This window comes from Homalodisca vitripennis, chromosome 4 (genome assembly GCF_021130785.1).
Source record: "Homalodisca vitripennis isolate AUS2020 chromosome 4, UT_GWSS_2.1, whole genome shotgun sequence".
NCBI classification, from domain to species: domain Eukaryota; kingdom Metazoa; phylum Arthropoda; class Insecta; order Hemiptera; family Cicadellidae; genus Homalodisca; species Homalodisca vitripennis.
In genome coordinates this window covers 131,104,238-131,176,326 of record NC_060210.1, presented here as the reverse complement: position 1 = coordinate 131,176,326, position 72,089 = coordinate 131,104,238, and the positions used below count along the sequence as shown (strand labels likewise).

Here is a 72,089-nt window from a genome sequence, read left to right as displayed (position 1 = left end):
ATATCATGTATACAAGTGAGCACAGAGACCCGGAGTTTGCGGTAAAACTGGCCGAGGTATACTTGTACCTTCTCATTCATCATCAGCTTTCAACGTCCACGAATAATTTATTCCCTAACTCAAACTCTGTTGGGTCAGGATATTTGATCCTGTGACCACTAGCTCACAATCAGGACACTAACACAAAATATCAAAACTGACACTAAGTACATTATTATACAATTAAAATGTTATAATAAATCATTTAAATAAAATGTAGATACTGTTTTTATTACTGTCGCCATAGTTTAATTTTGTGTGTGTTTTTACACCATTCCCATGCCAAAAATAAACATGCATTCTTAATTGTATTACAGTATTCTTTCATAAACTAATCTCGATGTATCGTGTGCATACTCTCCACGGACAGACAAGGTTTATTCAACCAATTGAATTACAAAAATTATAAATAATGATTAATTACTTAATTTTACTTACAACAAATCTACGTTTTTTATTTATACCTTATTATCTGTAAACGTCAAATACTTTGCTTAAAGTTTGGTATTGACGAGGATTATTTGAAAGGACATTAGGATTTCGAATGTTTGCCATCTTTAAATTTTATAGGAATAAAATACTACGCTTCGAGGATTGGAATCTATCTTATTCTTCGAGTATAAAACCCCCTTGAACTTATCAGTTAGCCGATGTACTCACCAGAGTCTAACTTGACAACAGAGCTAATTGTCTCCTAGTTATATATGACGTGCTGCGATACCACAGAAATTAATTTTCTCCCCAGCCTTCTCGAGAGTCACCCATGACCCATGATTTCAAGAACATTATGTAAAATGAAGCAGTGGAAACAAAATGTATGGTATAGTCGATAGCTTATTTAGTTGGTTTGAAATTTAATTGGTGGTTCTGGCTCATACCGTTCTTATATAAATATTGGACGGTTAGTCTGGTATACTATGTATAACAAACATTAGGTGTTAGTAATACTAATAATACACGGGAAATATTCACTATATTTACATCTGTACTAAGATTTGTTATTGATCTTCAGGAAACATAGGTTATGAGAATGAGTTGTAATAAAACGATGTTTACAACTAGTTTTAGTACGGTTCACTGAAGTCTACGTGACAAATATCCAGCAGAGAAATCCATTATCGTCCTCCCTTGCAGACGCGAACTCCCATTTCCGGTCGTAACTCGGTTATCGACTGTCAGTCCCATGTGAGGCCACGACACATTTCTCCTCACTTGTAGAGAGCCGTTTTGTGCAGTTTTACATGAAATACATCACGTATACAATGGGTCTTCGGCATAAAATCGTATATTTTATTGATTTATTCACAACTATACAAAACAAACGCCATTTGTGATTAATTCTTCGACTACAAACAATTTTGCCGTACAGCAAAACGTGTACCATAATATCCATCAGATCGTTGCCTGATTAAGCGACAAAATACTTGAGTTATTTCAGGCATTCTTAAAATATATTTAAATGTTTTATTTAATGATAAGAGCATCAATGTAACATTACTTGTATAAAAACGGAAATGGTATGTTTATATTAAATACAAGTTTTCTTCGCCATAACTAGTTTTATTTTGGTTTATTTTATATATCTTAAATTTATTTATTGGACAGTTACTTTACATTTATACCAGTCTAAAAAGTTATTTCCTAATACATTATAAGCTTTACTGATCAGAATTACTTTTTAGATGGGAGAAAATCGAATACCGTAATGACTTAAGAAACGTGGCAGACAGGATAATGTGATTTATTGGCACCGTGTCCAGATTCCTTTTAGCAACAATGTTGGTAAAAGATGAGGCCATATCCTACGTGAAAGTTCAGGATATATATATATATATATATATATATATATATATATATATATATATATATATTTGGTATGTGCTCACATTTCAGGGAATTACTTCCTTGAAATGTGAGGGAGTCAACCTTCTGAAAAGTTAGTGTAGCATTTCAAAACGCCAATTTGAGGAACTTACGTTTTTAAAGAAATAATTTATACATAACTTAAGTTTTGGGTAATAAGACTCAGTTAAAAATTTTAACTAATTGCGAGTTCTATTATTATTTACGTGTAACCGTTATTTTTACCTCATATTTTGAATTTTGTGATAAGAGACTAAAAAGATTTAAGTTTAAATTCATATTTTATTTTATTTCTATTAGTTTAAGCTTTGTCAATTTTTCTAAAAGATTTAAGCGTGAGGCTTCAAAATTCCATTTTGAGGAAATAATGTCCTTAAAAAGTAATCATTTCTAATTTTATTTTTTGGTGATAGTAATCAGTTTCTACAAAAATAAAATATATTAATGAGTATAAAATGATATAGTTTTATTACAATTTATATACTACTGTTATTTTTACCTCATATTTTTAATTGTATGCTGGAAGTGTGATATAAGTCACAGAGGACAACACAAAGATGTCCAAACACTAATCTAAAGGTAGTCAAGTTCAGTAACTATAAAATTAATTTTAATTTCATTTCAAAATGCATTGCATAAATTATCCTTACTGGGTTTAAATGATTTAATACTCAACTCAGGAAACAGGTGGCTAAAAGTCAGAAGTGCTCTGAATATGAACTTCCACCTCCAACGCTTTGGTTATTTAGCTAATGCAATTGTTAAATATTTAACACGTGATAGCAAAGTGATTTATTTTGATTGACATGCCGTAAATGAACATGACGTACATTACAATGACGAATTTCTCTTCAACTATGTTTCAAAGTATAATTAAGTTGTTTATTTCCATCATAATTATTAGTTGAGGGTAAGAAAAGCCTATCATTCGTGAGACTGGAAAAATTTCTGTCTCTCTGTCTGTTCTAATGATATCTCGAAAACGAAATTACCTATAGACGTAAAAATTATGCATTTGTATATTAGGAATACTGACATCAATTATGGTATATGCCAATCTATAGAATTAATGATTTTTTTTAGATTGGTCTTATGGGTAACCGATATGGCAACGAGAAAGTAGCAGAATAAATAGAGTATAATCATGAGATTTTACCATGTATTTTATTTTAATACGTGTACCCTAATTAGTCAAACATAACTTTATTGTGACATTGTGTGTAGACTTTTATTATTCTACACCGATATGTAACCCAATTTAATGAAAAAAAATGTGAACGTATCATGTGGGAAATTATTTCAAGGAAGATTTCATCTATAGATATTTTGTATGGAACTTAATTTTAAAACAGAAAAGAATGAATTCTTTGATGTTGCATGACCAACCATGGGACTTGGCTGAGAGTCATTGAAGCTTATCTCTCAGTGGGCTGAAACAATTTCTCAGTTTTATTGTCAGGGAATGTACACATTTTTGTTTGCCGTATGCCTGTCGCTCTCTCTTTCAACAAAACTTATTACCTTGCATTTTTCAATCACTTAAAATTTTGCATTGAACCTCAGCGAAGCCTGTTATGCAGCACGTGGTGTGGCGTACTCCTACATTGTTTATAATAAATCTGGAATTCATTTGATATTTATTTAACCGTATGTAATATTTCTATCTGGTTCAGGATAAGAAATAAATTGATATAGATTCATACGCATGTTTGTTTGCTAATCTAAAATTATAATACAACCTGCAGTGGCAATGCGAAAAGATGTGTAGCAACTGAGTTGAATTATCTGTTAGGTATGTAGTTATTGCAATTTATTTTTTTCTGACAACAATTATTATAATTTTCAAGCACTGGAAGTTCATTACAATATTTTGAAACAGAAATGTTAAGCAGTGATTTACATAGTAAACAAAATGGGTTTTAGAGTTTGGAAAACTATTGGATTGCTCATTGTTATAATACATTATTTTTAAATTCATAAAAACGGGTCTTAAAGACTTTATTATGAATATATGTTTTTTACCTGTTAATTATTTATTATAAAACCCAGATTGTACTCTTGTACAAAATTTAAAAGCATCCCCAGTCTATCAGCTTGGTTTGAGTGTGTCGTTACAGAAAATAGTTAATAATACAGTGTGAAAAAATTGAAATATAAATGAATTTAAATCAACATTACTAATTAATTAACTGCTTGAAAGTTAAACACCTCTCAGGAGTGAAATGACGGCATCAACCTTCGTTACTTTATCAGAGACAAAAGTTAATGGAAACTGGTGATTTAATTACCTAGACTGCTAAAAGACCCAAACCATTAATAATGACCCAATCTAAAAGTGTTTTTCTACTGAACTACAAAGCGGTCGTAATCTCCATCAATTAAAATTATATTTGAGTAAGCTTTAAATGTCACTAAAAGGGATTGAAGACCTAGTATTATCACATAACTATGACTTGAAATAGATGGTTCAAGTATTTACTGAAAGTTTCAAAGTCCCACTAAAGCAGCAATCTTCTTACCTATTTTATGTTGAAAATGACAACATTTCGGGCATTTGCTATCGTTGTATGTTCCATACATATAATACTATGTTTCTAGGATTGAAATATACCGTCTTCCTCAAGTATTAAAAAATCTTAAGACATACAGTTTAGCTTACACAAAAGAATCAACCAATCAGTTTGTGGCAGTGAACTCACCAGAGTCTATCAGTGTGTTTTCTTAAGTAAACATGAACCTACACATTGTCACTGTACAGAACTAGGCGCATTATACTACACATGTCTCACGGACAGAGAAGGCTGGGGAGAAAATCAATTCCTGCAGTAGTATGTCAGCACGTCATATATACTAGAAGACAATTAGCTCTGTTGTCAAGTTAGGCACTCGAAGAAGGTTATACTCGAAGTTTTCTCCCATATGACAATAAATTACCTCATAGATGCTTGAAAACATATATCTCTTCATGATAATGGTCCGAGTGCCCATTAAATGTCAGTGCATTGTAAATTATACATAATGGCTAATGCAGGGAACCTATCGATATTCAACTATCGAATTCGTTATTGCTGTAATGTAAATTACTAACTCTCTTGAACGTTTCTTTTCCTTGTTTTATGGAGCAATATATTTAGAAGGACTGCAGTAAGAGCATATTATCTACTTAATACATGCTTGCTTTGGAATTGTTTGTATAATACACGTGTTTCAATGATAGAACGTACAAGGCACTGCTGGCAGGACGTTACGTTCTCATTTGAGGACGTAATTCAACTGCTTACACGAGGACGAAAAGTCCTGCTGGCAGGACCGTTCTTGGTCCCATTAGAAAAAGGGAAATGTAACGAATTAGCGCATGCAAGTCTGAAGTTGGTAGCTCTCAACCGTTCAGAAATGGCGGCGATTATAGGAAAGGGTGACCGTGTGTATGTTTTCGCTACTTATTTTGATACTCCAAATAGTGGAAATGCATGGAGTCACTCGTTATTTGGTAGTAGTTATGATACCACTAAGTGTAATGGTAACTGTAAATTAAAGTGACGTGTAGTTGTGCAACAGTTCTGTGGGACATTGACAAAAACACAACTAGATGTTTGCTAAAAGACTTGTTCTCGAGTGATGGTCGAGCCGTCATCGCTGCCGGTGTGACACCTGCTGCCAGCGCAGCGCCGCTAAAGCCTACCCTGCCAGCTCATATCACCTGCAACGCTATCAGATAAGAGAAAAATTTTCACTTTCTTTCTACCATTTATTAATAGTTGATAAATTAAAAAACTGGGTTTCTTAGTATATTTTGGGTCTTACTTGAATAGTAAAGGTATTCATTACCAGGATAGTTTTCAAAGGGAGACAAGTATAGATGACGGACTTTTGGCACACGTAAAACTCGTAATATGTGTTACATTAAAAGTTCGGATAAATGTTTTGTTTATTATTAAAAAGGCATCATCTTAAATAATTTCTTTGTTTCAGATGATGCCCAGAAAAGTAAAAAGGAGGAAGACTACCGTTCAACTGACCAGTGCTGAAAACAGTTCGTCGTCATCATCATCCGATGAATCTAATGATGAAGATGAAGACCTTGATAGCGGATTAAACAATATTATTGATCTACCTGCAGATGCAGAGGAAATCTATAATAATTCAAACTTAGTTTTAGTTAATGACACTGAGTGGGACTTTGGTAAACATGTAAAATATTGATCAATTCAAGGACCATCAATACAAACCTCGTTTTCACTTGCTCAATACCAATGGAAAAATTCTATCCCTATTTAGTTTGGTTCAAATGCTCATTTGAGGGATAGAAGAAAACCAATTTCGAGAAATGAGTTTTTTCAAGTCAATGGTATTTTTTACGCCATGAGTATGAATATGTTAGCGGTACGCCGCAACTACTGGTCTACGGAAACCAGTCTTTCCTGCTCCAGCTTTTGGTTCTAGGTTTGGGATTGGTTTGCATCGTTTTGAAGAAATTTTAATGGCAATGGCATTTGCCATGCCTGAATATAAAAGGAATGGAGATAGGCGGTATCAAGTTAGGCCTCTCATCAACATGTCCGTAACATATTGGAGGCTGAGTTTTTCCCCAGGTTTTCAAATTAACTGTAGATGAATGCATGTTTGCTTGGTACGGGAAAGGCAACAACCGTGAAAATGGCATGCCTGCTGTGATGAAAATTAAAAGGAAACCTAAAAGTAGTTGGTTGTGAAGTAAAAAATATTTGTGATAGCAGATCAAGAATCATGATTGGGTTGGAAATCAATGAGGGGAAAGGAGAAATGAAAAATAAAAAAATGGCAAAAGGACTTTGGTGCCGGAACTGCAACAACGCTACGATTGACTGAACCGTGGCATGGAACTGGTCGAATAGTTGTAGGAGATTCTTGGTTTTCTTCTGTAAAGACCAGTATTCATTTAAAGGAAAGAGGTTTGTATTTTTTAGGGATGGTTGAAACCGCCTATAGAAACTATCCTCTGAAGCAAACTGTCCTGAGGTGCCCTAAGGAAAAGGGGTCGTTTATATCAGGTACAGCAAGCTCGAAAATGTAGATCTTATATGTGTAGGATGGAGAGACCCGTAAGGTTCATACGTTTGTAGGTACCTGCTCTACAACTTTACCTGGAAAACCGTGTACAAAAAAAAGATATGATGACGACGGAAAACCTTACACCAAAGAAGTAGCACGTCCAAAACTAGTAGAAGATTACTTCATGGGAGCTCCTGCCATAGACATACATAACCACATTCGCCAAGATGGACTAGCACTAGAAACGGTGTGGCAAACTCAACAGTGGCATCATAGAATGTTTGCTTGTATATTTGGTATTATAGAAACTAATGCCTTTTTAGCATATAACCTTCACAGACCTGCCCTTGAAAAGAAGTCTCACACAGACTTCACTAAGGCACTAGCCTTGCAATTAATAAAAAACCAATTTGGCCTTCCACCAGAAACAAGACCTGCAGAACCTTTGTTAATCGATGAAGTGAATTTACCTGTGAGGTAATCTCGCACGTCCTTGTTAACCTTTCTAAAGAAGACGAACGGAAGCGAGTTCAAAGGAAGTGTCTAATCTGCTCGAGAGTGCACGGAAATCAAATGAAAGCAATCTACTTTTGCAATAAATGCGGACCTAATGCTGTCATGTGTAGCCCACAAACTGGCAGAGATTGTTTTGAATACCATATAAAAAATGGTATACCCTTACGTCGTAAGAACTAGATATGTATTAAAAAAGATACTATGTAGCTATCAAGATAGAAATCATACTTTTTTTTGAATTTAGTTCTTTGAGATAGCTAAACATATTAGAAAATAAGTCCCAAGATTTTCAATATCTTTCTAAGTATATGAATACATAATGAATTTTACTAATTAGTTGAAATACTTAATAAAGTTTTCTTGGGTGGATCTTAATTTTTTACTACTTCTCTATACTTTTTAATTTATTCATGTATTCTCTCTCTGTTGTGTAACGGAACAAGTTTATACTTCGTATGTTTATACATTTATTTTACATTTATAAAATAGATTACAAGGCAGTTGTTGTATTAGTCAGTAAGAGTAGTATTAAACAGTTTTACAAAATTTACAGTAGTTTATTGTTCGCCCAACACCATATCTGAAGTATTACTTACTGCCAACTAATGCGCTCTGGTTACCAAAAGTACTGCCGGAAGGACGCGTCCTGCTGGAAGGACAGTTCAAACATTCGCCATAAGTGCCTTAAGTCCTGCTGGCAGGACGCAACGCTGCGTACAAAAGTACTTCCGGAAGGTCCTTCCAGCAGGACGTGGGACTGTACGCTCTATCATTAATGTTTGGCGCCGCCTTCAAAAGTTTACTGGTATCGTCTTTGCGTTTCTTTCGTTTTCTGGAATGAACATTTTTTTAATGTTTAGTCCCTTAATTTGTTTTATCGCTTTGAAGTCCGGTTTATTTTATTTTAGAAATTGTATAATTTGTGTATCTCAAATATATATATATATAAGCTTTATATAATAGTTTAACTTTACATACAAGATATTGAGTTTTAAATTGACCTTATATTGTGTTAAAAACCGTTAATAAATCTTCTTATTTTGTTTGTTGGACATTTAACCAGGCATATAAGTAACAAAAAAGTATTTATTTGGGAATATATAATACCACTGTAAACTATTTCAAAATTTTTAAATTACAACTAAGGTTTTAAGGTATCTCATTTTTAATCCAGTGTAAAACTACATTGAAGTGAAACCAAATTAAATTCGAACCAGTCGTTTGCTTGCTTTACTTTGAAATGTATATTTTTACTGTGTATACAATATGCAAACCTTTTCTGAATACAGTAATCTATCAATAATAAAATAAATAAACATATTTTATGATATTCTCTGTGAGTTATGTAAAATCTTAGAGATACTTACAATACATCTTTTATTTTAAGAAAATTTCTTTGCACCATATTACAACTTAATTTCCAATTTAAATTGTTTATTTAACATAAGCCCATTAGATTTACATACATACTATACTATGTAATGTATGTACTATATATTAATAACATACTACCCCACAAGAAACAAATTGAGGGGGAAGTAAAGTTTGTCCCCAATAACGATGATCGCTTATCGAAGGCTTCTTTTGACGTCCAGGCCACCCCTTTGTCTGTCGCTAAACGTTGTCGAGTGCTTGTACCCTACATCACATTAATCTTCTATGCTATCAATGCTATCCTTCTAGCATTCTTTAGTCTTTGAGCGGCCAACTTGTGATTCTCTTTTTCTTCAAAGGTCGAAATTGAAATTTAGAAGAAACCAATCAAACAATTATTCATTATTTGATATTAAATTTTGTCACTGTTAACAATGTAATTACCATTCTAATTGTATTACACAAGTATTCGTAGTACATTCAGGAATTCGTTTATTAAAACGACAACGACACCATAATTTCCTCATCAATAACCTAACTTCATCATATCTTATCAAATCAATAGCTCATTTTCAGAAACTGTTTCCTGACCAGAAAGTAATTATAAATTAATTAGTATTGATAAAGTATGTAATACTTAAGAACAAATTTACCTGATTATACTCTGTCAAATAATATGTTCTGTTTCTGGGAAAATATTAACACTAACTAAAACCCCAGGAGGGTTCACCTTTCAGTTGAACCTACACTGGGTACAACAAAAATCGATGTGCCACTTAAATTTGGGAAACCAATAATTTGAACATTACATCACAGACCACAAATTTTGGGGTGTAAGGGTGGATCGATAAGTCTAGTATACTGTGTGGGATTATTGTTGATAGGATGTCTTAGTGTTAAAGGCAGTTAGTTGCTAGTCTACACATAAGGGCGTGCCTCCTCTGCCCGCTTTGACTGGAGAGGCTGGTACAGAGCTGGCCTCCCCTTCTTCCAAGAGACGTGACTAAGACTGATTCCAAAAACCTTCCTCATGGATCTCGAAATAAAGTGACCTCTACCCTCAACCTTACCCATCCAGAATATCCTGCCACTTCAGAAACAGCGCAAAGGTCCTTTTTTAAGGAGTAAGTGCAATTTCTCAGCTTCTTGTCCTTGAGAACACAAATCAAACCATAATGCTGAAATTTTCTTATGTAACATAACTCGTGTGTTGCTTTTTACACCTATTGATTCGAAATAATTAAAAAGCACATATGATATCCTCAAATTCTCAACAACATTTTCTAGTGAAGGTCGCTAGAATTTCAGACGGACCCATTGCCAATGAAACTAAGATAAGTCTAAATAACACGTCAAAAATCAAATATTTTCATATACGTGTACGACACGAGCTGTAAAATGTATACACACAGAGGAACTATAACATGTTATAGCAACAACTGTCATATTTCTCTGGGTATATGACCTCAACAAGGAGAGAGAAATATACTTTGAAACAATTTTCCTGTTTACGCTCGCTAGAGAAATACATTGAGATAATAACATTTTCCGAACGTGGAACTATTTTCTAATATAGCTGCTGAAAATAATCGTATCTTCGCCCATGTGTCTTTGTTCCGGTGGACACATTTAGCAAAATATTGTAAAAATAGCACGTTTTTATGTTCCAGAAATAATTTTTAATGAATCAATAATAATCATGAAGGCTACCTTTGTGCTTTATATTGTTACTGGATTTTACCTTTCAGATACATAAATAGTTATAACTATATAAAACATAATTGTCTAACATTCTAGAAGCTCTCTACTTATTGTAATTAGTTATTATATCGTAAGAAACTATTTTTGCAACATCACATGAAACAGGGGTAAGCAGGCAGGCTGATAAGTTGAGATTTTGTTCAATTATGTTAAGCAGGATCTCTGTAAAAATCAGAATGGCTGAAATCTCTTAATCCAGTCCCAAGAGGCGACTTTGGCGCTGAAAGGTCCTATGTGTCATAAAGTATAAATAAATAAATAAAGGGTACAACTTGAACCCTCTATTACTGCGTTAATTTTGCTTTTCGGGTATAAAAATGTACTCAAAAACTATGAACTGGATTTACACCAAGACAGTCAATAATATTATTGCAATAGAAAAACTTCGGTAATTTCAGAAATTTTACTGTCATAAAAGCAATGTTAGCCATTGAGTGAAACGTGGTATTTTCAATACAATATTTACATACGGGTATATACACATCAGAATGAATTAAGAATAACATTTAGTAATATACAGTTCTCAGCACAATCTAAATCTTCTAGACATTGACATTTGCACAGAAATGGTTAAATAATACATATTGCTTTCCGAAGCTAAATTACACAAGTCAGAACGTTTCTGACAGGTTTGTTCTTGTGCCCGCGCATACTAATGTTAAATTCAATTCTGTGACTCATGCATACGTGGACAAGTGGTTTTAAGTTATAAAACTTTTCTAGCCTCGCCAACTTTTGAAATGTGTCAACTTTGTTGTCTACCTATCTACCCCCATAAATCTTAAGACCTCCAGATACTTTTCAAGTACAAATTTCTTAACCTCAAGCCCCCTCACAGACAAACTTTCTATTGGTATTCCCAATCGTAGACGCATCTCCAGTTGAACAACTACTTTTTGATTCTCTAACGTTTTATAGAAAAATATATTTCCTGACATGATCATATGCCATACCGACAAGACACGCTAACAACATTAAACTGGTCAAGTTGTGGAGTGTGAACAGACACTTTGTCATTTCATTAAAACTTTATGAAAGGATTTCCTTTGTCAGAGGGATATGTCCGGCTCACGGCTTCTATAAAAGTTAATGTGCTTAGCCATTACAATATTCCAAGTCTCGAAATGATAATAACAATAATTGTGAGTGTAAATGGTTTACGTTAGCTGTGCCATACACAAACGTGATATAACATTCATTATTATATTTTTAAATGCCTTCGATTTTCCTCAGTCTGGTTTTTTAAATTTAAAACTCAATTTTTGAGTTTGATTCCATTTTAATTAAAATTCCTCACTCTGCCAAGAAGTGTGTAATTATCACTTTAGCTTGTCTCGCATGGATTCCTTTTCACATGCTAAGAAATAATAATCTGAGCCTACAATAATAATAATCACCCCTCCCACAGCAACAGACAGTCCTGACAGTCTAAAGGCTTCGGACTTAGAGTAAGCGCAGATTCAAGTTGAAACCTCCAAGTTTGTTTTATAATATCCTTCCGCAGGCCAGAGACCCATGAGGATGGGCAGAATAATGCTATAGATTGTCCCCTTATGTTTGATCACAGCGCTATGGTAGATGTCCCATTTTAAATATCTTATTATTACGCACTCGAAATATTTTAAGCATTTTAAATTTTTTTTAATATTTATTTAATAACATAAGATTGAATTTTATTTCTGAAAACCTATATGAATATTTAACATATACTAAAAAGAAGTTTGGATGCGTATTACTAATTCATATTCTTAAAAGGACGCATCTTCCTGAATTATACGATTAATAAAAAGGTCACAAAAGCGCATGAACTTTAATATTGTACTTATGAAACCAAAATCAAGATGGCCGCTACTAAAACCGGCTCTTGAGACATCAGTGTCGGCTGTTTTCTTTTTTTAATGAGAAGCTTCTTTTCAGTGCTCGGAAGAGAATGTGGAAGTACTCGTTGGATTAGATGCGGTTAAAAGCAACATCTGTCGATAGTAACAACAAACAAAAATAGTCCAGTCCGCAAAGTAAACTAAACAAAACAAATCCTTCAGCCGAATACAAACGTGACAGCCTCCTCACTGTTTGCAGAAGGTTAACATGGGGAAACTGTTCGCGTTCGTGTAAAGTGTATTTGTGTTTAGTTTAACGCAGTCGGGCCCTGTGTTTTTATACTCGATTGGTACATTTATTTCACTTAACAATGCCATTCCTTAGAATTAATTATTACATTTGGAATGACAGTATTTACTTCACGTCAAACAATAATAGATTATTTTAACTAATTCATTTCATCCATTAATTTAAAACTACATAATTGGTGAAAATCACAATATTAGTGGTATACTTATTATTTCCGGAAAATTGTGAGTATGTGTTCCTTCTTTTATGACACGCCAATCTGTAGCTTAGTCGACGATCTCCATCTACATCTCACGGAGAGGAATCCTGCACATAATCTGCTGGAAGCTCTCATTTTCTTTCTAAACACATGCATATAAAAATATGTTACTAAGTAACAATCTAACTACCAGGAACTTCATAGAAAGTAAGGTGCAATCTGCTTTCCAATAAAAATGTTGATTACTTAAAGAGCCACCTGTAGCGAAACGTCTTGTGTTTTACGCCATAAGAACAATTTTAAACCTCAAGCACTTATACGCTCTTAGTTTTTTTATGGATTAAGTGAGATGTCTAATTTTTAAGATTTAATTTAAAGAAATACAAATACTTTTCAGTGTTTCTTGTAAAATGTTATACTTTTGAATAGTTAAACGATGAATTTTTCTGCAAAAAAGTAATGATTTAGTTAAAAACGCGTTGACTACGGCAGACGCCTTAAGGTGTACAGCAGAGTGTTAGTATCCCAGATCAATCAGTATAAAGCGCAGTAAAAGTGTTAATGTGAATACACCCTTTTATTTGATGTAATTAACTTTGAGAAGGATATCATCAGACACAATAACATGGCATCGCATGTCCCGTCACGCTGCTCTAGGCTTGAAAATTCGGAACCTCCAACAGGAACATCCGTTAACAGACATTCTCTCCTGTAATATAGCCAGACATTTCTGACATTAGTTATGGATATTTCGGGGATTCCATATCCTGCAAACCACGTTGTCTCAAACACGATGCCTGAGATCTCTAATACTTAAGTTAATGGAGACCAGAGGTTAAAGGCATGGACTAGATGTGCACTACATGAAAGCACTTTAGTAATGTATGTGTGACAAGTAGAATGGTTTAATGATTTTGTATACTTTCCATGTACCAATACATTTTATGTTATGTTTTACGTAACTCGTGTTATGAGCGAATAGACAATCCTTGTTTGTTAGGAAGTCTGGTTTGAAACTCAGACAATTTAATTTTCTCTCATTAATGACTGAATAAGTTAAAATTGAGTGTGTATTCTTATATTACACACAGCTTATTTTTTTAAGCTTCTTGTGTAGCTTTTTCTGTGATGAGTCGCATGTTGAGCTTTTCGGTGCAGTGACCAACAGTAGTCCCCCATTATGTTGATGTTCCAGCGGCCCTGGTAGCAGTTTTCCATCAATTGAACATTTTGGTGAAAACGCTCACCCTGCATCCTCACTAACATCTCCCAAATTTTCCCAGAAGTAATCAAGATGACTGTTAAAAAAGTGAACTTTCTGGCTCATCAAACATCCTAATCTTTTAAACTTCATTAACATGGTAGCTACAATAGTACCATATTCTGGGTCTTTTGCATTTCCTACGAATTTTGTAACTACTTGCTTGAATGATACCCATGCTTCTTTCTCATTCATCGTCATTGTGGTTTCAAAGGTAACATCGAACATCATTTTTTGAATGTCGGGTCGTATAAAGACGCCTTCTTTAAGTTTAGCTTCTGAAAGGTTTGGAAACTTTTGGCAGAGATACTTGAAACAAGGTCCATCTTTAGGCAATGGTTTTACAAACTGTTTCATGAGGCCTAACTTTATATGTAGAGGCGGTAAGAGAATGTTTTTAGGATCTACAAGATTTTTGCTGAGAATGTTCTTCTCGCCAGGTTTTAAAGACTTCCTCACAGACCAGTTCTTTTTGCACCAATGTTGAGGCCTAGCTCTAATGTCCCATTCACACAAGAAACATGGAAATTAGTAAAACCACCTTGCTGACCAAGAAGCATGCATGTTACTTTTAATTCGCCATATATCATCCAACCATGAGCAGAATAGCCAATTTTATTCAACACTATTTCTAGGATTTCATACCTCTTCTTCATATGTACAGAATGGTGAACAGGTATAGATGCATAAGTGTTACCATTGTGTAGTAAAACAGCTTTTAAAATAATTTTGGATGAATCAATAAACAGCCTCCTGTCTTCTTTTTTGTATTCAACACCGAACTCGTTCATCAGACTTGGAATGTCTGAGCAGTACACTAAATCACCTTCTTCAAAAAATTTTTGAAAACTGCTTCCCTCTCTTCCTATACACATATATGCTGGCTCCAACTGCCAACAAGTTCTTTTCTTTTAGTCTATAATCAAGCAATTCAGCTTTCTCTTTTGTTAACCCAAGATCCCTAACCAAGTCGTTAAGCTCGATCTTCGTAAACAGTTTAGGCTCTATATTTCCTGTAGTACAATGGAACTCTTCTTGTTCATCTAGCTCTGTACATGACAAAACATTTCAGTTTGAACAGGATTCATATCATCTGGAGGTTCTAGGACCGGCAAATCTACACTGTGCCCTACTGGTCGGATGGCGGACATTGGGTTAGGATAGCTTATTACCTTCTTGTTTTTCGAGTTATGGCCAGTAATATCAATACTGCAAAAGTAGCAGACATCAGTGTGATTTCTAGGTTCCCTCCATCCCACAGGAACAGCAAACAATAAACGCTTTTTTCTCCTTTTTTGACCATTTTCTAAGATCTTCAACACAAACATAACACATCTTATGCGGGGCCCAAGATTTATCCTGATCACCCAGCTTAATTCCAAAATATGAGAAATAAACCGTTTTTACAAAGTCTGTAATGTTTCTTTGGTGTTTTTTAATAACAAACTCACCAAAAATATAACAAAAGCTGTCAGCAGAGTTCTTACAACCGCGATTAGACATTTTACTGAGCACATGTACTGAAAACCAGAAAGTGAGGTTAGGTTGGCAGTAAACAAAACATCAGCTGTGAACAGAAAAATATAATCCCCCTTTTTCTGGACAGTAAATGTGTTTCAGCAGTGCTGCCAACTCTCCTACAGCCAGTACAAATATTTTACAATTACATTTGAACTATATAAAAACTTATTAATTCTTTAAAAATGACAAAGTTTAATAAATTTATGTGCAAATGTGAAAACAATTGTAGGTTATAGAGCTTAATAAGTGTCATATTTGGGTTTAGCACCCTAAAAAACATAGGAATAAGATGTTTTAAGAAAAAAAGCATTTTTATCGTTGGCCTCTGTTATTTTAGAACTATATAGAATACATGCTTATTTTTATAATATTGTCCAAATTTCCGTTTTGTCACACTATATTTCTTGTACCGTCAATTTGTAATTTATTTCCTTATTCAGTGCTTATGTTTTTTATATACTTTATGAATTAATTCACAAAACTTGAAAATACTATTTCCAAAATCTACCTATTACTTAAATAATATATAATTTCATTTATTATATATTAATTCATGTTAATGTGTTTTATAGAGCATGTACATATTAATAAATGTCATAAATAGTTCAGTTTGTAAAATAAATCGTTATAAATAGTGAAAATAATTTTCTTTGTAACGTAACTTCTAATAACTAAGTGATATGTTAATTTCAATCATATATGAGTTACACCATTATTTCACTTTGTAATAACTTTTTGAGGTTGAGTGCAAGAGATGGCTAAAACATCCCTAACTCCGCTTCAACAAATATAGATATTACTTTTATTTCATAATAATTATTTAATTTATTCAATGAGCTATACAGATGCATACCCCGATTTTTGTATTACTGAACGATGGAAAATGTCAGGAAAATCCTGTTTCTTGCACAATCCTTTCATCGTCAAAAAAATTTCAAACAAAGGGGTATACATTCCCCTACCAAATTATTGAAGATGTTCTACCTAAAATTCTTTTTATTTCAATTTTTTAATTGTACATGTTATGTATATATGCGTTAGCAAAATGTCATCGGGTACCATGAAGACTGTTTACTTAAAGATTGCAGGTTATATTCACTGATAACAGCTTATATTCACTGATAACAGCATATATTCATTGAAAATAAATGGTCAGTGATAATAGCATATAGGCACTGATAAGAGCATATATATTCATTTGATTGAAGAGCATGTCATTTGATTCCTGGTTCTTTTTCCTTCTTCACAACCAGACAGGACTAGTTGACAACACCTAAATTTGGACACTTCTCCAATTTTCTTTTAATCATTCCGTAAGTAAGTCTTTTAGCACGTGATGAACTTCTCGACTTCTGTACAACTGCAAATGTTACATTTATTTGTCCCTTTTAAAACCCAATATTATAAATTAATAACAGGAACTTTTGAAAGAATAAACTGTGTTTGATATTCAAAACCTTCACAAATTTGAATCAGCGAAAATCATTGTAAATTTTACCAAGGAGAGATATTTTAGTTATACTAATTAAGTAAATTCCATAATAATGAACTTTTCTGAAATCAACAGTCCAAAACGGATCAACCACTCCCTAGATTGACTTCTATGTTTTCTAACCTCGTGGATATATGAAAACTCTCTGCCCATAACACAAGGAAAATATTTAACCTGATTAACTTACGTTGATAGATTATTCATATTTTATTTTCTTTCCCAAATCTTTTAATCGTTTAAATTATAATTCCCTTGATTGTATTGTAATGTTATGTTTTTAACAAATAGTTGTAACAAGTGTATTAATTGGAAAAGAAAGAGAAACATTTGACGGCTACCGATACAAAACAATTCTTGTGCTATATGTTTAGCTATTAACATCTATTATTAATAATAGTTTCACAACAGTACGCTTTGTTTTTATTTTACCATTTGTAGGCAGCATTGATGGTGTCAGGCGGGTTTACCACTCCACTGCACAAACATGGCGCAGCACTCCACATCCATTAACCTGCTCTGATGTACATGTTGGTATTATACTTCATTTTAAATTAAGCATGTTAATTTTAAAGGAATGCTATAATCAAATTTTAACTCGGAATACAAATTCTTATTCTTTTCTACCCAAGTTGTTTTATTAAACCTGAATATATTTTATGTAAAACATAAATAAACATAAGGTATGGAAGTGATGCATTGCCTTTGATCGTGGATCGATTTTAATTTTAATAATAATGAGATAATCTCGTTCAATAACGACACCGTTTTCAGAAGTCGATTGGAGCCTTAGAGATTAAAGTTAAATGAAATGGCAGCGAGGGAAGTGGCGGCAATATCGAGGATATTAAACGAGCGGTAGACTCTGCCAGCTGATGGTTATCGTACTCCAAATGACGGGACTTTATTATCAGACAAACCATCAATTTTAGTTATACGGTTGACGGTATAAACGTATATCCATACATTGGGAAAACGGATATATTTTACAAACTAATTTAAGAACAAAATTACGGTTAGTTAATTTAAAAACAAATACTTCAATAATAATACAATTTGTATTTGTGTTAGGCCCTTCGTTTTCATAGAAAACATCAACAGACCCTAATCTTAAATCAAATGGATTGCCTCTAGCTGTACGTACATAATATATCACTTTTATGAACTCTCCCAACTCACATAGGTCATGTGTAAGAATGGATTATCTGACGCCAAAAAGATTTCATTCCTTTGATGAATAGCTTGTTCCACTAAACCAAATATATAAATATATCCTGCCTTTTAGAAGTCATGTGGTGAGTCCCAAAGCAGTGATGACAAGAGACCAACTCAATGAAACAAAAAAAATAAAAACTTGACTAAAACATTTTCTTATGTCAAAGGCATTTTACTTAACTGATGAGTTCATGATGGGCCGCTGGGATGAAAATTTTTGAAATTCACAACAACCACGAAACCCCCGGTTCTGATACATACAGGTATCGTATTGCATTGTATCTATTGACCAACATCATTTATCTGATGTACTTATGTACTTTATATAGTTACGTTGACGCATGCTATGCAATATTGTACTCGTAATTTTATTGTTTCAGGCAATAAAGAATATTATTATTATTTATCAAGAACTCAATAATTTTCTGAGAAGACTAAATCCCGTCCCAAATACAGTGCACAGCGAAAAAACATTGTACATCTGAGAGGTTCAGCCTTGTTGATTGGTTCTCTTTGAATCACTTTTGCAGCATAGGAATCAATAGTTTCACCTATTATATGTGAGTGTGTCAATGACAGTACATCCGAGGTTGTCACCTCTTTTACATGCTACACCAGACTTAGATTGCCCTTCTTCTGTGTTGAACAACTGATCCTCCCCAGTCCAATAGTTAAATCAAAGGCCGCCGCTTTACGTATGCCATCATGACTTTTGAGAGACCATTATGAGATCTGTTGCAGCTTCGTATAACTTGAATGGCAGTCTCTGACATATGTCTGCTCGGCGTTGGAGATTCAACTACCTTTAGTCACGCGTATTATTCTTTGGGAGGCGGTAATAATGACGTGCATGAACTGAAAATTTTCTAGGATTCCAAAAAAGAAAACCCACCCATGTAATTGCGGCAGTGATAAGTGGACTTCCTTAGTGACGGAACAACCGACTGAATTTTACAACCTCCTTTTAAATCGATTTTTATTTTCAGTCGGGAGTTTTCAATTGAATAATCGATCTATTGGCTATCTGATTATCTTCCATGTTTACTTTCAGTTACCATAAATAAATGAACACATCCATGATAATGATATAAAGCAAGTACCAAACTAATATAGACTTAAGAAAGGAAATTGCTTTAAAAATAAATATTTACAAGTTGACACCAAATATACACAGTTAATTAGTTTCTATTTTGAAATTAATTAATTAACTCCTTTATTGGGACTACAAAGTATAACAAATGTATTACTATAAAAAAGCTACGCTCATTCTGTGACACAACTAATTTATATTCATTAAAAAAAAGAAACTCGAATGAATGCTTACAGCAGATTTCTTTCATTAAATGAAAACCACTGACGAAATAGCATTAACCGACTAAAAGTCCAGAGTAATTTTATTAAAACATCGATAGAATTCAATTGAGTGGTTTTTTTATTCACTTATTTACTGAAGTAAACACCTAATGGAACTAAATCAACCAGCACAAGCTGCTGAACTGGTTTGCCAAAATGAATAAAATAAATGTTTAACTGTTGCGAAAAACTTCGACCATTTATTCCAGAATTTAATACATTTAATGTAACAATTGTTTTCAATCGCTTGTTTCCATCACTACCTTTGTATAAAGTCAGTCATTATATAAAGCAGTCCTTCTAACCACTCTCGGCCAATTTTCATAAGGCGCTAATAAGTCATGAATAAATTATAAATGTATCTGTAAATAAACCGATTCCCTTCCTACGAACTCGTCACCTCCTCCCTTGTTTTCAGAAGTGACTCTCATACACTCAAGACATTCTAAGTCTTTCTAGACATGAATCTGATTCAAGTTGAACAACCACTCAATATTGTTAGATTCTCAAGCACTTCAAACACTAAAACTTGTCTAAATCTATAGGGGCATCAATGGGATGGATTCCGAATCCCTTGTAAGGGCATCTCCAAAACAACTGATAAAAAGAGATTCTTGGAGAAAGACCTGACAAAACACTATACAAGACCAGCCTGCTCGCTCTCTCTCTCTCTCTCTCTCTCTCTCTCTCTCTCTCTCTCTCTCTTCTCTCTCTCTCTCTCTCTCTCTCTCTCCTCTCTCTCTCTCTCTCTCTCTCTCTCTCTCTCTCTCTCTCTCTCTCTCTCTCTCTCTCTCTCTCTCTCTCTCTCTCTCTCTCTCTCTCTCTTCTCTCTCTCTCTCTCTCTCTCTCTCTCTCTCTCTCTCTCTCTCTCTCTCTCTCTCTCTCTCTCTCTCTCTCTCTCTCACTCTCTCTCTCCTCTCTCTCTCTCTCTCTCTCTCTCTCTCTCTCTCTCTCTCTCTCTCTCTCTCTCTCTCTCTCTCTCTCTCTCTCTCTCTCTCTCTCTCTCTCTCTCTCTCTCTCTCTCTCTCCTCTCTCTCTCTCTCTCTCTCTCCTCTCTCTCTCTCTCTCTCTCTCTCTCTCTCTCTCCTCTCTCCTCTCTCTCTCTCTCTCCTCTCTCTCTCTCTCTCTCTCTCTCTCTCTCTCTCTCTCTCTCTCTCTCTCTCTCTCTCTCTCTCTCTCTCTCTCTCTCTCTCTCTCTCTCTCTCTCCTCTCTCTCTCCTCTCTCTCTCTCTCTCTCTCTCTCTCTCTCTCTCTCTCTCTCTCCTCTCTCTCTCTCTCTCTCTCTCTCTCTCTCTCTCTCTCTCTCTCTCTCTCTCTCTCTCTCTCTCTCTCTCTCTCTCTCTCTCTCTCTAACGCTCTAGAGACAACCATTGTGCCCCTGGCAGCTCCCCAGGCGAGTCGAGGGAAACATTCATTTCCGACTGTAACTGGATTATCGGCGCGGCTCTGACATGTGTCACTGACGTCACTACATACGCTCCTCACGTTCTGCTGGGATTTTAAATCTCACGCTCATTCACCAATATAATCTACTAATGCCACCATTTAAAGACGTTCACTGTGTGTTTGGATTATGGATGGATTCACCAGGTAATGTTATATTGTCATGTTGCTGTACTACTTCAATAAACCAGGACAGTGTGCTTTCTCTGAAGTACGTGCATTTGAATGTACTTTTTTAATCACTAATCAACGTCTCTTCGAAAATTACCATGACTACCATCTGAACAACATTATTTTATCACCAAACATAGGTGTAAATAATGAATTAGCTTTTTGATCAATATTTAAACAATGCATATTTAAAACATTGAATATAGTCGGAGATAATTATTCGAAAGTACTTATTGCCAAGATTGTATGGTGGTAGAAGACGCGTGACAATTATTCACCCAATTGTACATGATAGTTAACGTGTAGCTTGCTGGTTCACCACTATTCTTCATTTGCTAACATTTTGAACCTGTGAAGCAATCAAACCTTAACATCTCTCACTTTTATTAGTCTCTTAGTTCGTAACAGAACTTAGAGAAAGTATTTTGCAATATCTGTAAAAATCCCGGAAAGTTTATATCAATATCAATTGATCGGATAAAATTAGTATTATTGTTCAAGTTCCATTAGAGTCTTAGCGTATTTTTTGTCCCATAATTTAAAATAACGAATAAAAAATTTATATCAGCAGAAAAAATACATTTTCCAAAAACCATGCGATGAAATAAGGTCAAAAAGATTTTTATCAATTCTGTCATAGCATAAACGATCTGTAGCTCTTTTAGTAATTGGTGTTAAGCATAACTCGGTTTACAGACTTGCAACCTATAAACACTTAAGGGGAGGCGGTACCCAGAAAAATATTTTTTTTCACATTTTTTTTTTATTTTTTTAAAATGTTAAGCGGCTTTTTCTGCACACAATGATATATAATACATGTATATTTGAAAATTGTAAACCTACAGAAAAAAAGTTTTAAAATATGCTTACATCATGTTTCAGGAAGAAAGAAATTTGTGACAGCGCTTGCGTTTATTCACACATGTACTATTATACATATGACCTTTTATTTTTGTGTGCTATAATTTGCTTTTGTTGTGTTGGCAGGCCTGAACTAACCTTCTATTTCATCAGCTTTGAGTTCTGCTTCTGACTTTATACTGTTTGTTTATTGTTTTGCTTAGTGTTTTTGGTGCTTTGTGAAGTGATATAGTGAGTGTTAGTTAGTAATTTATATTTATTATTGCTAACAAGATTGTTTATGTATAAATATGCCTCGTGTTAAAAGTAGTTAATGCTAAACCCCGTAAAGGAGTTGGTGGTAGGAAAAAGAAAACCAGCCAGTCCTAACCCTAATGAGATGTCAAAAGATGAGTCTACCCTAGGCCTGAAATGTCAACACAATCTCAGTCAAGCTCTTCAAAGAAAAATAAACATAGATAAGTATGAGATGTTTTAATTGTGTGATGAAAACTATGACAATGAAATTATTAACATGCAAATTTTATCAGATCAACTTTTTAGTTCATCACTTTGTAAAAATTGCAAGAAAAGTGGTTTACAAGTGCGTGCTGCTCAACATTTTGGCCTGGCTTTGAGATGGAGATTTATTGTTGCCATTGTAAAATATGTACATAAATTTAATAGTTCTAGGAATATTAATTTAGAAAAAAAGACTCTATTTGATGTAAATATTAGACTAGTGTATGGACTGAGGTCTATCGGGAAAGGTATGGCTTGCAGGCAAAATGTTATGTGGCGTAATGAATCTTCCGCAACCTCCAACAAAACCGTTTCGATATAATAAATTTTTAAAAGACAAGGCTAAACAGGTAATGGATGAATCCATGAAAACTGCTGTGGATGAGGCTGTTGAGGAAAATAAAACCTTAGGTAAGAACGAACGCGACTTAAAAGTAGGTATTGATGGCACTTGGCAAACGGCGTGGCTTTAGCTCTCTAAACGGAATTGTTACTTGGTACAAGTGTTGACACAGAAAGTTATGGACATAGAAGTGTTATCTAAATTTTGTAATTGTTTTGGACAAACAACAACATGAGGCTATTTGTTCGGCAAATTATCAAGGCTCGAGCGGAGGTATGGAGTCAGCTGGAGCCTTAGCTATTTTTCACCGATCAGTAAATAAGTATAATGTTAGGTACTTAGAGTATTGTAGGTGATGGAGATACAAATAGTTTCAAAACTATTGCAGACAGTAAACCTTATGGTGAAGTGGAAATACAGAAACTGGAGTGTATAGGCCATATTCAAAAGAGAATGGGGTCTAGGCTAAGGAAACTAAAAAGAGACTCAAAAGGCGTAACACTTTCTGATGGCGGCAAACTAGGTGAAAGAATAGACTAACAGATTGGCATAATTGATTCAATTGCAAACCTATTATGGAAATGCTATTAGGAAAAATACTGATAACCTACAGAACATGAAGGCAGCGGTTTGGGCCATATATTTTCATAAACTTTCGACGGACGACAATCCTCAGCATGGCCTTTGCCCGTCAGGAGAAAATACATGGTGTAAATACAACAAGGCAAAGCACACTAAAGAGCCATATTCTCATAAAAGAACAGCATTCCTTCAGCTATAATGTTAGCCTTGAAACCAATCTTTCAGGCTTTAGCAAATCCTGACCTTCTTCGAAAATGTTTACACGGTAAGACGCAGAATGTCAATGAAAGCATCAATAATGTCATCTGGTCTAGAGTGCCAAAAAAAGATTTTGTGACATGAACACACTTGAGTTTGGTGCTTATGATGCTATTTCTACTTTTAATGATGGCAACATAGCAAAATGCAAAATGCTTTAAGAGCAGTAGGCATTGAACCTTGCAAGAGGACAATTGACGCAATGAAAAGTTTTGACTACGAGCGAGTGCGACGAGCAAATTGTGCGATAAGTGACTTTCAAAGACAAGCAAGGAGACAAACCAGGAATTTAAAAAGAAGGATTGAGGAGGATTTTTGAAGAGGAGCCTGCATATGATCCAGGAATGCACTAATGCTACGGTAAATAAATTGCATGTTTTTTTTCTATAATTTTGTTATTGTTTACTCTATTTGTGGCTGGGTATAAGTTCTATTTCATAATTTTCTCTGTTATTTCTCTTATAAATGTATTCTAAACTCAAAAATGTTTGAAATAATATAGCCTAATTTAATTTTTTTTTTGTTATTATCTTTCACTCGTTATGACTATAGGCCTAACCCGCATCGCGTTACTTTTGATATACAAATTTTTCCAATATAGATAATTCTAAATATTAAAAGCAATATATAGCCTATTCTATTAATATAAAGATCACATTTAATTATAAAAACCAATTACATATCATATATAGGTAAAAAATATTATATAACATAGGCTAAATAGGTCATTATATTCGTTTTTTGCGATTTCCCGCAAATTTAACTTTTTTACCGTTTTTGCACACAAAGGTACACGTTTCTCAGAAACTACTTGGACAATCAACTTGAAACTTTTTACACACATTTATATAGGTATTTTGGCACCTACTGAGTTTTTTTGAGATGCCTCCTATTATAATTAGGTACCTAAAAAAAATATTCTAAATTCCAAGTTTGATATTTCAATATGGGTTTTGAAAAAAAAATCATAAAAAATTTATTTTTTAAGATACAAGCACCAAAAAAAACTCAGTAGTTGCTTAAATACCTATATATGTTGTATAAAAAAATTTAGGTTGATTGGTCCATTAGTTTCTGAGATAATTGGTTCCTATGTTAACATTACAAAGATAGGGGTACCGCCTCCCCTGAGATCGTGAGAAACATCATAAAACTTAACACCGCTGTTGCTTCTATTGCACAAGCGGTTAAACGTTATAGCCGCACGCCTACTAGAACTTAACGTGGCCCATTATAGCCACGAAATACCCAGAAATAGTTTTGCATTGCATTTAAATTTGGATCGTAAATGTGTAACTTTCTCTTGTTAAAGGTAATGTAACTGTTTACCATCCACATCATGTCCTAAGGAGTGTGTGTTTGTGTGTTGCAGTGTAAATCTGCTGGATCTACACACGAACTGCATAGCGGAAGAGACGAATTGAAGTCGAACCATCCAAATCATCGCAAAGGTGGCAGAGCTTTACCTCAAATTATAAGTTTGCATCGACGCATTTGTAAAACGTGTTTGGGTCGTCACAGAGTTATGGATCCCAAAAGGGTAATCGATCTCTGTGTATGACAGACTTTTCGCACAAGAGCATTGTCATGCAAAATGGTAAATGATTTAGGCCCAGTTTGCGTATGCTCCTGTTTTCGTTCTAATTCGGAACTCATTAGCATTTGCGAAGATACCATGGAACTTGAAAATCTGCAATACATCTGGTACTATACAGGTATGTATGTCTCAAAAGACCATCAGACCGTCACGGAGTTATGGATCCCAAGAGTACCACAGAGAATTTCCAAAGTACCGCATTAAGCAAATCTCAGACACTTTTTCATGGTCCACCAAGTCACATAGACATCGCTTACCCTTTTAGGATCCGTAACTCGGTGACGATCTTACGGTCTTTTGAAACATACATACAGTACCACCTGTAATGCAAATTTACCTTGTTATTCGTGCATTTTTAACACTAATGGTTAATCAACACATATTCCTAATAGCTTTCATTTAAACTGTACAGAACACAGGAAACCACTACTTAAGTTGGGTGCTTTAATTAATATAACTAAATCAGCTGTACATACTGACATATATCTTATATCTTTGTGCAAAAATATGGAAATAAAATTTAGTTCTAGTCAAAACTAAAACTTTTCTACCTCACTTCCCACCATAACTTTTGAACACTTGTGAATTTTCAAATCTCCTTTGAAATTATGTTTCAGCATCAACGTGTACTTGCGAAGGAATAAAAATAGTTTAAGACTAACTCCTTCATATAACACCTTATTTTGGGGAAAGAGTCGAATTTTCGTAGATAATCATGGTGATACTAGAATATTTCCAACAATATTTTTCTGTGAAGATAATCATCTTGTACGGAATAGTATTTGTAATTTTAAATGTTGTCAGATTTGCAATTTTTCTAGAATTAATTTATACATTTTACTCTCGTAAATTTATGAGTCAGTCGTTAAGCTTTGCAAATCACTTTCTTAGCGAACATATATAGCTTTAGTTTTAATAACATTAAAATATAACAAACTTAGAAATTTAACATTTCACTAATAAAATAAATAATTTAACCCAAGTTATAGCCATGTGCTCTTGTGTAACAATAAATTCTCAAAATACTCACTTGGAAATGGTCGCGGAATAGCCTGGAGGGATACTCACGTACTACAGTATAAAGACTGACAGTTGTGTGTGGCTTTGGTGGATATCGCCGCACCTTCTCACTTAATGCCCCATTGTCACTAACAGAGGCTCGATCCCAATCCGTCCAAATCCTTCTTGAATGGTTCCTAGGCTTAGCTTTCCTCGATCACTCACCGGAACACATCTGCTCAACAGCTGTTTACAAGGCGAAGGTGTGCATTAGTGACTGTTTAACGCTTTAACCTATAACAGTGAAACTCAATACCAAAAAGTACTGTACTATGCTAACAGTGGCTAGTACGTCAGTACATGATTTTTACCTTATTGTGAAAGTGTATTGAAAGTTGAATGTAAGTAAAATAATAAGACAGTTGCATGAAAAGGAATTTGGACGATGATAATTAAAGTGGCCGTAATTGAAGATGTTTGAACGTTGGATAGGACTTTACCAGACTACATATCGTGTAAAAGGGTTAGTTAAGATTCCAGGCCAAGAGACTTTTCTCAACTGCATCCTGGTTAGATATGGTTCACACAATTATCATATAAATTACCCTCACCTAACCACTGCCTAAACGTACTAAAAGTTGTCCTGTTGTCATGCCAAGAAGACTCCTCCTGAACCTCCCTCCCCTCCTTGTTTGGAGGACATAAAATTTCTTGGTGGCATCCTGGCCAGATAAGGAACATTCCATGGAGGGACATGCTCCATTACCAAACTAAACCTTGCCAAGAAATCAAGTTCTTGCAAAATTTCAAGTCTGTAGCCTAATTCTTTCTCGGGATATCCTCTGAGTAATGAATAGGCTCAACCAAACTCCATAAAGGACCTTTATATTATCCAAGATCGATTTGTTCTCGAGATTTCCTGCGGACAGACAGAAGAGAGAATGTTTAAGGCCCTTGGGCGATAGGCTTCATTATCGCTCAGCCAATACTTGTAAATAATTTTATTTTGTATACACTTCTTAGAATAAACAGAATCCAAAATTATTTTTGGACAATGATGGATTATTTTTAAATAATGTCAATCGTGGTTTTCAAAAAAGTATTTTTCTTTATTTAGAGAAAAATTACATATGTGTAATCAAACATTTGGAATTAAAGAACTAATGCTATATTATATAAGTATATTAATAATTATATAATAAAATACTAAAATTCAAGAAATTTAAAAATAGCATAACCAAAATATATTACTAATGTACAGTTCCAAAGTAAATATTTTCACACCCGTTAATACATTTTGTTAAGTTTTAACTTTTTTCACTTTCTAGTGTTTTTACCCAACGTCATTGCAAACCTCGAAAAGCTATGTTTCACTATTTTGTCAAATTTAAATACAGCGTGAAAGGTTTGAATTGTGTCATGCTGTGTAAATACGAGTATGTGCAGTAAGTGCCTGCCGCAACAGTAATTAACATGGACGATCCAGCTTTAGAACTAAAACAAAGCTAAAACGTCACAACTGTGGTATTTATAGAATGTTATGATGGAGAGTAGCTTGTGCAACTAACCAGTAAAAACTAATTGTTTTTCTATTGAAAACGTTTCACAAACGCTGAAAAGGCTGCCAACGAGCCAGCGTCTATTTCTGCGAGAGAATTTGTTTTCTTGTTTGTTTTCATTTTGCAGGCTGGACTGTCTATGTTTGTTTATATGATGGAAACTGTTTGGACAGGTTTAACCACGTCGAACACTTCCATTCCGTCCTATTAGTGCTTCTGCTTTTCATACGTTTTACAACACCCTGTATATTGGATCTTTCTATAACTTCAAGCTTACGAAAACAGATACTACTTCTAGAAAACTGGAACTAAAATAGCTAAATAAAAACATAACTAAAGATAGTTAGTTTAAATAAGCTTTTACGACGCATACAAATATATTTTACTGAGTTTAATTTTCGAAGAGCTACTTCAAAACAACAATGAATTGATGAATCGTTTGCTTGTAATGAAAATAAGTCCATTTTTAAACAGATATTCAGAATTATCATTCTAACTGGAAGCAAAATCTTGTTTTTTATTCTATAATATGGAATTATAACTATGTGGTATATTTCATTTAAAACCCAAGCAATTTCGTAAATTTAAAATTGTTTATAACCCTACCGTATATTACTTAAATGACAAATTAATTAGGCGTTTTAAAAATAGAATATGCTACTTCACAAAATCGGCTCTGCTAATATCAACCATACTAAATTAAAATGGTCTTAATCGAGTCAAGAAAACAAATAGTGATGGTAGATTATTTGCCAAACGTGTTATGCAACGATGACTTTAATACGAGGCGATATTTGCGCAGTATTGTGGAACCAAAACTCAGTTACCGTACACGAGCTGTAAAATTATTTTACATTTGCAATATGTATTCGATAAATGTACGTAACTCCATTGTCAAGTTTGGAACAAAACTATCGTTATCTCTTATTTTCTACTAAACAACGGTTAAGGTTATTATGTATTTAATTTAACAAAGTATTTAGTTAATTTTCTCATATTATTAGCTCGATTTTGTCTGAAAATACCTTAACCAGATTTCAGATTATAAAAATACCTCAGGTTGCAGGATATTTTTCTTTAGCAAATTACAACAATCAGCTGATAGAATCATTACATAATTGTAACGTAAGGCATCGTTGTAACACTGACATTAACCAGCTAATCAAAGCGTTTCGTAATAGTAACATGTATTTATATTAATGAAGTGATCGAATTATTACGTAATCGTACTTTATGGACCGTTACAGCTAAGAGCACTACGTAATTTATGAAGGGTTACGATTTAACTTGTAATAAATTTAGATTTCGTTTACCAAAAGAGTGGTCAAAACATGTGTGAACTTAAAGAATTTTATTTCAATCGGGTGGATATTAAAGTCCAGTCCAGTATTACATAAACGAATACGATTCACCATCCATTTTGCAAATATCTTGCATTTTACTATGACTCATAATTATACTAATTGGCTGAACTGTATCGAAAGCCTATCACTCTTGGGGCTGGAAAATGTCATTTCTGTGTCTGTCTGTCTGTCTGTCTGTCCACACAATATCTCGGACACGAACTGACCTACAGATTTGAAATTCTGGATGAAGCTTCATTATATATAAGAAACACTGAGCTCGATTGCAGTATATATCTCTCCATGGGATTTGACTCAGTGAATATTATTGTACATTGGTATTACGGGTAACTGTGATCACTTTGTAGTGACTTGGTGTTATTTAAACACTGTTTTACTATAAGATAATGTAATGAAAAACATTTGAATGTATCATGTGGCAAGACACATCAAGAAAATTTTATATGTGGACTTTGAACTTTGCATGAAACTTCATTTCTATGGTGCGTTTTTATCGTGACAACTTTTTATGATTATCTGTACATCTGTTTGCTAAACTTCTTGATAATTTATAATTCCCTCCATTAATTAACTATATTATATATTATTATTATAAGTTCAATTAGTACAATCACTTTTTCAGAACAAAAACACACGTTAGACAATTCCTTGACAGAATATTTTTTTTTAATTCAACAATCAATCTTGTCAGTTTGATACATATGAAAACTATTTACATCTACATTACCAAAGAAATGAGATTGGTTTGGTCTTGTAGAATTACATTAGAAGCAAGTCCACTTTATATGGTTGAGATATTTATGGCGGAATAAATCCGTTTACTACCACAGAAGGATAAAAGCCGAGTGAGTGATCCTGGAGAGCTAAGGATAGGTTACCATTGAAGAAGGATTTGGATGGATCGGGGTTAGTGACAATGGGTATCAGCTGAGACGGTGATTTCTACGAAGAATTCTTATAACTGCCAACTCGAGGCTTTATGGGATTTATTTGTATTGCTTGGGATTCTCATTGCTCACTTTGTTGTAAATGTATCATATTAGTTGTAAAACTATTGTTATGTACATATAAGTCATGGGGTTAACCTAATAATTTGGTGATGCATTAACTTGAAAATACAAATCATCAGAAAATCTATCATAGTTTATGTTATAAGTTGGTCAAAATCTTAAAAAATCAGATGGGATATAATGTTTAAAAAAAAGCAATGGGGGAGAAAAGATATTTGGACAGTGATGAAATTTTCTGTTATTCGAAGATTTTAAATATAAAATATTTAATAACCGGAATATTTCATATAATTTCGCTGGGGTTTCACAACCACCAATTTATCTAAAAGATATCTAAATGAGGATAAACAGAAGAAAACTTTTTAAAGTCATACCTGCTTTATTTTTCTGGTGAATTATTTCGTGTCCTACAGAAGTACAATATTGTGAAATTCTCATTTTGGTGGCTATTTGCGTTATTTTTATCAACGACTTTTATCATGTAACTGTTATTTATATAAAGTAGCAGTTAAATTACTACTTATTTAATGTTCACTATGTTTAATGTTATTTTAATGGTGTAAAATACCTAAATCAGTATTAATACATAGGTTAAGTTTCGTTAGAAATACACTTAAGGTAGAAATCTAAAACTTTATCGTCCTTCAACAGTAATTATATTTTTACTGAGCTTTTTTCTCCACAAAAGGCTTGCTGAAATTTATTTGAGAGAACCGCAATTTTGTGATATATAGTATTTTTAGCTCCCATTACAGCAAATTGATTTTAGTTTTTTTTTTAATACACAACTTTCATAAAATTATACAGACTATTTAATTGTAAATGTTTAAGAAATTTAACATTGGCCGATATTTTGTTTTGGGTTGTCCATTTTTTATATTATTGTACTAGCAGACAATAACATGACAATAGCCTTATCATGAACAGAAACATCTTACTTTAAAATACATTAAAAAGCTTTTGGTTTCAATTATTACCTATTACGGACTCATGGCATTTTTTATTATCGTCAGCGAGTACTAAATATAACATGTTTAGTATTTTCCTGTAGTATATTAAAACGTATAATCACTTTTTATCGTTTTATATTAGACAACACGCAACCAATAAAGTGTCATGCCAGGACAGATTTTAGAATTAAAAGAAATATTTACTCATGAGCTTTTACTGCACAATTATAACATTGTTTGTACAACAAATCGTGTCAAAACTAAAGAAATTATGAATTATTATATTTAGCCCAAATCCATTGTTTAATGGTTTTTAATGACACATATTATTACTTAATATTTTTCGGTTTTACGACACTCACAATGTTAATACACTTGTATTTTTTGCTTTGTAATTTCCAATTGAAAATTATTATTTCTTCATTTAGAACGTTGACAAAAAATATGTGTAATACATAACTTACCGTGTGAGTATTGAATAAAGAAGAGAGAAGGAGTAGTAAAAATGACATACGCGTACTATATCTGTATTCTAAGACGGCCACACTCGCCAAGCGCTGATCCTCGGTTATGGTCGACATGTTTAATTCAATTCTCCCTCTGTAACTTTCCTTGCCTCTCAAATTTCAGAACGGTAAGTATATTTGGCTACACATTGTTCAAAAACCTAAACCATGAAATTCCATTACGGTAATAAAAGTTCCGTTTATATCCAAAAACAGCATACTGTTCAGTATTCCCTTTTGAGGAATTATTCATCGCATACAGTGACGCTACAGGAAGCAGACAAACTAATCCGAGAACTCAAGATGACGTCATTCACTCCAGCCCCAACCCGTGACGTCTCTCTTGTGTCAGACTCATTTACTCGAGATTAAAACATGAGAATTTGTTTTATTAGCATATTGTTCCTCTTCTAAGAGTATTTCATAGACTAATTCTAATTCTCTCATAGACGCACTAATTCTCTCATTAAATAAAGCTATTTATTCAATGCACTATTACAATATAATATAATAAGCTATTCTCACTGCGGAGTACGTGACGTGCAAACTAATGACTCAGGAGTATAATCGCCAGTTGGATCCAAACGGTTTAAAAATAATATTTACCATTCATCTACGTTCCTAAATAAGTCAAATTCTGCTGTGTATGGTGTACCTCTCAAACCATTATCTCACCTTTCTCTAAAATAATATAAACATTATGAAGCATTCATAACTTCTTTTAAGCCTTTAAAAAGTACTATATATTCAGTATGAGAAATTTTCATAAATGGTTCTTCTCTTCAAAGTTTATTAATGACTGTGTATAATTTGAAAAGATAACAGGATTTCGGATATTTGCTATCGCTAAATGTTATGAAACAACATTTTGTTGTATGTTTAATCTTATAATTTTTTTATATTCTGAAGAACAGGGTTCATCTCAATCCTCGAAACATTGAGGTTAGTTACGTTTGGGATCGTATATTTGTAACATATAATGATGGCAAATGTCTGAAGTCCTGTTATCCTTTTACTCTTGTACAATTAGTAGTATTAACCAGCTTTTAAACGAATTCCAAAATATTAAATGGTCCAAAACAAGGTTGTATGTAAAATATAATCACAATTAATTACAGTTATATTTAAATTTTCTTCAAGTCTTACAATGAATTACAGAAACTTAATACGAATGGGTTACTTCTGTAAATAGTTTTATATAATTGTTGTCACCCAGATAAGAAAATATCGGTATAGCCTAGTAGTACTGATTCAAATGTTTGCCTATCTATACAATTAAAAATCGTCTGTAATTTCTTCTCATATACCGGTAGGTTTCATTTATTTTGTTTTAAACCTAATACTCGTACATCTAAAATCAAATCTACTTTCTTAGACAAGTTATTAAAAACTTTATATTTATTTGAGATAAGGGTTTAGCAAAAACAAACAAAAATAAACAAGGAGAGGATTATTTTGGATGATATTATTAGCCACGTATGCTAAATTTGAGAAGAAGTCGCTTTATATTAAACCAGTGAGTATGTGATTGACAGACACAATTACACAAAAATTGTTATATAATACCTTATTATGCCTTCTAACATCATTTTTAGTACATTATAAAGAATGCTTTTGTACAAAAGCAAAACTTTCCCTCCTCAAATATTTTGTGTAAGAAACAAGTAGTAGGGTAATTTTCTTTATTTCCTCTGTGGCTTTCTTTCGAATGACATCATTAACTGATTACGAAAATCAGAATACTATAGGTGAACCGCTAATAAAGAAACCTGCGCAGAAGCAAATATTTGAGCAGCACAGCGCAGGAGGGGCCCCCTCCGGCGGGGGGGAGTGGCGAGTGGGCGGAGCATCTTCTTGTCAGCTGTTTAAATCTTGTCTTGCTCGCGCCATATTGTTTATACTGCAGTTACTTACTTGGACCGTTCAATTCGAACGAGCCAGTCAGGTGAACGAGTGATCCGGATCGGAGTGTTTTCAAAAGACCCGTTCACTTTGAAAGTTTTGTTCAATTTGGCCTGGCAACTGAATAAATTTGATACTTTTTCCAAATCAGGTGAAATGAAAAATGAAATGAAAATGGTTTTATTTTCTTAAAAATAGTACAATAAAACACATACATCACGTTTTGCAACAAACGTAAGCAAATATATACAATGTCTGAAATCATTGTATCAGGGTGTAACAATACGGTACTTATACGTACGGTAGTTAATCATTTCTTATTATAATAAACCTTGCATTAATGTATTTAATTCAATTAAAATTTGAAATAAGAAGAGTAGTATAACCGGGATGAGCCTAACATGGGCCTAGGACCTGTGCTCTGGTCGTGAATATTAACTCAAAAACTAATAATAGAACAAATGATTTTATTAAGTAAAAAATAGTATTTAGTAATTGTTGATATTATTAATGGTTTAAGAATTTATTTTTAAATCCGGCTGGATGGCAAATGACAACAGTGACCACGCAGGCAATTGATGAGTCACATTGATAATGATACGTAACCGAGTATAAATCTAGTTTTGCTGCACTGTCGTATGAAGTATTAGTTATGGTAATTATAGTGAACGACAGACCGAATAACAATAAATAGCGAGGAAGGGTTAGAAGTTCAGCGATAACAAGGGACTATAAGAGTCTATATACTTCTTCGCCATCTAACGATAGTAACCCATCCTTCACGCGTTTTTAAACCAGTAAAGATTAGGTAATTGCAACACAGAAGCGAAGTTGTAGCTCAAACACACGTTACGTTTTTATTTTTTTATTTATTTATTTCAACGGTTCCACCATTTTTACAAAAAGTAATATCAACAAATCAAGTACTTAGCAATCAAGATGACAAATCATAATCAATATAACACAGTCTTATGTAAGCTCTAACTTGAACAACATAGGCAATAACAGAGTGATATACTATAAAATATAAATGTAACAAAATAAAACAATAAATAACAAGACGAATAATAACAATACAGTAAACAGCAACGATAAATAAATAGTTGACCAATGCTATAACATTAATAAAATTTAGAAACTCAACAATATATACTATCAATAATTAATACGCCATCGTAGCTGTTAGTTACTGTAAGTGGATCTGTTTTTTAAGCATGTGTTAGGTGTTTACATTTAATAATTTGTTTTTCAGGGTGTATTTTGAATCGTGAAAAAAGTCGATGTGCGCTAGCCTCGCTACCCAGTTTTAGAAGTTACAAAAACTTGAGAAATATAATACAAATCTGTTACGCTGAATGTTTTTTTTTTTATATAGAAACTGTAATGACGACTTGTTGCGAGTACCGTGTGATGAGTATTAAAGTTCTCAACGCTAAAAGAGTATGAAAATTAATGTATAAGTAAGTAAGAATGGTTTCGATTAACAAATTTCTTATAGTCATTAGTTTTTCTTCAAAGAAAATTAATTCTAAAGAATATTTTGTACTCTTAAAGAACACTATTTTTAGTATTGTTTTTTTGTTCAAAAATTTATGGCTCAAGAATAGTTTTGAAAGCAGCACCATGGACTATAATACCAAAATGAAAGTTGGGATTGAACGAAAGCAAAATAGACCACTTTAATTTCCTTATCTGTGAGTACTTCTCGTAATTGTCTGAAGGCAAAAATGTACTTGCGGATTTTTATTTTTTCAAAAATGAATGTGTTTTGACACATTCACATTATGATGTGATTTTTTTTTTAAATATACTTGCAGGTATTAAATCGTGCCCAAGAGCGAAATTTCCTCTCAAAACTGCATACGTAACGTATAACCTCTTGTAACAGTGCGTAAGTTAAAGGTCGAATGAAGTCTATAAGATCTGTCTTGGAAAAAAATTGTTATATGTGAGCCATTAGAGTTCGCCAAGTTCTGATCCACATTAGTAAAGAATTTATTTATTAAATTCGTTAGCTACTTCAAGCTTAATTTCGTCATTGAATAATTTGGTATTTGGCAAATATTTATTTAGGGAAGAAACTTTGTTAACCCCTCTACCACTCAATTTAATTCAAACCCCCTAAAAACATATTTAAATCCCCGTTAGCTTGGTCGAATTTATCACAAAATAATATTTTGTAGTTGCTTTAAATTTCTGCTTAAAAATGTTCCTGCAATTGGCAATAGCGGGTTTTAAGCTCCACATTAAATGGTTGCTTTTTCACTAATTTACGTAATTTATCTCTTTGTTTTATAGCATGGACTAAATCTGAAGTAATCCATGGTTTTAGCTTTTTTGACCTCGTTTTAAATTTATTCGATTGTCTATTGAAATTGTAATAATATTCTGAAGTTGTAATGTAAAAAACAACTGCTGTGCTGTTAAAAATTGATTGCCAATTAGCATTTAAAAGGTTATCATGTGGTAACACATAGTCGATATAGGTGCGATGTGCAGGGTCGATCTGAGAGGAGGCGTTCTGTGTAGTAGTGTGCGTAATATTATTTTAATGGACTCAGCCTGGGTATTATGAAAAAGTTGTGGTAACTTAATCGATTAAAATGTTTAAAGATGTTTTGTTATTTATAAAAAATAAAATTATTTTCAAACAAAGCAATGTGTCTGTTTGATGTTTAGTACTTTATTGAAACATCTGTAGTGAAATAATCTTATGATAAATCAAAGGCATATTAATCAACCAAGTTAATTGTTCTTAAGTATTTAACGTTTAAAATATTTAGTAATGCATATAGTAACATACAGATAATTTTTTGTTAATAACTTCTATTAATAATAGACTATATATTTACATTTACTAGATTCCTGAAAACAACACATTTATTGTTATATATCTATCCATTCACTGTAAAATATGTTGTTCCTTCCTCTATCCGAACACATTTTTTGCAAGCAGATCCTTCGTTCACTTGGTCATTACATCCCGTCGTTCATTCGTTCATTTTGTTCAGTCAACACGATGACCGGTAAAACACGCGCTCTAGCGGGAAGGCTAGTAACTCTGTATACTGACCGGTTCAACTGAACCTAGTGGTGGGAATAACTGAATGAAAATAACTGGTTAGTTCGGTTATTTTATTTTAACCGATTAGTCGGTAATTTTTGCTTGCATCCAGTTAAATTAGTCTATAGACTAATTTTTCTACCGACTAATTTTTCTATAAGTTAACTGATTGTGCAGACTTAGTCTGTACTTGAATTAATCGTTGATTCTGATCGGTTATTTTAAATTACTCTTTAGATAAGTTTTTCTACCGACTAATTTTTCTATAAGTTATACTGGTTGTGAAGACTTAGTCTATTTTGAATTAATCGTTGAATTCTGATCGGTTATTTTAAATTAGTCTTTAGATAAGTTTTTCTACCGACTAATTTTTCTATAAGTTAACTGGTTGTGAAGACTTAGTCTATATTTGAATTAATCGTTGATTCTGATCGGTTATTTTAAATTAGTCTTTAGATTAGTTTTTTCTACCGACTAGTTTTCTATAAGTTAACTGGTTGTAAAGACTTAGTCTATATTTGAATTAATCGTTGATTCTGATCGGTTATTTTAAATTAGTCTTTAGATTAGTTTTTCTACCAACTAATTTTTCTATAAGTTAACTGGTTGTAAAGACTTAGTCTATACTTGAATTAATCGTTGATTCTGATCGGTTATTTTTAAATTAGTCTTTAGATTAGTTTTTCTACCGACTAGTTTTTCTATAAGTTAACTGGTTGTAAAGACTTAGTCTATACTTGAATTAATCGTTGATTCTGATCGGTTATTTTAAATTAGTCTTTAGATTAGTTTTTCTACCGACCTAATTTTTCTATAAGTTAACTGGTTGTAAAGACTTAGTCTATACTTGAATTAATCGTTGATTCTGATCGGTTATTTTAAATTAGTCTTTAGATTAGTTTTTCTACCGACTAGTTTTTCTATAAGTTAACTGGTTGTAAAGACTTAGTCTATATTTGAATTAATCGTTGATTCTGATCGTTATTTTAAATTAGTCTTTAGATTAGTTTTTCTACCGACTAATTTTTCTATACAGTAAGTTAACTGGTTGTAAAGACTTAGTCTATACTTGAATTAATCGTTGATTCTCGGTTATAATTATTTTAAATTAGTTTTTCTACAGATTAGTTTTCTGTACCGAATTAATTTTCTGTAAGTTAACTGGTTGCTCGTTTTCGACAGTTATATAAGCTCGTTTATAATAAGTTTTTTTATTACTGAAATATCGTTCTTTAGCGATTAACTTTCGGTTATTAACTGGTGATTCGTAATTAAAATAAATTATAATTTTGCAATTTGAACGGTAAATTATCTTGTAGTGTTATAGATGATATATGATAATATAACATTTTAAAATGTTATGACTATAACGTATGCACAGAAAAAAGTAATAAATCAATTACAGAATTTCGTTTTCAATTACGGTTCTGCCAGTGCGGGTTTGCTTGGAATTTTTGACGTGACAACGTCTTAAATTAGGTTGCGGCTCGGAGTCACTCATGAAAAAGTGAAACGCCCGGTAACGTTACGATGCCCGTCCCAGTGAGTCCGCCGCACGGGATAAAGCAGATAACTGTGGGTCCGCCGCACGGGATAAAGCAGATAACTATGTTTATTCGTGAAAATGTGGAGTGCTTAGATTCGTCCATTTACAACAACTACAACAATAAAGGTAAATATTGTACACTGATATTTCATTATCGTAAACTATGATTGATTGATTAATTGTTAGATTGACACAAAAGTTGAGAAACTGAGTTTATAGGTTATGTCATACTATTGACAAATGTTGATAGTGTTAAGTAAATTATTAGTTTAAATCACTCTGCAATCAATCGTAATTCAGTCGATTGAGAAGAAACAGCGCGTATTGCTAGTCAAACATTTAAAATAACAAATTATAACCTCTAACCTGTCATAACAGTGCGACCAAACAAACGAACTAAAACCGACCAATCACCACGCGCGGAGTTAGAATTTAACTGTGTTTAGCAAAAATTTCAAATTCCAATTTTAGTAAATGTTTTATTCAACTTTACCATTTACAATAACAAATTTTAATTAATTTCAAATTATGTACAATGTTTTAAGTAAACAAAATATATTTCTATAGTTAAAATTTGTGCAATTCTTATTTTCATTCAATTCCTTGTTCCTATTGTGCAATTTAATAATATTCATATCAATAAATATTCTACGAGAAAAAGACGTTGTCACGTAAAATCTTTCTCCCGTAAAACCGACTTTACAGGCAACCATAATTTTTTTTTATTGTATATTCAGGTCCGAACTCAGACCGGGTTTTCGTACAATTTCTTCCGGAGCCAGTCACACGTCTATATGAAGGGACTGTGTCTGGTGGGGGGACAAGACGGGGCCCGACCGAATATCTTTACCAGGGCTCGCCAAAGCTAAGTACGGCCGTGAGTAAATTGGCCGCGCCGCGCCGCTTACTTGTCTCAACAGGAATGGTTCATTCCCCACCACCACCCCATCCTTTGACTCTCCATACTATCAAAGAATATAAATAATCAGTTCAGTTCGCACCTACTTATCTCCAATAGAAGATCTTCTTTTATCAAACTTTGATGTTTGATTTTTTATAAGACATAAATAAAATAATTGTGTAGGTATTCTGGTTAAGGTGTTTCGTGAATAATAGTGTTTTGTTTAAATACAAAAATGAAATGCGTTATATTGAGAGTAAGTTAAGCAGAGCATTAGGCTAATTGTTTAGGTGTAATTGTTATCTGTAAATAAACTCTGAAAATTGTGTACTAAAATGTGGATTGAATTTAAAAGGTAATCGGTTATTCATTCGACTAAAATAACCGATTAACGAGAAAAATAACTGACTGGTTAGTCGGTTATAAAATCCATTCGGTTATCCCATCACTAACTGAACCGGTCGCAGCAGCAGTGAACGATACCGACTGAGCCGGATTAGTCAGCTGATTTTATTACATTGAAATAGAGTGCGCGCCGAGCAGTGGTGGGGATGCTTGGAGGGGCGGCGGAGGGATATTTACCCCACCCTGCGTGAACTCAAATCAACCAAGGTTTTTTTGTTAGCGGTTTTACCTATAAATATATAGTATAGTGTATAGCTTACTCTCGATAAGTGACAATATTAATAGATTGTTTTTATTGTGCTTACTAGTTTCAAGAGTATTGAAACAGAATAGAAAAATAAACATCTAATGTGTCTGATGTTTCATATTGTGAATATATACACAATTTCCAGCAATAATTTAAAATATAAAAATAATAATTATGTGTTTCTTTGCTTCATGTCTAACCAGGCTGTCTTCAATACTTTATACACAATAAAGTGCAATTGAGCCGCTTAAGAGACTAATTAAAAATGTAATATACTACATTGTAATAATAATATACATATAATTAATAATACAACGATATTTTATTAATTTAAATATTAGACCAATTCTATTCACTGCATAGTTGGGCCTGATTATAGATTCCTTTCACATATTATAGTATGTAAAAAAAAGGAAACAACACTATCAGGATCATTGTGATTAAGAAACTGTGTGGTCTATTATAGAGCAACCCTTCATTCATTCTGACGCCGACCTCATTTTAGTGCAATATTTCAAACATAAACCTTACATCTTCAAATTGAAATTTTGTTGTGTTATGTATGAGATTTGGCCAAATTTTATTGGAAATCAATGTTATTGCAAAATTTAAAACAGGCACTAAATTTATATTTCAATTCATATATTTCTAAAGTATTGACTGGTAAAATTACGAATTCAGGGGACCAGTATCTAGTTTTATTAATTTCAGTTAAAATTAATTGGGTTTATAATACAATTATTTAGTTCTCATTCCTCAGATAAATTCTTAAATTGATTTAAGCTAAGTTGTGATGGTACTTAACATGCAAATGTACGGGTAGGAACTGTGAAGAAGTGTAAATCGTTGCCTATAGTAAGTTTTTTTTTTATAAACTAACGCAGCCAACCTGTTACTTACTACTGTGCCAATGTTAATTCTGAATAATCCAATGTAATTTATTCCATCTTAATTAGATTCAGTATTGTACCATTTACTAGCACTTTCATAATATAATTTAATTTCACAATGTGTAGTTCGTACATAATTAGTTAAAATCTAAAATTATTGTGTTTTATTTTTTTACTATCGTATGGATTTGGATGAAATGCCGAAGACCGAAAACACCAAAGAGTTTTGTAAGTAGTACCGTATAATCAAAAGAACCTATCAGTCTTTGAATTTATTAGAAGATATTCCATCCAATACTAAAATCTGTTCTACTTGAAACGCTGTGGTTGTGCGCTTTTTAGCGACAAACGAAAGAAATATAGATTATAATAATATTACAGAAACCTATTACATGTGTTATAATAAATAAACTCTGACGATGTTAAAAAAAAATACTCAACATTTTAATATTAATTCATAAAATGAGTAATTACTATAAGACTTAAATGGGTTAAAACTCAGAACAAAGGATTTGATATAGTAGCACTAGCTGCGCTATAAAGAACAGAATTAGCTTTACTGAACAAACTTTCTTCTACACAATTCATTTAGGGATGCAAGCTATATTATCTGGACAGTCAAATGAATTGTAAAGCAGTCATTGTAATAGCGAGGCAGCATAGTATAAAACCAAAGTCTGGGATTTAGACAAATAAAAAAAAAACAGTAGCAACTGTCAAACAAAGAAAGTCAGGCTGTCAGGCTCGTAAAAACAAACATAACCGTTTCTTAGCAATTTATGACATGTCATAGGCTTATTTACTATGATAATAATCAAATATTAGTAGTTCCATGTTATTTATTGCGGAAATATTAAATGAATTTCAGTTGACTGGAAATTTCTATATTTGAATATTGTTTTAAATTGAAAGCCTATATTACGGCAAGTATCAAGTTAATTATTAAATATTTTGGGTAATTATAGACATAAACCTTAGTCTATTGTTAATTTATTAACCACTTGTTGTAATGTATTTTAGAAAAATCTCAAAGTAATCGTTCATATAAATCCTTGAAGAAATAGACTTTTATATTATAGTTTAAAGACAATTTTTAACAACTTTTCATTGTCTTGTCATCTGTAGCTCATGACTGAAAGGAAAACTGGTTACAATTTTTTACTCTTGATAACTAGAATAATTTCTGTTTTAATCTTATATCCAAAAAAATTACTTTTTAAACTTTATAGGCTACTGATGAACAATAGTCTTGTAATTTGTAGCTCATAACTAAAAAGAAAGCTGGCTACAATTTTTACTCTTCATATCTAGAATAGGTTTTGATCGTAAATCCAAGGTAATTTTTGTACTGCATGAAGCCTAATGTTGGTCTATTTGCCTATTAATGCATGTATCTGTCACAAACTCGTACCTATCGTAGACTACTAGGTATATCAACGAACCTATTATTGAACAAATTCTTGTGTCTTTAATTCGAACTTGTGAAAACATTAATTTAAAGACAAAATTTTATATATAATGCTGCTGTATAATAAGCGAAGCATCACGACAATAAAATCCTCGATATTCGGGTCAATCCATATCAAGTGATCTAAAGGTGATTATTTCAAAATTTTTATTTTATTTCATATTTTTACCATAGAAAGCACAATTCATTGGAAGTACTAAAATACAATTATTTTAACTATAACATTTTATTTAGCCAATGGTGGCCATTTTTCTATTGTTTGAACGCTTATTTCCAGGGATTTCAGAGCTGTGCGCTAAATTAAATATCTCAGCTTCTATTAACCCTAGAACATTAAAATAAAAACCAATCTCTTCATACAAATCTGAACATTAATAAAGGGCTATGAGTGTGCACCTAAAACTAAAAATATAAATCTAAATGCCTGTTCAATGTTTAACGCAACAACATTACAAAAATCGATTTTCAAACATATTTTTATACAAGAAGGCAAATGTGTTGTTATTTTGTATCTGATAGATATAGGTGGGTACTCCAAATACTGAAAGTTTCAAGCTTTGGACTTGCATGGGGTTTTCAATTAAAATTTTCAAAATCGTTAAATTCTAAAAATTGGGCGTGAAAATAAAAATTTGAAATTTGACTCAAATTTAGTACTAAGTAAGAGTATTGTCCTGTAAAAGTTTCATTTTGTGAACTCAACTGATTTTAAAGTTATAATAGATTGAAAAGTACTAAAATAAGTTTTATATCTCTAACGACATAGCAACATATATACTTATTTTTGCAGTAGGGATTCTTTTGAAATTTTTCAATAAATGTGGTACTACAAGTTAATAAACTTACTTTCAATTGTGTAATTAATTAGCATTAAGAAGCTCTGAAATTTCATCACACAATGCTTGCGTAATACTGTAGGTACGCCCTAAAGTTGCTGTGGTTAACTCTTGACCATGGGTAGTGTGGACCGTTCAGAAATGATGACAGTGACAAAGCCACGAGAAGAGTTTTCAGAATTACTCGTAAGTAAAGTGAATGAGTCCAAAGCCCACCAATATGTTTCAAAAATCCAATCACCCGATCATTTAAAGATCTAAAGAGTAATCTGACCTAAGAAGAATGTGTTGTCACTGACTTTTCTGAAAATTTTACTTGTATAGTAGAAGATGAGATCAAAAGTTTTCATTGGGTTACCAAACAAGCTACTGTACACCCTTTTATGTATTACTCTATGGATGAAGACTCTGAATTGGTAAAAAACCGTAGTCTTTGTGTCATAAGCAATCATTTGCACCACAACACTGCAGTAGTTCATACACTTCAGAAATACCTTATTGAAGACGTAAAAGATAATGTACCGACCATAAAAAAATCAGTAATTTGTCCTGCCGTAGTTGCCTCCTATGACAAGAAGAAGGAAGAGCTATGGCACTATTCGCTTTAACCCTGGCACCACACAGGGCTGAACCAGCAGTAGTTGGTTGATTGGATGATGATGGTATCAACCAGGCACAGTAGTACATGAGACTTTGGTTGATACAGACATACAGACAGGATTGCTTACATTAGGTATTGACCGCAGATAACATTGAAAAACAGGTAACAAGAAGTACAGTACACACAACCAACAAAATTACATGTCTTTTTCAGTGTTATAATACAATGTTTTGTGATTATCAACTAAAGTAGAGTAAACGAAAAACATCAAAATATGGATTGCAACTCTGGTTGTCAATTTACCACCAAAATCATTATTGGGGTATCCCTTCGAGTGCAATTCTCGCACTGTAAATATATTCAAACCAATTTAAAATACTGGCTCCCCACTATGCAATAAGCTTCTTTTCATCAAATTACAGTTGACAGTTTATTTACTAAATTTGTCTATCTACAAATACATAGGAAAAATTAATTTCTAATTTTCATAGCTTTGCCAACCATGATGATAGGCAAAACATTGATTTTAAGCAAATTAAAGCCAAACATCTGTCCTGATGCCTCAATTCAATTTCAACAACGCCAACTGAAAACTCCACTTCAATGTTGCTCATTAAGAAAATGCTCAAATGGATGGATGACTACTGAACAATATGACTCTTTCTTGTACTGGCAAGTAACCTCCTTGTCGTTAACCATTGGACATGGTTCAAAGTCACCCTATGAACCAGCTGTACTAGTGATCATCTTGATTTTGGTCCCATAAGAACAAAATTAAACTTCAAACCCTTATTTTTTTAGTTGTATAATTGTGGGAGGTGTCTCGTTTTAAACCAAAAATAAGGATATAAATTCTTTGAAGTTTAACGTTGTTCTTATGGTGTAAAACTCAAGGCCATTTCACTACAGCTGGCTCTGAAGTTGTGGTCCACAGGTTGAAGCTAATTTAAGCACATATTCTAAATGATTTTAGTAATTTAAAGTAAGATAAATGTTATCTCTGCAGTCAGTATAAAAAAAACATTTCTGTTTAAATTAATGGAAATAAATAATCTAAAATAATACTAATGACATCTCTTGTACTTTCTAAACTCATTAGCCTACTGTATGAAGTAATGACAAAGCATTTTTTATTTTAGTAACCGTGATGGCAAGTCCACTCCGTGAGAAGAAGGAGCCTGTTTTTGAAGATAGCAAGTAAGACTTATTATACTAATGATTTCTTTGTTTGTGTGTATTACTTAAAAATGTAATTATTGAAAATAGAATTTGTTTTATCTTATAACACATAAACAGTAGATATTTTTCTTAAAAAATATACCTACAAAAAAGTTAGATTTTTACATTAGCCTCTTCAGTAACATTTTCAACTCTAATAACTAAGTTTATATCCACAATGAAATCCAAAATCCCTGTTTAGAATAATTTGATTTTCTAGTGTTGTTATCTAAATAAGAAAACAATTGAATATCCTAAAAATGCCTATAATGAGTGATTTTTAGTCTTAAAAATTAAAATTACTGAATACTACCAGAATGGCGACATGAAGTGTATTTCAGGCCAGAACAGCCCAGTGCCAGCTTCTCAGAACATAGTCTGTCCAGTATTGCCTCACATGATGAGTGTTTCCGGTCACGCCAACATGCTGAGACTAGTCTTGGCAGGATGGAGTCCTATCTTCTCAAGAATCAGCTGACTGATGTCACTTTGATCGCTGGTAAGAATGGGTAGAAATTAATAAATAAACTAGATTGTTTTCTTTTGACTCCCTATCTCAGGTGGAGTTCATTAAACAAGATATTTATTGACAAAACAAAGACAATTTTTGATCACCTACACCACAAAGAAAAGAAGATCGATACGTAATTATTTATTACACAATGCACCTCTGAAATATGTTTGTCAATTAATTGAATTGAGAGTAACATTGATATCTCCTAAACGTTTATTGAAATGGTTTGTGTAAGAGTTGTTCAAAACTTAAGATTTATAATAAAAGAAATCATAAAGGTTCTTATGAGTATCTACAATTTCCAGGTAATACAGATTTTAAAATTTTCTTAGACAATGTCACCTAATCAGTTAGGATTCTGAAAAAATTTGAGAAAATTCAAAATTGATTCTTTTGGAGGGCTAGAGACAGACAGGGCATCTACTAGGATGTTTCGTTTTTCCATTTTGCCAAAGATCTGAGATTTCCACAATTTAAACTTGAGGGAAATGCAAAATATACAAGTGTATTTAGGGTGGCTAACAGTTTTAAGTTATCTTAAGTAAGCAAAATAAAATGTGCTTTGTACTTAGCAGTCTGATACTCACCAGGCAACCCTCCAATCCTTGTGTATTACCGGGTGTTGAGTGTTGGTTCCAAGTACTTCTCTGCAATTTTTATCAGCATCTTGTGGTTAATATGTTTTCCAGTTGTTCATCTATGAATCCAATGCAGATTATGAAGTACAATTCTCTTCACGTAACCGTTATCCTGTTCAGGTATGAATCAGATGCAGGATATTAAGTATTATGTTCTCCAGGTAACCGCCAGATCCCTGCACATCGTCTGGTGCCGAGTGCTGGTTCTAAGTACTTCTCTGCGATGTTCACCAGCAACTTGCAGTTACTGTGTTGTTCAGCCATGAATCTGATGCAGGATATATTGTGTTCTCCAGGTAACCGCCAGATACCTGCACATCGTCTGGTGCTAAGTGCTGGTTCTGAGTACTTCTCTGCGATGTTCACCAGCAACTTGCAGTTACTGTGTTGTTCTGTTGTTCAGCCATGAATCTGATGCAGGATATATTGTGTTCTCCAGGTAACCGCCAGATACCTGCACATCGTCTGGTGCTAAGTGCTGGTTCCGAGTACTTCTCTGCGATGTTCACCAGCAACTTGCGGGAGTCCTGTCAGAGTGAGATAGTCCTGCAGGATGTGGATGGAGATGCTTTGTGGGACCTGGTACATTACTGCTACACTGGTAATGATCTTGATCGTTCCAGGCTTTATCGTTTACAAAGCTATTTAGTGTAATCCAAACTACCTAATTTATTTTCATTTCATGCAGTAGAACATTGAAAGAGAAAATAAATTTATACAGAAACTTATTTTTGGTTTTTATTCCATATCAGGTAAAATTAAATTACTAATTTTTACATTTTCTACTTAAACAATGTAATAATTTTACTATAATAAGGTAAGACAGCTTAAAGTCAGTTCTTTATTTCAAAGAAGCTGTACTTACTATAAAAATATTTTAAAATCATCTTGATAAATCCTTGCTTTGACAATTTAAAAAATCAGATCTTATTTGAGCATTTCTGAGCAATATGGCAAGCTGAATGCCCAAGGCACAACTCTCATATTTACACGTTCCAACATGTCGTGCCTTCACTGCTACTCGCATGTTGAAATGTTTTTAGAAACAACTGGTTATTATTTATTTCTTCCTGCCTATGAAGCATTGACTGCTCTCTGGTGGGTATTTTCAGTACTATGATGGCTCAAGTGCTGCTTGACAAGTGTCTCGGTCTAGTTTACAATTTTGATATTATGTCGAAAGCACATGTTTACATGAAAATATTAGCTTATGTCTAACCACAATTTATTAGTTCCGAGTGTGTTACATTGTGTAGGGTTATTATTATTTGTTTATTTTAGATTGTGAGGTAATTGTGGCTGAAAGTTACAATAAAAAAATGTAAATAAGATAATTTCTTGAAGAACCCATAGTTAGAGAACGAAAATGCTTGGTTGTCAGAAGAAGAAAGACGTTACAACAGTACGATATGACTAGTTAATTTTTAATTAAAATTTTGTTAAAGAAACCACATGCTGGCCATGCCACGACTCTGCCACTCAGTCTCGGTAATGGCCTGGCACTACTGTACATGTTAACACGTCTACAATTGTTACAGGATTAATTAGTTGTGTATTTGTAATACCTTTTTTTAATTTTTTTTATAGGATTGGTATAGATTGTTATGTTCTTGTTCAAGTATTTTATGTTGTATTGAAATACTAATCATAAAGTTCAAGTGTTTTTTCTAATGTATGTAAATAAATATTTAAACCATAATGTGCATTATAAAGAACGAGACACGAGACAAGAATATTGAGCTGCACACAGAAAAATCAAACTCTGTATACCTTTTTAGGGTAAAAAGCTGTAATTTTATTATCTTCATTAATCAATTTATTCAGCCATTAAATAATATTAGGCCAGGTCATTTGCCATTAAATACAATTTCAAGCAAAGTAGGCTTGAAACTTAAAGATAAGTCACTAGATGTCCAAGGCTAGTTGTATATTTTAGAGTTAAAATTAAATTAAAATCAATAAATATTAAAATTAAAAAATACTGATAAAATCAACAGTAACATCAACAAATGAAATTAAAATAAACAAAAACATTAAATATAAAGATAGCAAAATAAAATCTATAAGATGAAATCAGGTCAGCACCATTCTCAATAAATTATTTTAAACACTGATTGTGGTAATTCTTTAATTGAAACTATTAGCTTATTAAAAAGTTTTATGCCAGTAATGGGAAAACAATTCTGTGTTTTGCTTAATCTACAGTGAGGTACATCGAGCAACGTTCACAATTGTTATGGAATAAGATTTCACTTTGCACTGTATGTTTCTTTAATCTTTAATTTAGGTGCCATTAAATGTAATTTTACTTTAGAAAATTTAAACATGTCCCATAAATGGGTATTTGGGTCAGCTGCACGGATTGTGGTAAAGATGTACAAAATAATTCTGCTGATAAAAAACATGTTAACTTAAATAAAAACAAAAATATCAGAGCAGTTGCAGAATCAGCAATAAATATTTTTGACAGGTCGTATTGAGCTAAGAGAAGAGACGGTGGAGACACTGTTGGGTACTGCATGTCTGCTGCAGCTGAGCGAGGTTGTCGAGGCTTGCTGTGCCTTCCTCAAGAAACAGCTTCATCCCTCTAACTGTATAGGCATCTGTCTCTTCGCTGACACACAGGGCTGCTTCTCACTCAAGAGTGCAGCTCACAATTACACAACTGTGAGTGTGCAACTTTCCTTGTATATAATACAATCGAAACATTTTCTGTCATTGTGGAGATATTTCGAAAATGTATTAAATTTGTTGTCGATTTTGTTTTAAAAGGCAAGTTAAAATGATTTATAAGTGAATCTCTTTAAAAGATTTTATCAATCTTACTTCAATTACTAAATTTTAGTTATTTTTTACTAAGAAAAACAATTGATTTTATTCATGGTTACCAATGGGGGAAAAACTGAATGCCTGATAAAAGGGTGGACAAGGTTTGAGGGATTCCATTAAAGGAAAAGTTTAAGAATTTGGATGAATCATTGTTAATTTAGTAATTTGGCGCAAACAATGAGTTCTAACTTCTGGGCCAATTTTATCTCAACAAGCGCCAAGTTTTAATGCAAACTTTTATAGTTTATTAAAACATTACATACTTAACATGGTATTTGCCAAGTGACAGGGGCTACATATGAGAGCTTTCAAGTAATACTGGCTGAGCGAGTGAAAATTTCAAAAATGGAATTTAAAGATTTTGTTTTTGACCAAGGGTTTTAACACCAGACCAAGCTTTTAATACAGACTACAGACATTTTTGTATGTTTTTCCAGTAAAACGTTGGCAAATAGAGTTAAAAATACAAGTGTGGGCAATATCATATTTGAAGACAAGATCATCATTATGATCTTTAGGAGCACATCCGTTTAAAAAATGCATTAAAAATATATACATTAGCATTATTATCAAACACAATAGATGAGGCTGTAGGTATACTCTCTCAAAATAATTCTGATGTCAGATGTTATAAATAAAAAATGTATTGCAAAATGTGTTGCAAGCGCTAATCTTGAGAATGGGTAAACCAGTATAGCTAATTCTTTTTTTTAATATTCATTGTAATCTGAGAAAAGTTTATAAAGAGAAAAGACAAGACAAGTTACCAGGAATATATTGGAATTTTAAACACTTATAGTATTCATGTAGTATTTATAGTAGTTATTTATACTCTGTTATAAAACAAAACTTTAATAAAACAAAGCTGTGAATGTTTTCACTGAGTTACTCCAAGCTAACTTGAAAATTGTATATAGCATTTTAACAGTGGTTTATGGAAATTATTATAAAAAAGGGCTAGAAGTAAACCGACTTAGGTTTCTGAGACCTATGTATTTGTATTTCTTGATCAGGGCAACAAGGCTAACCCAGCTATGGCGTCGGAAATGCTGTATTATTAATTTCAAACCAGAAATGCTGCTACTTGTGCTAAACCTGTGTTAAACTCTGCTTCTCTTACCCATATATATGCCTGTACCTGATGTATACCTACTTACATTTGGAAAATTTCTCCACCATAACATTTTTTTTATTACCATAGTATAAGGACTTCAGTTTTGAAAATTGTGTGCAAAGCCATGTGTAACTAGTTTTATGTATATTAATTTAATTTTGTTTGTTTATTGTTTGTGTTTTGTATTGTTTACACAGTTTTGAAAGAATTTTAAGAGTAATTTGGACTCCAGAATTTACATTTAGGAAGAATTTAAACAGCCTCCTCATGTATTGTATCCAAAAGGATTGTACTAATGTTTATCTCCTGTTAAATAAATTGAAAGACGATTGGCTGGAAGGAGTTTCAGTGACAATGTCAAAGCAAAATTGTATTATTTCAAGCTGGTATTACATTAGCATTATAACAACCACAGCATTTATATAGAATATGGTATCAACCAAAGCACTAATAATAAAGAAAAAACTTTTTAACCCTTTGAGTGCATAGTGCCAAGGGCCGATCTAATCGGCCCTAGCGATGGTATTGACGAAAACTTGCCAAGGGCCGACTAGATCGGCCCGCGATGGTATTGACGAAAACTTGCCAAGGGCCGACTAGATCGGCCTTTCCAATATTGGTCATCCTGTTGCTAAATATTGACGTATATGATATCGTAAAAACGTATCAAATTAAAGCCCAAGAAATGTATGACATAATTCACGTAGTGATAGTTTTGTATATATAGTATACAATATTTTTGTGTAGCTGATATCTAGAAGGCTGTAGCGCGAACCGCCTGTTGTCTTGTCACGGCTTGTAGTCGTTTTGTTTACGTTCAGTTGATTCTGCTAGCTGTCTAGTGTGGCTGTGTTGACATTTTGATTAGTTTCCTACTTTTATTACTTGAGTTCAATTTCATAATTGAATAAGGTATAGTTTGCCGAAATGAGTAAAAGGAACAGATCGTCCTTAAGCGAAAATAGGTCAGATTCCGTTATATGCCCCCAACGCTTAAACTTTTTTTCAATGAACTTAGAACGTTATAAAACGATTGTAGTTGAGTAATAGAACTAACATTATGCCCCCAACGCTAATTTTTCATTTACGTATGATTATAATGAATTACAATTGGTTACTAGCTAATCATGTGATGCGCGCGGCCTGCCGTAATCGGGATTCTCGAGAAAGATAAGATAACAGCGACAACAATACCGATCGCAATACCTGGAAATGCTTGTTGATTAATGGAATGTTAGTTCTGTTACTCAACTACATCGTTTTATAACGTTCTAAGTTAATTGAAAAAGCTTTAAGCGTTGGGGACATATAACGGAATCTGACCGCGAAAATACATTAATTCATTCTTAGCCTATATGATAAAAGCACTAAATCAGTTATTTCATCTGAAGGGTTTAGTATAATAGGCCTAATGAAATAAGCCCAAAGTAATTAATTTAAGTCTGTTCATAATAAATAAATAACAGTTGTATAACCTACCTTGATTTAATTTCATAAAACTAGTAAAATATATTTTACATGAACAAGAGTAAGCGTGCATGTTGGTGCAGGTTTTCGGCATTTTGCAGCAATATATAAAAAAAATTCAAATCTCAGTTATATATATAAATGTATTTTTATGAAACTTGGTACATTTATTCCAAATAACATGGGGAACATAAAATTGGCACATAACACTAATAAAACAAAAATAAATAAATACTTTTTGTATCTTAAACAAAACAAATGTGTTTTTTTGTATTTTTTTGCACATATATAAATATTTTTTTTTTAATTTGTGGTCAAAATATATATATATATATACCAATTTGTAGCCTGTATCTTGCCCTAAATAATACAGCAAAAAGTGTTGCATTATGTTAATTTTTAAGGAATATGTTAATTTGTTAGTAAAATACTGTAGTAACATAAAAATAGTGCTTGGCACTGAGTGGAATGGCCTATCACAAATGATTGGCACTGGCTGCATGACCTCCACCTCTTCGCGTGGCACTCAAAGGGTTAATGTCCACTTAAGAAATAATGTTGTTTTTGTACTTCGAAAATTTAGAGCCTTAATTTTTGAAACCTTTACTTAAATTAGTATAAATATTGATTTCATGGATTCAATAATTATATTCAATATTATGTTTTAGGAACACTTCATGGAAGTTATTCGAAACCAAGAGTTCCTTCTTCTGCCTGCTGATGAGGTAGCCAAACTGTTGTCCTCTGATGACCTTAATGTTCCTTCAGAAGAGATGATTTTTCATGTAAGTGACAATTTTGTTTACTGTAACATTAGCTATCACATATTATATTGCTAAGTACTATGTTTTGTACTGGTAATACAGTGATTTTTATACTAATATGATACATAAAGACAAAAACATCAAACTAACCCTTATAAATTAAAAATGTATACTGTATTGATTTTATATTATACTGTATAAAAAGCTTTAGATTATGACTAAATGGGATATGTCAAAAGAAAATGATACCTCCAAATACATGACCTCCAGAGGATAACATGGCATGGATAATATTTTAACTATCCTGTTACGTTCTTTTGATAGTGTTAACCTGTTAACCTAGTGTTGATTTTCAAATCACGGATTCTTAGAAAAAAATAATGAGGATAAAAAATTAATCTACAAAAGTGTATATCTTAATATAAATTATTCTCATAGTTTATGTAATAAAAATGACATGATGCATCATGTATCAAACAATAGCAGCAATATAGCATGATACAAACCCAAAGGTTCATGAAGCATGAACACTTGTGGCACAAGCAAATACTTAAGTTGATACACTACAAGAGATGTTGACGAAACACAAACAGCAGCAGTACAAGTAAATATGTAACTAACACTGTGTGTGAATGATCGTAGTGAACGTGCATAAACTACTTGCTCTTTTAACGGAAACAGTCAAATGTTGTTCCTTGATATGATTTGAACTAATTTATTTAGTTTGTTGTATATCTATAAACATCAATTGCCACAAAACTAGTGCTTGGTAATCAAATTAATGAGATTTATTTTCATTTTTATGAGAGTTTAAAAATTGTTACTTAAAAGTGATAATATAATTAAATAATTTTGAAAACTGGCTTAATTTATGTTTTAAAATAAATTTGTCATCAACCTATAAATAATGTTTATTCAGAAAAATGTATTAATTTTTAAAAACGCTCTGAAAGGAGAGCAATCTACTTTTCTCACAATTTCAGAACTAAAAATGTTATGTACGAATCCCTGCTACTCTTTTCAATTAAAGACAACACAAGTTTAGAAACAACACATTGACTACTAAGAAAATATTTAGTAACTTTTCGTAAACCTTAACGAACTAATTATGATTTCACTTACTACTGGTTAAAATGGTTCATGATTGATATAGAAACTAATTTTTCAATATTATTCAATGGGGAATATTAAAATTACCAGTTCAGGGTACACTGGCGTACCCTATATACTGAGGCAGCATACTCCGGTGTACCCTGTGCACTATGCAATGTCATACACCAAAAAATAAATAGGAGAACTTATTGTATCAAGAGCTATATTTATTTTCACAAATTAAAGGAATTATTTATCATTTACTATAATGTTTTATAGTGGCTAACCTAGTTTTACAACTGTTACTCTGGTATCAAGCAATAAACACCACCAAGAAATCCTGTGATCTGCAAACGAAGGTGTCTACAATAAACAAAGGTTTCATACTATCCTACAAGTCTCCCACACTAACAACGTTCCCCCACCACAACTACGATTACAATGTGCTATATTATTTCAAGCAGGGAGATAAGCTACTGGTACACCCTGCAAATAGACCAAACTGCCAAAAGATTAAACCAATGTACCTTAAACAGTAAATGTTTTAAAGATATAAAACATTCCCACTAATGTTTAAGAAGGCAAGAGTAATACCCAGCTGCTCCTTTCATAACCTGCTCCGTTTCTCTCTACTAATGATACACCTCGTTCAGTTAAATGAGAAAATGTTATTTATTCTTATAATTAAGGATGAGTTAAAAATATTCCGTGTGGAGTTGCTGTCAGATAGGAGAAGCTCAACAGATTTGGTGAATTAAATAAAGCTACAGTAGACCAAAAATCAAAAATGTACGAGGGGTATCCAAAAAGTAAGTTTCCCTGTTCTGTAAAAAGACGCGTACGTAACACAGCGTGCAGCTGTGGGCGGGGATATGTAGCGCGGTTCGGTTGGCAACTGGTGCGCCGGTCACTGGCCCATTGTCACGCTTCTCAGTCAGTTGCTGCCCAAACATCATGGAGACTCCACTGCGTTCTGCCGCCAGTTGCGAAGTCCGTAGTGTTATTCGTTTCTTGACCGCCAAAAACGAAACTGCAGTTGAAATTCATCGTCAGTTGTGTCAAGTGTATGGTGAACATGTTATGTCCGTTCAGATGGTCCGTCGTTGGCGTGCAATGTTTTTGGAAGGAAGAGAAAATGTTCATGACGATGAGCGTAGTGGCCGACCGGCCAATTCTCGGCAACCTGACGTCATTAATGCTGTACGAGCAGTTATTGACAATGATAAGCGAGTGACTCTCGATGAAATTATGGATAAACTGCCGTCAAGTGTTGAAGTTAGCCGGTCATCTGTGCACAATATCATGACAGAAGATCTTCAGCTTGCAAAAGTGTGTGCAAGATGGGTGCCTCGCTTATTGAGCAATGCCCATAAACAACAAAGAATGGCTGCTGCCCAGTCTTTCTTGCGATTGTTTGACGATGAAGATGAAAACCTTTTCAGTAGAATAGTCACTGGTGATGAAACATGGATTCACCACTCAACTCCAGAGACCAAACGCCAGAGTATGGTGTGGCAAAAAAAAGGAGAGGCAGCTCCTCAAAAAGCCAAAGTTTTTGAGTCGGCAGGAAAGGTAATGGCTACAGTTTTTTGGGACTGCCGTGGAGTGTTATTGATTGACTATCTTCCTCGTGGCGAAACCATAAATGCAGAAAGGTATTGTGAAGTTCTCACCAGACTTCGGCGGGCAATACAGAATAAACGGCACGGACTTTTGTCGCGCACGGTTCTGCTTATTCAAGATAACGCCCGACCACACGCTGCTCGTGCAACAATGGAACTTTTGAGGAAATTTTAAGTGGGATGTTTTTGGTCATCCTCCATACTCACCAGATCTTGCGCCTAGCCGTTTTCATCTGTTTCCGGAGCTGAAAAGACACCTTGGCGGTTGGCGATTTGCCAACAGCGATGACCTTCAAAATGAGGTGGATACTTGGCTTAAAAATTTGGCAGGTGAATTTTGTGATGCTGGAATAAAAAAACTACTTCCTAGATACCAAGAGTGCTTAGAAAGGGATGGTAACTATGTAGAAAAAATAAGGTACGATGTAAAAAGTTGAATAAATGTGTTTCAGTTATTTTTTGAGCCTTTTTAACTTTTTCATAATTAATGGAAACTTACTTTTTGGATACCCCTCGTAGGAAACCCTGTCAATATCTGAACATTTTTACAGAAACTTAAAAATATAAAAATCCAAAAAATGGACACGATAAACTGTTGTTTGAGGTCTACTTATATTTGTGGAGAGAAATATAAGTGCCCTCACCACAATTTAACTTTATTTGTACATGAAAGATTGTACCTTAAATTAGTTTTCATGAAGTTTCCTCAATGTTCATGTGCATGAAATATTCCACTGCAAAGGCAAACCAGCAGAAACACAACTTGTGATAACCTAAGCTGTTGGTTACAATATCATGCAAAACAGTTTCAAATTGTGAAAAATCATCTTAAAAAACTTTTTCATTGTGAATCAGCAATTAGTTTTCATTTCAACCAAGTCATGATTCACAACAGAAGGCCTCCTACTTCGTGTTTTATCATGAACATTAATTTGTTCATGCTTCATTGAACTGTCTTACCCACTTTTCTCAATTCTATAACTCACTGCACTTGGATTCTGGCTACCTTGACATTCCCAGCATTCAAGCATTGAGTAACAATCTAGTCTCGCAGTCAGCAAGGTCATCAATGTTTTAAACGGCCTCAATGAACACGAACAAAACACAAGACTAATCAACCGTAATGGCGTCAATGTGGAGCTGATAACAAAAGAAATAAGAGTGCATGCACAGAGTGTTAATGGTGGCATTGTGATGACATTACAGTGAAATGGTACTTACCTTCTGAACATGTCTCATGTGCGTTATTCAACACGTTGATGAAATTAATTTTGTCTTTTAATTAAACAAAACTAAAATTACTATAGTAAAAGCAAAAAAATTTGAGTTCACTAATAACAGACATAGAATGTAGGGTAAAATACACAAAATGACGTATATTATACATCCCTTTTGTACAAGAACACCAACCAAGATGAAAACTTAGATTTTTGTTATCCTATTTTATAATTATGTAAAGAGATTACAACTGACATGTAATACACATTTGAAGTTTATTTTTGTTTTCATAAAGGCCCTGATGTCGTGGATTGGTCATGATGTAACCACCCGCAAGAAGGGGATAAGTAAACTGTTGAGTCTTGTGAAGCTGCCGTTACTCAGCCCGTCGGTAAGTTACTGTTGATTGTTACTTATATTCATTTCATCAGAAAATTACTGCTAGTTCATTATGACGTTTCTTGAGATTTTAATGTGATTAATTTAGCAGTGGTAAATTCAGTTGCACTCCAGAGGTATAAAATTCAAATTTGCAAACAGAACTAACAAGCCAATACTTTTACTTTATATGAAGAACATCTCTACAATCAAAGGGTTAGTAAATATTTAAAATAGTGAAGACTTACTAGGCACATTGAGTATTGTATTATAGTCCATTTGAATATAATAGATGAGGTATCAAGGAAATATGAGTGTCATCAATTACCTACCTATTATAATTTAAAAATTCAAATATACAAAAAAGAAATATAGGATTTTGGACATTTGCTATCATTATATGTTACAAAAAAGAACACTAAGTTTCGAGACTTGGGATTTATCCTCACCTTAAGTGTAGAAAATCCTTAGGATAAAGGCCAAAACCCTTTAAGAAGTTTACTTAAAGAAAAGGATAGATCCCAATCCACAAAATTGGTGTTCTTTATTAACGATGGCAAATGTCCAAAATACATTTTCAAATCATCCGTCATCAATATTTTAAACAAATAAACAGAAACAGTTGTATTTGACTTTTGGTTTCTTATACTGTTATCACTACATAAAAATCAGAAAACAAGTAAATTATAAATACTGATTATAAATTTAAATAAATTTACTACATTGAAAAAATATGAAGTTAAAAATAAAACTATTTCAAAACTTGTTGAACATGTTGCTGTGTGTGGTAGGTATATAATACATTTTTTCCATAGTTTATAGCTGACCACATAGAGACAGAGGTTCTGTTCCGAGAGGACCGGGGATGTCAGGAGCTGATCATGGAGGCTATGAAATATCACCTGCTGCCGGAGCGCCGTCCGATGCTACAATCAGTCCGGACACGTCCACGCAAGTCTACGGTTGGAGTCCTCTTCGCAGTTGGCGGCATGGATGCCAATAAATGTAAGTTGATATGGATGGATAATCTTGTTAATCTTCGTTCAAAGAAACAACAAATTTTTTTAAATATTGTTTTTCTTATACAACTAAATAGTTTAACAGTAGTTTATGGTTGGATTCTTTAAAATTTGACAGATCGTCTAGTTTATTTACAGACTCTAAACATTAATATATTTAACTGAATTCTTGCTAAATAATCAATAATTAGCAGTTTAATGCAAGTTAGGTGTTTAACACTTGGTCACCTTATGAATGATTTGGAATGTATTAACATAATGTACTACAAGGACAATAGAATTTGAACATTTTAAATTGTGGTTATTCATTGGATTTATTGTGAAAGTGCTGGAAAATGGGAAAACTAGAACCATTCATAGGTCAAATTGTATATATTTTAGAGGTCTTATTGAAGCAACAACAGTAATGAGAAAAATAAAACGTTTTGAGTAAAAAAGACTATTTAATTTTTGAATTTAGACAGATAGTTAGTTTTGAAATAATGAAAGTTGCTAAGTTATATAATTTTTGGCACTTTAGCCGGAGCTACCAGCATAGAGCAGTATGACCTGAGAGCCAACAAGTGGACCCATGCAGCGAACATGCCCGGGCGTCGGCTGCAGTTCGGAGTGGCAGTTGTGGAGGGCAAGCTCTATGTCGTGGGCGGCCGTGACGGCCTCAAGACTCTCAACACTGTCGAGTGTTTCGATATCAAGACCAAAACCTGGAGCAACATGCCACCTATGTCTACTCATCGTCATGGACTGGGTTTGTTTAGGAAATTCATTTTGATTAACAAAACATCATAGTATTCAAGTTACGTGCTGTCACACAATCACATGTTCTGTATAAATAATATCTTCTGTCTATCATTCGATGTAACAAATATTTCTATTTTACTTTGTTATTGATTTTTAATTAACCTTAAATTTAACAGATTAGGGAGCCTGGCCTTATACTGATACCAATAATAACCTATATTTTTTCATAATATGCTTATAAATATTGTCTTCAAAATGTTATATTGATATCTAAAAACTTATACTTTTGTATTTAAAGTTAGTCTTATTTTCTTAATAATACTACATGTAAATAATTTTCAAAAATTGACATTTTTCACGTAAAGAATGTTGTACATGTGTAAATTCTTTATTTTATTCCTATAAAACCAACTTTGTAACCAATGAAACTGTTTCTTTACGTATTATTAAAATATTATTTCATAATTTAAATTAGTTTACAACTCATTCTTTTAACTTTAGCAAAACTTGCAAATCAAATCAAAAATTTAATTTTACAATCCATTAGCCAATTTATAACCTAGTTAATATAGTAATGTTTCTTCTAAACAAACTAAATAATAATAAATTACCAGTTTTAGGTCAAACATTTAGTATTAATGATGATTTTTTGTTTCGTAAATTGTTTTCATTATGTTCCGCTTCATGTATGGCTGGAGTTATTGTTGGATTATGTTCACTACTATAGCTCTAATAACAGAATGCTATATGATTATGAACATTACTCACAATGCTTAGTTTCAAAGCCAAGAAAGTTAGTAGCAAAGCTATTGCATACTTAGTAATGCTTCAAGGTTGCCAAGAGAATTAATTGTGCGCTGGAAAAGACTTTATTTAGTTGTAAACCGTAACTGTTGCCTCAACAAATTTCAACAGACCTTAATATACCTATAATGGAAATTTTTGTTTTAATACTAATAATAATCTTGTTACCTACCAATTGTCTATCGTTCATTAGTATTGAATTAATTTTTCTTTACTGTATTATGTATTCAAAAGGTAATATTCCATTAAAGAGCTGCTGTTGATCTCTTCCAAATTTTACTGTTCACACACTTGTGGTATTTGAATTAAAATTTATTATCAGTGTATCCATACCTGTATTTAGTACTTGTGTGCCCCTGAGCCATCAGTCGTTCACCGCGCTATCACCCCAGTTCTACCTGCCCCATCAACCACTAGCCATCCCCGCACAGTAACCCATACATTAGTTTACACCTTTTTATTTATTTATAAATACTTTTAAATATTTATTTATACCTTACACTTAAGGGTCAACCAATGATTTAACAGATTTTTATATTATGATTTTCTATCAATTGTATTATATATTTATACAATAATCCACTGTAGTTCTAAAGTTGTATGATAAAATATGGAAACAAAAATCAGGATTATTTTTAATTAGGCCTGTTTATTTCCCATAAAATTAAACACAATAGCCATAATTACAGTGGAAAATTATAAAATACTTGTTGAATTAAAAATTTCTCTCTATGAATTTAAAAAATGACCGTTAGCTTTCTTAAGAAATGGTTTTCTACCTACATGCAAAACTGACTGATATGTCTGATACAATGCAAAGCATTGCTTCACAACTAGATCAAATAAAAATACTGTAAATAATGTACGAACATTTGAAAAAAACTTCCTAGCAAACAGTTAATTTTAAACCTGCCATTACTGGTTCAAAGCTCTCATTAAAAATGGTCAAATAGATTTAAGCAAAAGTTATTACACTTTTACTGTAATCATGGGTATGAGATTGCCTCAAATCGTTGCTCTGAATGATAACTAATATCTGTGACAGGTGTGGGAGTGCTGGAGGGGCCACTGTATGTTGTAGGTAGCCATGACGGCTGGAGCTACCTCAACATGTGTAGCACAGGGATCCTCAGGTGCAGCACTAGAGCTTTCAGTGATAACTAATGTTTGTGACACAGGTGTGGGTGTGCTGGAGGGGCACTGTATGTTGTAGGTAGCCATGACGGCTGGAGCTACCTCAACATGTGTAGCACAGGGATCCTCAGGTGCAGCACTAGAGCTTTGAGTGATAACTAATGTCTGTGACAGGTGTGGGTGTGCTGGAGGGGCCACTGTATGTTGTAGGTGGCCATGACGGCTGGAGCTACCTCAACATGTGTAGCACAGGGATCCTCAGGTGCAGCACTAGAGCTTTGAGTGATAACTAATGTCTGTGACAGGTGTGGGTGTGCTGGAGGGGCCACTGTATGTTGTAGGTAGCCATGACGGCTGGAGCTACCTCAACATGTGTAGCACAGGGATCCTCAGGTGCAGCACTAGAGCTTTCAGTGATAACTAATGTTTGTGACAGGTGTGGGTGTGCTGGAGGGCCCACTGTATGCAGTTGGTGGCCATGACGGCTGGAGCTACCTCAACATGTGTAGCACAGGGATCCTCAGGTGCAGCACTAGAGCTTTGAGTGATAACTAATGTCTGTGACAGGTGTGGGTGTGCTGGAGGGCCCACTGTATGCAGTTGGTGGCCATGACGGCTGGAGCTACCTCAACATGTGTAGCACAGGGATCCTCAGGTGCAGCACTAGAGCTTTGAGTGATAACTAATGTCTGTGACAGGTGTGGGAGTGCTGGAGGGGCCACTGTATGCAGTAGGTGGCCATGACGGCTGGAGCTACCTCAACACTGTGGAGCGCTGGGATCCTCAGGTGCGACAGTGGAGCTATGTTGCCCCTATGTCCACACAGCGGTCCACCGTTGGTGTAGCTGTGCTCAACGGCAAGTCAGTATCCTCTTTTTGAAAACTATCAATAGACATGTATAATTAAATGTTCTTGTCTATCCTCTGATGATGAGTTACTATCTGTTATTATTCTTGCTAAATGAGTTAGTTTTTGTCAGTTGTGATTGTAACTGAAATAAATTTGTGATGTAAAAATTTAACACGTTTTAATACAGTAAATAGGTTTGTTCTTTATATTTGTTTTCGTTTTGTGATTAAATATATTCATATGCACTCAAACATCTGATATTGGTTTATTTAATCAAATCTGTTTAGGATTTTGTAGATTCTAAGTGGTTTAATGTAAAGAAACTCTCAGTAAAAATAAAGGAAAGATTTATCAAGAAGGCATTTATATATAAAAATAGATAAACAGCTTTTTTCCAATGTAACAGCTTGAATGCAGCCTTGGTAGTATATTATTTTATATTCTGCTTACTAAATCCCAATCTACTGCCTCGAATAATCTTAGCCATAACCTCTTAACCATAACCTTTTAGTTTTTAGCTGCTAAAATGTTGTTTACTAATCCATGTCGTACTGGTGTTGGCATAATAAAATAACATGTCATGTATTTTTTCCAAATAATTCCTATGAAATCTCTCGTAGACTGTATGCAGTGGGCGGACGAGATGGCAGTTCCTGCCTGCGCACTGTAGAGTGCTATGACCCACACACCAATAAGTGGACAAATTGTGCCCCGATGGCCAAGCGGCGTGGTGGCGTGGGTGTTGGTGTCATGAACGGGTATCTATACGCTCTAGGCGGTCACGATGTGCCTGCCTCAAACCCATCAGCTGCTCGCTTCGACTGTGTTGAAAGGTGAGATGATTAAACATAAAGTGATAGATTGTTGCATCTGATAATATGATTGATCATAGACGTCGTTAATCACTGTCTGTCACAACAGACAGTTCAGTATTTGTCAAATTGAGTGTAAATAGTGTTTTTGATTTATTTCTATTTTATATAAATAACTTAAATGTTCACTTAGTGAAGTATGTCACATTATTTTCAATTGAATCACAAATATTCTTGAAGACTTGGAATATTTTAATACATATCAAAATTTTTTTAAGATTAATGCTTTTTTAACCCACTGCGGATCACTGATGAGCTGGGCTCGTCACGCAGCGGCTGGGCCTAACGGCACAATGACGAGCTCAGGTCGCAAAAGCGGTCTACTTTTAAGTTTCCCTCCAAATAGTTCTATTAATGTCTGATAGATCGGGCGATCTTCTTCACTTGTCAACTAAGAGTGTTTAACAACGGTCTACGTTTGGAGTTTTCAAAAGTTTTATAAATATCCCACAGATCGCAGTTGTATGTCGAAGTTGAAAAATCATTCATATGAGTTTTCTCTCTGCTTTTTAGGGCTTCTGATTGGGTGTTTTCCTCAGTTGTTATTATAATACTTTTGAGGATAGTGACACAGAACTAAAAGACGCAGACGTACATGTTGGCGGGTTTAGTCTAGACAATGGCTCGGATGTTGTAATCGCTTCGCCCGAGCCGCTTTATTTAGACTATGATTCAGACATCATCCCTGCCACTCCGGTACCTTGCTCGCGTGTTAAGGGGACTCGGATGGGCAAAAAACTTTTTTTTTACCGAAAATTGTTTTTTTGTGATTTTGTATTCCCTGTTTCATTCTTTTTCAGAAAATACTTCACTTAAGATTTTCTGATGGTTAGTTCTTTTTTTATAGCTGTTTTTCTAAAGAATTGCAAAGAGATTTTGACGTGCAAGTACCAGAGAGCGATGGCCAATAAGGAGGCCTATGATCATAAAGATCATTTCCACCTGCCTAAAGTGGTAATGGACAAAATAAAACTAATATTTAGGGACTTGGCTTCACCAGACCTTCTAAGGAAATGTTTACACGGAGGTACACAAAACCCCAATGAATCCGTCAACAACATAATTTGGTCTCGACTTCCTAAAAATACATTTATGCTAAGGTCAACTCTTGAACTAGGTGTATATGAGGCTGTTGCTTGCTTCAATCAAGGTAATATTGTGAGATGTTTAGCTTTAACAATTAGGCTACAAGCCTGGCAACAATTTGGTCAGACAAATGAAACAGAAAGATGAGATCTGAATCCGACAAGCAGAAAATGCCATCGAGGAATTAGAAAAGAAGTGCCGGCAGAGGGCAAAATTAACCAAATTAAGACTGGAAGAGTTTCTTGAGGAAGATGAGGATCCAGATAACCCAGCATATTCCCCTGGACACTATTAACTGTAGTTTAATTTTGTATTTTTATAGAGTTGGTTACAATGAACTTCAAATGCGTTTTCTGTAAAACTATGTTTTTTGTTCGATAGGTACACTTTTCTCAAGAACTATTATAGGTAGCCTGTTGATTCTTTTTTTAATTTGTTCCCTAAGTAATAATCTACATTTTGAATACATATTATTGCGTTATGTTCATTACTTAATTTTATACATCAGAGTAAATTGTAATTTTTTATAATATTTTTTGCATAAAAAGAAAAAAATGTCACACGTTTATATGAAAAGATTTTTCATAACCCTGTATTCAAAATGTTAAGAAAAGTACAAGGAGCAGAATAAAAAAAGAATTAACTGGCTACCATTTATAGTTTTTAAGATAATGGTACCTAAAATTCATCAAATTAACATTGCGGGGATAGGCCCATCCGACTCCCCTTAACGTTCCTACATCACGGATACCCCAGTAGGCCCATGTTCCATCTGAACGAATACCTTCACAGCTGAATTTTATAGTAATAAGTAAATACTGTTACTTAGATGCAGCTAGTTTAATTTAACATAACGACGCCATTCAATGTATACCACTGTATATTATATGAATAAAGATGTTTTCAATTCAATTCAGTATACAATAGCGATCGATACGATGTGGCGCAACATTGCTGTTCGTTCGGCTGCTGACCGTAAATTAATTAGTGCCCGTTGGTGCCCGCGCGCCAATACAATACGATCCACAATGGGTTAAGCCTTTGTTAACAGGGAGCATAATGCTTCTCTATAGAGTGTGGTCATCTCTCTAAATTGTTTTAAGGTTCAACTGAGTGTAGTCAATGATGCTGTCACAAGCCAACAGATAAGACGTACAAGCTAAGTTGTATTGTATGCAATTTTACTACTTGTATTTTTACAGTTAACATTGGAAAGCCCAACATTTATGGGTAATCCTTTTTTTGCAGTGCCGGTTCATTCAGTTAAAGATTTAAAACGTATGGCCAGAAATGTGTTTAACTAAAAGAATTTTTTTTTAATTATGCAAGATTTTTGTTATTACTAAAATGATTTAATATAGTTATATGCAATGTTAATAAACTTAGAAACCAATTACCTTCTCTTTTGAAATGCTAAATAATAAATTATATCTATTCTTATTTTCATTTTCACCCATAAAACTGTATTTAGATTCGAACTATATTAAAGATGGATATAATGAAACAACAAAAGAGCATTTTCAAATTTTGACTGTATACGACAATATATCCTTAACTCAGTTCTAATAAAAATTGCCAAAAATAATCTAATAACTCAAGAGACAAATTGTCAATCCCACCCCTACAATACTAGAAATTAAAGAAACATAATCACAACTCATCACAATGTGAAAATGTACAAAAGTAGACCAACCTTTATGGGAATGAAATTTCTGAAACAGTTAACTCAGACCCAGATAAAGCAAATTTGAATATATTTAAAAAGAGACTGAAATGCTTTCTAATAGATAAAACTTTATACTCTTTAGAAAAATATTTTCCACCACCTCATAGAATCAAAATATATAAAGTATAAATACTTTAGATTAAAGTAAAATTTTAGTTTAGTAATATGTAAACAGTATAGTGCTATTTATGACACTATTCGATTGTATGAACTTTACATTCATGAATAGAGGAAAAAATTTATCATGACAATAGTTGTGCACCCAAAATTATTGGAACAGAATTGTGATAATAATAATGAAAAAACACAAAATATTTTATATCAAAACATTTGAAAATGCTAAACAAGTATTCTACAAGTAAATGCGTAAAAAATTTGAATATTTTCCATTCATTGTGGGCACTTGCACATTGAAATAGATTTAATATTACTAGGTTACATGAGAATTTGCACATAGAAGTAGTCTTTACATTGTCAGATATAACACTACTTAACTAAAACTAAAGTGTTGAAATCTTATTTTAAGTAGAAGCATGTGAAATAATCACACCACTAAACACTGTTGACAATACCCAACACAGTAATAATGAGAAATAAATATGTACTCAAGTGTAATTTTCATAAGCAAGTTCTGGAAGGTTAAACACATGTTAATAGTATTTCTTTTTCTTAATGTCTGGTTAATTTCTATCTTTCTTTTGAATGTATAAACGAGTATATGATATTCTAAAAATTTGTGTGGTCAGGTATGACCCGAAAACAGACACATGGACTACTGTGGCCAGTATGAGCGTAGGTCGAGACACCCTGGGAGTCAGTCGTCTGGGAGACCGTCTGCTAGCAGTGGGTGGCTATGACGGCCAGACATACCTGCAACTGGTTGAAGCTTATGACTCTCAGGCCAACGAGTGGCAACAGGTAATCTGCAACTCATTTGTTTTTAGTTTGAAAACAAAATAGGACTATATAATATAAAAAAAGCAACTCACGATATAAGATTGTTCTTTAGAATACAGTATAACTTTCAAGTACGAAAATCTGTACTTCATTGAGTTGAGATATCCAGTAGGTACAAGACTTTAAGAGGAAAATGGCTCACTACAATTGTCAAGATCACTTTCAACATTTGGAAGCATTGCACTGCTAAAAACACTACAGTATCTGGTAAGACAGACCTTTGCCTGGTGGAGAGTGAAATGGCATTGAAAAACAACTCCTGGATCTTGAGAAAAAAGTATTGCTGGTGATGAGTCGAAGATGTTGTACAAGTACTGCTTGTGATGAGTTGAAGATGTACAAGTACTGCTGATGATGAGTCGAAGATGTTGTACAAGTACTGCTGGTGATGAGGCGGAGAAGCTGTACAAGTACTGCTTGTGATGAGGCGGAGAAGCTGTACAAGTACTGCTGATGATGAGTTGAAGATGTTGTACAAGTACTGCTGATGATGAGGCAGAGAAGCTGTACAAGTACTGCTGATGATGAGGCGGAGAAGCTGTACAAGTACTGCTGGTGATGAGGCAGAGAAGCTGTACAAGTACTGCTGATGATGAGGCGGAGAAGCTGTACAAGTATTGCTGATGATGAGTTGAAGATGTTGTACAAGTACTACTGATGATGAGGCGGAGAAGCTGTACAAGTACTGCTGATGATGAGTTGAAGATGTTGTACAAGTACTGCTGATGATGAGGCAGAGAAGCTGTACAAGTACTGCTGACGATGAGGCGGAGAAGCTGTACAAGTACTGCTGGTGAAGAGGCAGAGAAGCTGTACAAGTACTGCTGATGATGAGGCGGAGAAGCTGTACAAGTATTGCTGATGATGAGTTGAAGATGTTGTACAAGTACTGCTGATGATGAGGCAGAGAAGCTGTACAAGTACTGCTGATGATGAGGCGGAGAAGCTGTACAAGTACTGCTGATGATGAGGCAGAGAAGCTGTACAAGTACTGCTGATGATGAAGTGGAGAAGCTGTACAAGTACTGCTGGTGATGAGGCAGAGAAGCTGTACAAGTACTGCTGATGATGAGGCGGAGAAGCTGTACAAGTACTGCTGATGATGAGGCGGAGAAGCTGTACAAGTACTGCTGATGATGAAGTGGAGGAGCTGTACAAGTACTGCTGGTGATGAGGCAGAGAAGCTGTACAAGTACTGCTGATGATGAAGTGGAGAAGCTGTACAAGTACTGCTGGTGATGAGGCAGAGAAGCTGTACAAGTACTGCTGATGATGAGGCGGAGAATCTGTACAAGTATTGCTGATGATGAGTTGAAGATGTTGTACAAGTACTGATGATGATGAGGCGGAGAAGCTGTACAAGTACTGCTGATGATGAGTTGAAGATGTTGTACAAGTACTGCTGATGATGAGGCAGAGAAGCTGTACAAGTACTGCTGATGATGAGGCGGAGAAGCTGTACAAGTACTGCTGGTGATGAGGCAGAGAAGCTGTACAAGTACTGCTGATGATGAGGCGGAGAAGCTGTACAAGTATTGCTGATGATGAGTTGAAGATGTTGTACAAGTACTGCTGATGATGAGGCAGAGAAGCTGTACAAGTACTGCTGATGATGAGGCGGAGAAGCTGTACAAGTACTGCTGATGATGAGGCAGAGAAGCTGTACAAGTACTGCTGATGATGAGGTGGAGAAGCTGTACAAGTACTGCTGGTTGATGAGTCGAAGATGTTGTACAATTTAATGAGTCCTTCACAATTTAATATCGAACACTTTATAAAGTGTTTTAATTTTATTAATTTGTAACTCTAAACTCTGTGCTGAAAATTTAAAATAATTTTTAATACCTTAAAATATTATGTTCTGTAAATATTTTTTATACAATGGCAAAAACAAGAAAAAGCCAAAATAAAGGTTTGTGTTTAGGATATTTATTACCAGTATCTTTATTACTAACTAAACATTTACTTTCACAATACATAACATTTACTATCATAATATTCATTTCATTAACATTTGCAATTTATGGCACATTTGTATTGTGTAACTTTTATAACAAAGACGACTTGCATTAAACAAACTAAAACAATATTAGTGTGGCGAAACAATCACAACAATATTAAACATTTTGAGATCTAAATGAAACTGTGATTTAGGCTTGTAATGTGTTATACTTTGATAATAGGTTATATGGATATTTTTGTTAGAAAAATGAGAAGTCTGTAAAGATGTTTAAACTCTCTATTCAAAGTGGAAATTTAACATCCAATTCGGATCAAGATTTTTGTGGATTGACTTATTCCAAAATTTTTATGCAGAATAAATTATTAGTGGCACACAAAACTCAACTTGTTGGCAATGATAATAACTAGCAGAGGTCAAGGATCACACACCTTATTCAAATATTCTGGTTCACACAGCATTAGAACAATCACTATCTTAAGAATGAAATATTTTAGCCATGCAAGTCTTAAGAGCTAAGATCCAACATTTTGCAATAGTTTTTAGTCCAAGTCTTATCCAAAGAATTGGTTAACTGAAAATCAATATATGAATGAATACACTTCAATAACTGAGTGTTTATGTTTATTTATTGTAATGTATTTACAAGAATTAAAACCATACTGACCAATCATATTAATTGAAATATCTCAAAATACAAACAATAAACAAAAATAAACTTAAAGATAAAATAATAATTATGTATTTTTGTACCAGTAGTTACACCACAACCAGCTGCCACTACAAAGTCCAATTACAGGGGGAGCTGTTGACTAAATTGAAAGAATATACAGGGTGTCAATTAAGTCTGGAACCTCTTTTTTAATTTTTGAACCATAATAGAAAGAAATACCAAAGTTCACACGTGCTTACTGGTGATAGTAACGCACATATCTGCCTAATTACCGACCAGATAATCCCTTTGGGGGACGGTCCACAAGGAATCAGACAAAATTCTTAAATAGCAGCATAGGTCAAGTTTGGTATCAAATTAAAGGTCTTACTTAGCAGAGTACAATGCCGCAAACCGGACTTAAAACGGTGGATTCATTCAGTAGTTATAGCTATTTGAATTTTAAAACAATTGAACAATGTAAATTATTAAGTATTACAAGTAAACACCAATTTTTAAGTACCTGTGATCAAAGTAAGTGTTCAAAATGTTCCCCTACCATCGTCTGGCAATGTTCTAGGCGGTTGTAAAAGCCATCCACTGCATTTTGAAGGTAGTCACGAGGAATATCTTGAGCTTCTTGGACTATGAGATTTCTTAGGTGCGCCAAATCTCGAGGCTTAGTACGATAAACTTTATCTTTGAGGTATCCCCAAAGAAAAAAGTCCAGCGGAGATAAATCAGGGGAACGAGCAGGCCACTCTACTGCACCACGTCTTCCAATCCATCTGTGAAGGAATATTGTATCCAAGTATTCTCTAACAAGGAGAGCAAAGTGTGGTGGCGCGCCATCTTGTTGGAAATAAATTCTTTGAAATTGTCGACCAAGAGCAGCTTGTATTGCAGGAATTATCTCATTTTGGAGCATTGCCAGATACGAGTCACCATTTAAATTACCATAGATAAATAATGAGCCCATAATTTGATTTCCTATAATACCTGCCTAAACGTTAAGTTTCTGTGGATGCTGTGTATGACTCAATCTGCCACTTTCACATTCTAACAGTAGTTGTGTGTTATTGGTAATAATTATTGATTCCTAGCTTCGATTACTACATTGTCAGATGATGGGAGGGGAACATTTAGAACACAATATATATAATTTGTGTCTAGTGTTTGACTATATATATATATGAAAACCATCCAGTTATACAAAAAAAACATATTATGGTCAGTTAAAAAAAAACAGAACAAATTATATAAAAATTATATAATTGTAATAAAGGAGAAATAAAGAAAAATAATCTATATCTATATTATTTATGAAGGTTGTACTTACATTTTGGTTAATGAAGATATTGTATGGGTATATAAAAAATGAAATAATAATCCTAAATCTAGACTGCAGTTAAAATATGTTGCAATTTAAATTTGAATGGAATATTTTAACAATTGCCTCATCCCTACTTACAATTGAGAAAACAAGTCTCTATTTATTCCCTTAGTTAAAAGTTACATAAATATTTTATACAATATAGTTCATCCAAAAACCTACAAAATGTAATTTTTGTCAGCAGTTACTTAATATGTGAATAAACTTTACAAGATAAAACAAAAAGTCTCTCAATAATTTGTGAATTCAATATTGCCAAATGGTCATAGGTTTGTTAATGAGTATGGAAAATAAGGCTTACCAAAATATATATATATACATATACGGGTATATTATATATACATACAAATTACAAAATATATGTATTTTGTAATTTGTATGTAATTTTCAACAAAAATTCAGAATCTAATTCTGAGCACATAGACTTTTAATTAAATCAATATAAAACATTTAGAACTATCCACTGCTTATTATAATATGATGGGTAATGGTCACTTAAGTGATCGGACTGTCTGTTACAGGTGGCACCTCTCAACACAGGCAGAGCCGGGTCCTGTGTCGTCGTGATACAGCCATCCTCGTGAGAACTCTCCTGTTACACCACTTGTCTTTCAATCTTTAGTTACATTCCTTAGCATTATTTCTTCTCAAAATCAACTGTCTTTGATTTCACCATGACTAAATATGTTCCTTTGATGTTTTTAATTCTTGCCAAATGCTTCAACCTGTAATTTTAGCTTTAGTTTCAGCCTAAACATTTCTGGTATGTGGAAATTTATTTTTTAATTTATTTATTTTATCAAACAGAGGTGAGTTGCGGCTTTTGGAATTCCGTCCATATTATGAATTGAGTTGTGAATCTGATATTCAAGTTCATTGATTATAGGCAGTATCATTCAGTATTACTAACTGCCATAATACTCTGGACCTGCACTTTTTAATACTTAGATACCTGTAGATTAGTATGAAGATGTTGACAGCAGAAACTATTTCAATTATTTGGACATATCAAAACCTTATTGTCTTCGTGTGTTCTCGTTATAGATGTTTGAAAACTTAGCTTTAGTTATAAATGTTTTTAAGTTAATAACTTGAGTTGGAAAAATACCTTAATTACATGTATCCTCAAAACAGTACATTTTTAAATAATATATGTTTTTTTTAGATTTTGAGGAAAGCCATATTAATTTTCCTTTTGCTTGATGTGCCTTTATATTTTGAATACTAAAATCTTTATTTTTAAATTTTTGGGGACTACAAAATATACAAAACAATAAACATGGGATGTATAACTTTATAACCCAAAATTTGATATGTAGTAAACAATACATATATAGCACTCATTCTGCTTAGACTCAGTCCTATATTTTGCTCTTGCCAGTCAAGAATGCTAACCATTACACCACAAGAGTTCTTTTTGTCTTTCAATTACGAGGTATGTTTTTAAAGTAAGTACCATTTTGATATAAAAAAATCAACAAGTAAATTTTTCAAACAAAACTTTATTTACCTGAAAGAACTTTATTTACCTGAAACTTTATTTATCTTTCCTCCACTTCTCTACATAATTTCCATTATTATTAAGGCACTTGTTGTATCTTGGTACCAGCTTTTGTATGCCGTCGTCAAAGAAGCTTGCCGCCAGACTGGACAACCACTGTTGCACAGACGTTTTTACTTCTTCATCATTGGAATGACGCTTCCCCACCAAATGTGTCTTCAAGTGCAGAAATAAATGGTAGTTGCTAGGCGCTAGATCAGGACTGTATGGAGGATGGTCCAATTGTTCCCAGCCAAATGAAGTGATGAGCTCTTGCGTTCGATTTGCTGAATTTGGATGAGCATTATCGTGGAGCAAAACGACACCTGCACTCAGCATGCCACGCCTTTTGTTTTGAATTGTGCTGCACAGTTTTTTTAAAGTTCCACAGTACGTGGCTGCATTAATCGTTTCACCGCGAGGCAGAAAATTGACCAACAACACACCCTGTCTGTCCCAAAAGACAGTGCACATGATTTCTGGGCAGAAATTGTTTGCTTGAATTTGACTTTCCTAGGGGATGTTGAATGCCACCATTCCATTGACTGTTGTTTTGATTCTGGTGTAACGTAGGCTACCCACGTTTCATCGCCTGTAACGATATGGCTTAAAAAATCATCGCCCTCGTTACTGTAAAGCTCGAGAAAGCTCAATCCACTGCCCAATCGTTTGGTTTTGTCCTCATCATTCAACATTTTCGGTACCAACCGTGAACACAGTTTCCGATAATTTAAACGTTCGGACA

General features: G+C 33.5%; 1 protein-coding gene across 2 annotated transcripts; it reads left to right on the top strand.

Annotated features, from left to right (window-relative positions):
- Positions 1-41,586: 41,586 nt before the first annotated feature.
- LOC124360174 (kelch-like protein 5) lies at positions 41,587-70,976 on the top strand. Of its 2 annotated transcripts, none has more exons than XM_046813555.1 (13): positions 41,587-41,774; positions 44,896-44,953; positions 45,316-45,473; positions 46,566-46,727; positions 48,597-48,793; positions 52,205-52,321; positions 56,528-56,623; positions 57,426-57,615; positions 58,150-58,377; positions 61,007-61,169; positions 61,779-61,991; positions 65,589-65,760; positions 70,326-70,976. In XM_046813555.1, exons 2-13 carry the CDS (start codon positions 44,904-44,906, stop codon positions 70,386-70,388), a joined length of 1,809 nt encoding a protein of 602 aa, XP_046669511.1. In that variant the 5' UTR covers positions 41,587-41,774; positions 44,896-44,903; the 3' UTR covers positions 70,389-70,976. The 2 variants fall into 2 exon arrangements, with proteins under 2 accessions (XP_046669511.1, XP_046669512.1); XM_046813556.1 differs by having other exon boundaries at positions 41,587-41,806.
- Positions 70,977-72,089: the final 1,113 nt, after the last annotated feature.

Excerpts from the sequence above, each read along its gene's own strand:
- LOC124360174 (XM_046813555.1), top strand. The coding sequence starts at position 44,904 with ATGGCAAGTCCACTCCGTGAGAAGAAGGAGCCTGTTTTTGAAGATAGC. Across the intron at positions 48,794-52,204 it reads CAGCTCACAATTACACAACT|GAACACTTCATGGAAGTTAT; the intron begins GTGAGTGTGCAA and ends ATTATGTTTTAG. Across the intron at positions 57,616-58,149 it reads CGGCATGGATGCCAATAAAT|CCGGAGCTACCAGCATAGAG; the intron begins GTAAGTTGATAT and ends TTGGCACTTTAG.